This window comes from Bubalus kerabau, chromosome 1, assembly GCF_029407905.1.
Source record: "Bubalus kerabau isolate K-KA32 ecotype Philippines breed swamp buffalo chromosome 1, PCC_UOA_SB_1v2, whole genome shotgun sequence".
Taxonomy (NCBI): Eukaryota; Metazoa; Chordata; class Mammalia; order Artiodactyla; family Bovidae; genus Bubalus; species Bubalus kerabau.
In genome coordinates, this window is record NC_073624.1 from 201,019,908 (window position 1) to 201,091,996 (window position 72,089).

Genomic DNA, 72,089 nt, shown 5'->3' on the forward strand with positions numbered 1-72,089 from the left:
TGTTCTATTTAACATGTTATTTTTCCTATATCTTAATTCATTGGACAAGTAAAGCCAGTGAGTAAGAAAATACTTCCTACTATATTATTGTATCAGCAGCTTACATATCTGTCTTATGCATTGTACTATGAAATTCTTGAGTGTGAATTAGATATTTTTATCTCTAGTAACTATATCTGTGCCTGATATAAAATAGGTATTAAATGAGTTATTAACTTATTTGCAATTTAATCCATTTTATACAACTTTATAAAATAAGGCAAATAAATGGATAATGTCAAATTCTGGCTTACAATTATATATGCAATTGTACAATGAAACTATTATCTATATTAACTGGATATTAAAGCTGAAGTAATAATGTTTCTATGGAATATTTTCTATATTTTTCTTTGTTTTGATACCATGTTTCTGGAACTGGCATGAACATTCAGAACTAGTTGAATTTCAACACTATTTCATTATGGGGAAAAATAATTTTGTTTCGCATCTCAAAATATAGTATTGTATACTAGAGAAAGTTGGTATTTGTGCACAATAAAACTCAGTTTAATTAAACATTCAAAATGCTTCTTCTAATCCTTGTCATCTGACTGATATGAAATGACTTGAATAACAGAAGACCCACCAAGAACAATCAAGCACATTCCTTCACAGCCTCTCTCCAGCAGCCACACTGCCTTAGCTCTAGTAGGGGAGATATATCTAGTAGACCCGGGCTATCTTCCTGTGGTATTTAAGCATGTTCACATTTGCCCCTGGATACATGAGCACTGCCGTCAGCTAAGATAAATTCCTTGCACATATGTGCACATCTGAATACAGGAACAACATTGTCTCTTGTGAGCAAAAGGCCTGTACAGATCTCTCAGTAGTCAATGTTGTTGGCATAGCTACCAGAAGTTGAAAGAGTCTCCTCAGTTACTATCATAAAGCAAAGGACCCAGAGCATGAAAAAGAATGTGATAGACTTCAAACAAAGAAACATCACCCATCCAATTTGTATTAAATCATAAATTCTCTGTTATGTATGGAGCTTAGCTTTCCTGATACAAGATTTGAGTAGATGACATACATCTGGTAAATATGAACATGCAGAGTTATGGAAGCCATCTAACTCAGCCAGAATAGCAGCATAGGGATGAGGATGGTATTATTTTTCATTGACTCTAGTCTAACTTGCAACTCCTGAAAGTTATCCAAGTGTTTAATTTGGGTTGTTTAATTCAGAAAGTAACTGCCTTTTCACAATATTCATTTACAACAACCAACAAATTTTTTCACTTTTGCCTGATATGTAATAAGAATTGAATAAAAGCTAGTTATTATGATTAATATTATTATAGTGTTTACTCTATAAATGACCTGGTAGAATATATAAAGATATATAAATTGTGGACCTGTCAATACAAGGTCTCATAATCTAGTTGAGAAAAACGAACGATGCGACAAAAAATCAGTATATGACTGAAGCAACTTAGCAGCAGCAGCAACAGCAGGATGTTTAAAAAGAATGAGTAAAGACTAAGTTATTGAAGAACTATTCAAAGAAAGATGTACCTCAGTGGGAACTTCAGGAATGGCTTATAGCTTAAAAAGGACTTAAAATGCATTTAAAAGAGAAACAGAGGTATTGAGGACAAAGATCAGCAAGTTGAATGAGTATATTATATTCAATTGCATGAGACTGGAAATACAAAAATACTAACTCTGTGTATTAAGGATAGCAAGATAGTCAAATGTATAATTTAATAGCAAATGTTTTTCATATCCCAGAGTCTTTGCTCATATTAATCTTACCACCTTGATATTGAACCGTGAACTTCCTGATGTTCAAGCTGGTTTTAGAAAAGGCAGAGGAACCAGAGATCAAATTGCCAACATCCGCTGGATCATGGAAAAAGCAAGAGAGTTCCAGAAAAACATCTATTTCTGCTTTATTGACTATGCCAAAGCCTTTGACTGTGTGGATCACAATAAACTGTGGAAAATTCTGAAAGAGATGGGAATACCAGACCACCTGACCTGCCTCTTGAGAAAGCTGTATGCAGGTCAGGAAGCAACAGTTAGAACTGGACATGGAACAACAGACTGGTTCCAAATAGGAAAAGGAGTGTGTCAAGGCTGTATATTGTCACCCTGTTTATTTAACTTATATGCAGAGTACATCATGAGAAACGCTGGACTGGAAGAAGCACAAGCTGGAATCAAGATTGCCAGGAGAAATATCAATAACCTCAGATATGCAGATGACACCAGCCTTATGGCAGAAAGTGAAGAGGAACTCAAAAGCCTCTTGATGAAAGTGAAAGTGGAGACTGAAAAAGTTGGCTTAAAGCTCAACATTCAGAAAACGAAGATCATGGCATCCGGTCCCACCACTTCATGGGAAATAGATGGGGAAACAGTGGAAACAGTGTCAGACTTTATATTTTTGGGCTCCAAAATCACTGCAGATGGTGACTGCAGCCATGAAATTAAAAGACACTTACTCCTTGGAAGAAAAGTTATGTCCAACCTAGATAGCATATTCAAAAGCAGAGACATTACTTCGGTAACAAAGGTCCGTCTAGTCAAGGCTATGGTTTTTCCTGTGGTCATGTATGGATGTGATAATTGGACTGTGAAGAAGGCTGAGCACTGAAGAATTGATGGTTTTGAACTGTGGTGTTGGAGAAGACTCTTGAGAGTCTCTTGGACTGCAAGGAGATCCAACCAGTCCATTCTGAAGGAGATCAGCCCTGGGATTTCTTTGGAAGGAATGATACTAAAGCTGAAACTCCAGTACTTTGGCCACCTCATGCAAAGAGTTGACTCATTGAAAAAGACGCTGATGCTGGGAAGGATTGGGGGCAGTAGGAGAAGGGGACAACAGAGAATGAGATGGCTGGATGGCATCACTGACTCGATGGACGTGAGTCTGGGTGAACTCCGGGAGTTGATGATGGACAGGGAGGCCTGGCGTGCTGCAATTCATGGGGTCACAAAGAGTCAGACACGACTGAGGGACTGAACTGAACTGAACTGAATTGACCTTGATATAGCCTTGTAGATCATAGGTTGGGAAGCAGGATATACACATGAAAAGAATGAAATTAGACCTTATTTTATACCATACACAAAAGATAACATGGATTAAAGACTTAAATGTAAAACCTCAAAATTGCAAGCTCTTAGTAGAAAACATAGGGAAAAATCTTGACATTGATCTGGGCAATGGGTTTTTCGGGTGTGACACCAAAAGCATAAATGACAAAAGTTAAAATAAACACATGGGATTACTTCAGTCTAACAGGCTTCTACAAGAGAAAGGAAAAGTGTCAGCAGAGTGAAAAGGCAACCTGTAGAATGGGATAAAATATCTGCAAGTCACCTATCTGATCAAGGTAAGGAAGTCCTACATTTAATAGCAAAAGCCAAATAATCTTATTTTCAAAATGGGCAAAAGACTTGAATAGACATTTCTTTAAAGAAGACATACACAATAACCCTGTGTACGAGACAGCAAAAGAGACACTGATGTATAGAACAGTCTTATGGACTCTGTGGGAGAGGGAGAGGGTGGGAAGATTTGGGAGAATGGCATTGAAACATGTAAAACATCATGTATGAAACGAGTTGCCAGTCCAGGTTCGATGCACGATACTGGATGCTTGGGGCTGGTGCACTGGGACGACCCAGAGGGATGGAATGGGGAGGAAGGAGGGAGGAGGGTTCAGGATGGGGAACACATGTATACCTGTGGCGAATTCATTTTGATATTTGGCAAAACTAATACAATTTTGTAAAGTTTAAAAATAAAATAAAATTAAAAAAAAAAAAGAAGACATACAAATGGCCAACAGATATATGAAAAGGTGCTTAACATCACAAATCATCAAGGAAATGCAAATTAAAACCACCTGTAAAAATGGCTATTCTCAAAAAGACAAGAAATAATGAGTGCTGGGAAGACAATGGAGTAAAGGGAACCCTTTATACTGTCGATGGGAATGTAAACTGGTACAGCCATTACAGACAATTATATGGAAGTTCCTTGAAAAATAACAACTAGAACTACCTTATGATTCAGCAGTCCCACTTCTGGATACACATCTAATAGAAATAAGACCAGTATCTGGGAGAAATCTGAATTTCCATATCAATTGCAGCATTAGCCAAAATGTAGAAATACCAATGGATGAATGAATAAAGAAAACATAAACATATTTACGCATATACACACAATGGGATATTATTCATCCATAGGAAAAAATAAAATTCTGCCATTTGTGATCAAATAGATGAAACTGGGTGAAACAAGCCAAACACAGAAAGGTACTTACTGCATGACCTAATGTATGTGTGAAATCTAAAATAGTCAAACTCATAAGACAAGGGAGTATATTGGTAGTTACCAGGAGCTGGGAGGAAGGAAAAATGAAACGATGTTGGTTAAACTATCGAAACTTCCAATTATACTAGATGATTAAGTTCTGGATACTAGTGTACAGCCTTGTGACTATAATTATATCAATAATATGTACTTTAAATGTGTTTGGAGGGTAGATCTGAAATGTGCTCAAAAGTAAGGAAGGAAAGAAGAAAGGGAGAAAGGAGGGAAGGAGGGCTGAAAGACAGGTGGAGGGGAGAAGGGCAAGAGAAAAGAAAGAAAATGCTAAATAAAACAATAAGAAATAAAAATGTGTTATACACTTACAATGAAATATTATTCAACCATAAAAAGAAGGAAATCTTGCTACATGCAGTAACAGATGAATTTGATAACATTATGCTAAATGGAATAAGGCAGTCACAGAACAACACATACTTGATTATTCCCTTATATGAGATATATATTGTAGTAATATTTATAGAAGCAGAAAGTCATTGCCAGAAGCTGGAGAGAGAAATAAATGAGGAGTTGAACATGTATAGAGTTTCAATTATGCAAGATGAATAATTTATAGCGATCTACAGCATTGTGCTTATGGCTAAAATACTCTACTATATATGTCAACCTTTATAAATAAAATGGTAGGTCTCATGTTATTTTTACCACAATAATAAATAAAATTTTAAAAGTCCTTGCTATTATAATGCATACCAGGAACTGCTTCAGAAAGCTCACTGCTATTTCTGCAACTGAAGTACACCAGAACTCATGGTTGATGGGTTTCCCTGGTGGCTCAGATGGTAAAGAATCTGCCTGCAATGGGGGAGAACTCGGTTTGTCCCTGGGTTGGAAAGATCCCTGAAGGATCCCCTGGAGGAGGGCATGGCAACCACTCCAGTATTCTTGCCTGGAGAATCCCCATGGACAGAGGAGCCTGGTGGGCTACAGTCCATGGGGTTGCTCAGTTGGACACAACTGAGCGACTAAGCACAGAACTCATGGTTGATGGGGTATAAAGGAGTGTTCTGAAGTAGTACAAAAAAATGCTAACATTTAGGTGTACAAAAATAACATATAAAATATTTGCAGCCTAGAGATCATATTAAATTCTGTTCATAAACAGAAGCAAAGAATATACTGTTTTTGCCACTTAAGGGATATTTAAAAAGCCCATATGAATGTGATGAAACAACAGATGAGATCTGAAATCTATAGAAAGCTACAAGATCTTAACAGAGATTTTTTTTAGGCTGTTCACATAAAATACTATCTTTTAATAAAGAAAAGAGATGGATGGATTAGAAATTAACAATGAGTTTCATCTATTCTGAATAATGAATGTGTTTTATACTTTTTCTCACTCGCTCCAAAGAAATAAACAACTGTAGGTAATTAATAACATGTATAATTATACATCATTTGTTGTTCAGTGAAAACAACACATTAAATACCAAAATGAGAATGATCCATAATGTGTCTGTCATACATGAAAAATGGAATACATAAAATAAAGTGTCACAGTCATAGATTAATGAACCCAGGTCATCTAGCAGTAGCACTTCCATCCATAAGTTATTGTGTTGGGGATGGGAGCTCAAATTCAAGGTATTAAAGTCATCTGAGGCAACAATAAATCAAATTGAAAAACACTATGTACCATAATAAGTTGATGGGATATACTGAAGAAAAAAAGCCTTATATATGGCATTGTCTTTTCAAAAATCAATCCAATAATAAAAGGAATGAAGACAAAAAAGTTATCTCCAATTCATTAGGAAATGATCACATGCAAGTCATAAGGAAAACTGATAAATGAAAGGAAATTTGGATCAAATAAAGGGATAATAGCTATAGCAGATCATATATGACTAGAGATGCACAGAGTAGGTTGAGCGTAGAGAAAAGCTTATCCAGAGGACCCTTACTTAGAGAGTGAAGTCTAGTATCATTAGTCCAAGAGAATCTTTATTGAGTGCATTCTGTCTGTAAAAGGGAAGCTGTGAAGAGGCTAAGAATGAACCATACTGATGTAAGTAAAATTAGGTGGGAGACAGCTTTACGGCTGCTAATCATAGAAAACTAAACAAATATGAACAAATGCCAAGTCAACATATAATTAAACCCATAATATTTAGGGTTTTATCAGCAAATCAGAGATAGAGAACCCTCATGTCCCATGTGGGTGGTACTGGGCATGAAGTGAAGAAGTTCTCTGAAGAAAAAGTGCCAAGATGATGAAATGAGCTACAGTTATGAAAGGGTATTTAAGTACTATGTTATTCATAATGTATGATTTATGTATGTTTACAGTTAATTAATCCTGAAACTATCAATATAACCATTAAAAATATAAGCACAGTTTGATGACAAATCCTAACAGTCATAAAAATTCAAACAAAGAAATTATAATAAGTAAGTCCCACTATATGCTGAGGGAAAATGTAAAAATGTAACACTAAATGTTTAACATAGAGACACCATACTTTATTAATATATTAAATTGTTTTAAAATATATTTCAAAAGTGGTAGTTCATAACATGGAAGCATCAAGCAATCAGTAATGGGAAATGATCAGTATTGGTTGTTCTTAGTTTTAAGTTTCAGTTAGGAAATACTCCTTCTGCTGCATTTTTGCACAGTGTTTAAGAGTTGTGTTTAGAAGGTAAATACATAAATTTCAAAGAAGTGCAAGACTAGAAGCAAACCCATACTAGAACTAAGGACTATGGCAACCTTGGAAATACTGAGCATGCTTAGTCACTCAGTTGTGTCCAACTCTGTGATCCCATGGACTGTAGGCCACCACGCTCCTCTGTCCGTGAAATTCTCCAGACAAGAATACTGGAGTGGGTTGCCATTTTCTTCTCAGGGATCTTCCGTACCCAGGGATTGAACCCACATGTCTTCCATTTCCTGCATCGCAGGCAGATTCTTTACTGGCTAAGCCACTAGGGAAATACTGAGGTGGAACACATAGGCTTCAAAATCAAACGTGGATATGGGGTTTCATGTTCTAAGTAACTGAAGTGAAACCAGTTAATTCATGCTGTTATAGTGTATATTGCTTTATCCTATATTTTTTTATCCTCCTGCTTATAATTTCTTGATTCAAGAATATCTCTCATTGGCAAAGAATGGTAGTTTCTTGATCACTGCCTATTCTCAGGTTCTGTCAAAATTTAAACTAACTCTGAACAATACTAGTCAATGTTCTAGGAGAAGAGAGGAGAGGGAACATGATTTGATAGAGAACCAAAAATGAAAGATAATTTTCCTTTTTTAAGCAGGCAGATTTGTCTATATGCCCAATAAGCAGAATGCAAGCACCCAAGACATATCCAGAGAAGTAAACATTTCTCAAAATATATTTATATTGATACAGATATATATTCTTCCCCAAAGAAATTATCCAACTCTTTACTTTTATTTTTTAGTTTTTAACCAAGAGTAGATGTTAAATTTACAAAATACCTTTTTAATATCTATGGAGATAACTGTATGCTTTTCCTACCAATACAGAAAATGATTTGTATAATTCTAGAATTCATATAAAACCTATACCTGTTAACAGTATATCATTTTTTAGAATGTTTCTGAATTATTTATAGTTGTCTGTTTTGTTCTACTTTTGAGTTTTGATACCAATATTATGATAGCACCTTAAAAATAATTTTAAGATTTTTATCCCTTCAAATTGTATAAATACAACTAAAACTTTTATTTCTTAGAAGTGTAATAGAATTGCTCCAAGAAAACTTCTGGGTGACTTTTGGAGAGTAGTTCTTCAATAATTTTCTCTATTTTACTTATTATGATTGGTGAGTTTGCTTTCTGTCTTCTGAAGTTGCTTTGATAATATTTGCCCATAAAGTTGTCCGTTGATATTCTAAAATTTATTTGTATAGTGATCAAGATTTTCTTTTCAGATGCTTTTAAACCAGCTTGTGTTTTGTGTATGGTTATTTATTTATAAGGATTTCTTATTTTGTGATTTATGCTTTTTAATCATTTTCCCACAAAGATCAGTTCTTGTATTAATTTACTAGTGCTTCCATTTTCATTTCTAATTTAAAATTTTCTATTTTTACCTTTATTAAGTTTTGTTATGCTTTCTTTTATTAAGCTTTAAGCTATTATGCTTTATTAAGCTTTTGTTATAGTTTCTTTTGTCTTGAATATTCATTGGAAGAACTGATGCTGACAACTCCAACCCTTTGGCCAGGCCACCTGATGCGAAGAACTGACTCATTGAAATAGACCCTGATGCTTGGAAAGATTGAAGGCAGGAGGAGAGGGGACGACAGAGGATAAGATGGTTGGATGGCATCACTGACTCTGTGGACATAAGTTTGAGTAAGCTCCTGGAGTTGGTGATGGATAGGGAAGCCTGGTGTACTGCGGTCCTTGGGGTTGCAAAGAGTCAGATACAACTGAGTGACTGAACTGAACCGAAGCTTTCTTTGGATTTGTTGTAGTTGTTACAACTTTAGTTGGTTGCTCAATTAACTTATTTTAATTCCACTGTTTATAAATATATGCTTTTTAGACAATACATGCTTATCTGAATGCTGTTTTAAGTGTATCTAAGGCTGTAGTGTATAGTTGTTAAGAATCCCAACACTGGAAATAGACTACTTATGTAAAATTCCTCTTCATTTACTAGTTGTGAAATTGGGAAGCAAGCCACTATGTGGCTGTATTTTCTCATCTATGAAATGTTGATAGTAACAGTTTCTTAACTGAATAGTTATCATGAGAACTAAATGGATTAATACAAAAACAATTCCTGACACCTAGAAGAACCTTTAAAATAGTTCTTGAATGAAATATCTACATGATAGATATGTTTAATCTCAACTTTAATTCACATCTTGCAGAGTAGATAAAAAGGCTAATCTATAAGCCAGGCACAAGGGCTTCCAGCTGCAACATAAATTTCTGGATCTTAAGCAACATTCACAATCTAAAACACCCTGGACCTGATGGAAATATCTTGGGTAAAGGACAGCTCTCCTGGAAACTGTATGGACTCAAGGCCAGTGGAGCCTCCCTAGCCTGTTGCAGCATGGTCTGGTTGGAGATTGTGGAATTAAAAAGCAAAAATGGCTGAGTTGTATTTTCAGAAGAGGTCAAAATGATAGAAATTCAGAACAAAAATTAACACAAAATGAAATAAATGATTGTCATCTACCCTTTATGACAGTGGCCCCAACAGAGACCAGATTTAACCCTCTATCTTAAGCACATAGAAAACCAAACAAAATATATGAAATGAGTTTTTAAATATTGGCAACACAGAACCATTATTCTTGAAGAAATAGAGAAGAAAGAAAAACTAGAAATATACCACTTGATGGCAGTTTCCAGGGCATGAGATTAACTCCAACCCAAATCCGCCTGTTCTGATGAAGACAGATGAGTACCAGCATGTGAAGGGGCCTAGAATTTACAAGAAAGAGTACCAGGAAGGAGAGAGCTGCCCATCAAGAAAAATCTCTAGAGATGAAGGATTTCCTCCAGGCCTTGGACATATGCCAAACTAGGCTATGAGAAGAAATGTTACTCTCAGGAAAGAACTCACAGCAGAGTAAGCAGGAAATTTTTAGAGCTCACAAAAGGCTATGAAATGTTGGTCCTTCCATAAGCCAGAATATAAAGATCTTGTAATACATGAGTTTTGAATAAAATTATCTAAAATGGTGTTTACATAGTAGAGGACCAAAGTTAACTCTGTATTAAATGCCCCTCTGTTATCTCTCAACAGAATTTAAAAACAAGCCTGAAAATGATTGAAACTGATTCCAGTTACCTGTATAACAGAAAACAAACAAACAAACAAACAAAAAACCTTTAACCCAGAACTCACTTAGGGAAAGAGCAAGATGTAACATCAAATTGTGTATAATTTACAGTGACAGGATTCAGTTCAAAATTATCATTCATGAAAATGAGCAGGAAATGTGACCCATTATCGAGTGACAAATCAGTCAATAAAACAGACTCAAGGATAGTATAAATAATACAACTGGCATTGAAGTGAAGTGAAAGTCTCAGTCTGACTCTTTGTGACCCCATGGACTATACACAGTCCGTGGAATTCTCCAGGCTAGAATACTGGAGTGGGTAGTCATTCCCTACTCTAGAGGATCCTCCCAACCCAGGGATAGAACCCAGGTCTCCCATATTGCAGGTGGATTCTTTACCAGCTGAGCCATAAGGGAAGCCCAAAAATACTGGAGTGGGTAGCCTATCCTTTCTCCAGCAGATCTTCCCGACCCAGGAATTGAACCAGGGTCTCCTGCATTGCAGGTGGATTCTTTACCAACTGAGATACCAGGGAAGGCCCAGGTGAGGAGATTAAGAAACTTTTAAATATGGTTACTATCTCAAAGTCTAGGGGAAGAAATATAAATTAAGAGTAGGTAAATGGAAGATATTAAATAAACCAAAATTAAACAATGAGTAATGAAAAAACTAGTACCTGAAATGAAAATTAATACTACAAAAGACATGGTAGAAAGAGAGATAAGTGAACTTTAAGACATAGTAGTAGAGCCTATCCAGATGAAAACAGATTAAAAAAAAACACCGAGGGCAACAAAAAATTTCTGATGACCTGTGGTATTAGAAAAATTACCGAACAGTAAAAACATTTTAACAGCTGATACATTATAATCATACTGGTCTTAGAATCTCAATTAAGCTCAAAGTCACTATTTAAGAGGGGAACACAAATAAAAAAGGAATTCTTATCAGGAATAATGGAAGCCAGAAGACAATAGAGTAGTATCTTTGAACTATGGAGCAAAGGAGGTGCCAACATAGAATTCTACACCCAACAAAAAATGTATCTCCAAAATAAAGGTGAAATAAAGATATTTTAAGCCTAAAATAAAAAGCTGATACCATTTATCATCAAAAATGTGTAACAAAGATTGCAGAAATTTTTTTCCAATCAAAAAGATGGATTTTGGACCTATACATGTGAAATGTATGAAAATGGTATCACAAAAGATGGGCAGGGAGGTGGATTTATACCATAGCTTCTTTAAAAATCTAAGAAGTATATGATTATTGAAGATCAAGTTAAATATATAAATAGTATAAGAATATAAATAGCAAAAGAGTTACATCGCTGATAATCTAATAAATAGTGGACAAAACTAGCTTATAAAACATTCTTAATTCATGTAATGGAGGAAAGGAATAATATTAAAAATGTAAGAGGAACAAATGGGATACATGTAAAACTAAATGGAAAACAACAAATTCAAAATAAGTCAATATTCATGACTAAATATAAAGGATTTGAATATGCAATTAAAAACCAGAGATAATCAGATACGATAAAAGAGCAATATCCAGGCACGTACTTCTGAAAGATCTAGTTTTGCTATAAAGCCACAGATATGTTACATGTAAACTGCTGGAAAAAAGATACACCATGCAAACACTAAACACAAGAAAGATGGTATGCCCTCACAATGGTCAGAATGGCCATTGTGAAAAAAACACAACCAATAAATTCTGGAGAAGCTGTGAAGAAAAGGAAATCTCCTACGCTGTGGGTGGGAAATTTGGTGAAGCCACAGTTGAAAACAATATGGAGGTGCCTTAAAAAAATAGAGGAGTAGGACAGGGAGAACACTTTCTCCCCCACAAATTCATCAAAAGAGCATTTAAACGTCGAGTAAATTCCACAAAACAACTTCTGAATGCCAGCAGAGGACATCAGGCACCTAGAAAAGCAACCCAACTCTTCGAAAGGAGAGAGAAGAAATACAGCTCCATCCACCAGAACATCGACACAAGCTTCCCTAACCAGGAAACCTTGACAAGCCACCTGTACAAACCCACACACAGCGAGGAAACGCCACAATAAAGAGAACTCCACAAACTGCCAGAATACAGAAAGGACACCCCAAACTCAGCAATTTAAACAAGATGAAGAGACAGAGGAATAGCCAGCAGATAAAGGAACAGGATAAATGCCCACCAAACCAAACAACAGAGGAAGAGATAGGGAATCTACCTGATAAAGAATTCCGAATAATGATAGTGAAATTGATCCAAAATCTTGAAATCAAAATGGAATCACAGATAAATAGCCTGGAGGCAAGGATTGAGAAGATGCAAGAAAGGTTTAACAAGGACTTAGAAGAAATAAAAAAGAGTCAATATATAATGAATAATGCAATAAGTGAAATTAAAAACACTCTGGAGGCAACAAATAGTAGAATAACAGAGGCAGAAGATAGGATTAGTGAATTAGAAGATAGAAAGGTAGAAATAAATGAATCAGAGAGGATAAAAGAAAAACGAATTAAAAGAAATGAGGACAATCTCAGAGACCTCCAGGACAATATTAAACGCTACAACATTCGAATCATAGGGGTCCCAGGAGAAGAAGACAAAAAGAAAGACCATGAGAAAATACTTGAGGAGATAATAGTTGAAAACTTCCCTAAAATGGGGAAGGAAATAATCACCCAAGTCCAAGAAACCCAGAGAGTCCCAAACAGGATAAACCCAAGGCGAAACACCCCAAGACACATAATAATCAAATTAACAAAGATCAAACACAAAGAACAAATATTAAAAGCAGCAAGGGAAAAAACAAATAACACACAAGGGAATACCCATAAGGATAACAGCTGATCTTTCAATAGAAACTCTTCAAGCCAGGAGGGAATGGCAAGACATACTTAAAGTGATGAGAGAAAATAACCTACAGCCCAGATTATTGTACCCAGCAAGGATCTCATTCAAGTATGAAGGAGAAATCAAAAGCTTTTCAGACAAGCAAAAGCTGAGAGAATTCTGCACCACCAAACCAGCTCTCCAACAAATACTAAAGGATATTCTCTAGACAGGAAACACAGAAACGGTGTATAAATTCGAACCCAAAACAATAAAGTAAATGGCAACGGGATCATACTTATCAGTAATTACCTTAAACGTAAATGGGTTGAATGCCCCAACCAAAAGACAAAGACTGGCTGAATGGATACAAAAACAAGACCCCTACATATGTTGTCTACAAGAGACCCACCTCAAAACAGGGGACACATACAGACTGAAAGTGAAGGGCTGGAAAAAGATTTTCCATGCAAATAGGGACCAAAAGAAAGCAGGAGTAGCAATACTCATATCAGATAAAATAGACTTTAAAACAAAGACTGTGAAAAAAGACAAAGATGGTCACTACATAATGATCAAAGGATCAATCCAAGAAGAAGATATAACAATTATAAATATATATTCACCCAACACGGGAGCACCGCAGTATGTAAGACAAATGCTAACAAGTATGAAAGGAGAAATTAACAATAACACAATAATAGTGGGAGACTTTAATACCCCACTCACACCTATGGATAGATCAACTAAACAGAAAATTAACAAGGAAACACAAACTTTAAACGATACAATAGACCAGTTAGACCTAATTGATATCTATAGGACATTTCATCCCAAAACAATGAATTTCACCTTTTTCTCAAGTGCATATGGAACCTTCTCCAGGATAGATCACATCCTGGGCCATAAAGCTAGCCTTGGTAAATTCAAAAAAATAGAAATCATTCCAAGCATCTTTTCTGAGCACAATGCAGTAAGATTAGATCTCAATTACAAGAGAAAAACTATTAAAAATTCCAACATATGGAGGCTGAACAACACGCTGCTGAATAACCAACAAATCACAGAAGAAATCAAAAAAGAAATCAAAATTTGCATAGAAACAAATGAAAATGAAAACACAACAACCCAAAACCTGTGGGACACGGTAAAAGCAGTCCTAAGGGGAAAGTTCATAGCAATACAGGCACACCTCAAGAAACAAGAAAAAAGTCAAATAAATAACCTAACTCTACACCTAAAGCAACTAGAAAAGGAAGAAATGAAGAACCCCAGGGATAGTAGAAGGAAAGAAATCTTAAAACTTAGACCAGAAATAAATGCAAAAGAAACAAAAGAGATCATAGCAAAAATCAACAAAACCAAAAGCTGGTTTTTTGAAAGGATAAATAAAATTGACAAACCATTAGCCAGACTCATCAAGAAACAAACAGAGAAAACTCAAATCAATAAAATTAGAAATGCAAATGGAGAGATCACAACAGATAACACAGAAATACAAAGGATCATAAGACAGTACTGTCAACAATTATATGCCAATAAAATGGACAACGTGGAAGAAATGGACAAATTCTCAGAAAAGTACAACTTCCCAAAACTCGACCAGGAAGAAATAGAAAATCTTAACAGACCCATCACAAGCACGGAAATTGAAACTGTAATCAAAAATCTTCCAGCAAACAAAAGCCCAGGTCCAGACGGCTTCACAGCTGAATTCTACCAAAAATTTAGAGAAGAGCTAACACCTATCCTGCTCAAACTCTTCCAGAAAATTGCAGAGGATGGTAAACTTCCAAACTCATTCTATGAGGCCACCATCACCCTAATACCAAAACCTTACAAAGATCCCACAAAAAAAGAAAACTACAGGCCAATATCACTGATGAAAATGGATACAAAAATCCTTAACAAAATTCTAGCAATCAGAATCCAACAACACATTAAAAAGATCATACACCATGACCAAGTGGGCTTTATCCCAGGGATGCAAGGATTCTTCAATATCCGCAAATCAATCAATGTAATACACCACATTAACAAATTGAAAAATAAAAACCATAGGATTATCTCAATAGATGCAGAGAAAGCCTTTGACAAAATTCAACATCCATTTATGATCAAAACTCTCCAGAAAGCAGGAATGGAAGGAACATACCTCAACATAATAAAAGCTATATTTGACAAACCCACAGCAAACATTATCCTCAATGGGGAAAAATTGAAAGCATTTCCTCTAAAGTCAGGAACAAGACAAGGGTGCCCACTTTCACCATTACTATTCAACATAGTTTTGGAAGTTTGGGCCACAGCAATCAGAGCAGAAAATGAAATAAAAGGAATCCAAATTGGAAAAGAAGAAGTAAAGCTCTCACTGTTTGCAGATGACATGATCCTCTACATAGAAAACCCTAAAGACTCCACCAGAAAATTACTAGAACTAATCAATGACTATAGTAAAGTTGCAGGATATAAAATCAACACACAGAAATCCCTTGCATTCCTATACACTAATAATGAGAAAACAGAAAGAGAAATTAAGAAAACAATTCCATTCACCATTGCAACAGAAAGAGTAAAATACTTAGGAATATATCTACCTAAAGAAACTAAAGGCCTATATATAGAAAACTATAAAACACTGGTGAAAGAAATCAAAGAGGACACTAACAGATGGAGAAATATACCATGTTCATGGATTGGAAGAATCAATATAGTGAAAATGAGTATACTACCCAAAGCAATCTATAGATTCAATGCAATCCCTATCAAGCTACCAACAGCATTCTTCACAGAGCTAGAACAAATAATTTCACAATTTGTAAGGAAATACAAAAAACCTCAAATAGCCAAAGTGATCTTGAGAAAGAAGAATGGAACTGGAGGAATCAACCTACCTGACTTCAGGCTCTGCTACAAAGCCACAGTTATCAAGACAGTATGGTACTGGCACAAAGACAGAAATATAGATCAATGGAACAAAATAGAAAGCCCAGAGATAAATCCATGCACATATGGACACCTTATCTTTGACAAAGGAGGCAAGAATATACAATGGATTAAAGACAATCTCTTTAACAAGTGGTGCTGGGAAATCTGGTCAACCACTTGTAAAAGAATGAAACTAGAACACTTTCTAACACCATACACAAAAATAAACTCAAAATGGATTAAAGATCTCAACGTAAGACCAGAAACTATAAAACTCCTAGAGGAGAACATAGGCAAAACACTCTCTGACATACATCACAGCAGGATCCTCTATGACCCACCTCCCAGAATATTGGAAATAAAAGCAAAAATAAACAAATGGGACCTAATTAACCTTAAAAGCTTCTGCACATCAAAGGAAATTATTAGCAAGGTCAAAAGACAGCCTTCAGAATGGGAGAAGATAATAGCAAATGAAGCAACTGACAAACAACTAATCTCGAGAATATACAAGCAACTCCTACAGCTCAACTCCAGAAAAATAAATGACCCAATCAAAAAATGGGCCAAAGAAATAAATAGACATTTTTCCAAAGAAGACATACAGATGGCTAACAAACACATGAAAAGATGCTCAACATCACTCATTATCAGAGAAATGCAAATCAAAACCACTATGAGGTACCATTTCACACCAGTCAGAATGGCTGCAATCCAAAAGTCTACAAGTAATAAATGCTGGAGAGGGTGTGGAGAAAAGGGAACCCTCTTCCACTGTTGGTGGGAATGCAAACTAGTACAGCCACTATGGAGAACAGTATGGAGATTCCTTAAAAAACTGGAAATAGAACTGCCTTATGATCCAGCAACCCACTGCTGGGCATACACACTGAGAAAACCAGAAGGGAAAGAGACACGAGTACCCCAATGTTCATCGCAGCACTGTTTATAATAGCCAGGACATGGAAGCAACCTAGATGTCCATCAGCAGATGAATGGATAAGCAAGCTGTGGTACATATACACAATGGAGTATTACTCAGCCATTAAAAAGAATACATTTGAATCAGTTCTAATGAGGTGGATGAAACTGGAGCCTATTATACAGAGTGAAGTAAGCCAGAAAGAAAAACACCAATACAGTATACTAACATATATATATGGAATTTAGAAAGATGGTAACAATAACCCTGTGTACGAGACAGCAAAAGAGACACTGATGTATAGAACAGTCTTTTGGACTCTGTGAGAGAGGGAGAGGGTGGGAAGATTTGGGAGAATGGCATTGAAACATGTGAAATATCATGTATGAAACGAGTTGCCAGTCCAGGTTCGATGCACGATACTGGATGCTTGGGGCTGGTGCACTGGGACGACCCAGAGGGATGGAATGGGGAGGGAGGAGGGAGGAGTGTTCGGGATGGGGAACACATGTATACCTGTGGTGGATTCATTTTGATATTTGGCAAAACTAATACATTTATGTAAAGTTTAAAAATAAAATAAAATTAAAATAAATAAATAATCACAAAAAATATATATATATATAAAAAAATAGAACTATATGAACCAGCAATCCCACTCCTGGGCATGTAAGTGGAGAAAACCATACTTTGAAAAGATACATGAACCCCTGTGTTCACTGTCGCACTATTTATGATGGCCAGGACATGGAAACAACATAAATGCCCATCAACAGGTGAATGGATGAAGATGTGGTACATATATACAATGGAATGTTACTCAGCCATAAAAAAGATGAAATAATACCATCTGCAGCGACATGGAGGACCTAGAGATTGCCATACTGTATAAAGTCAGAGAAAGAGAATTTCATACGGTATCACATATATGTGTTATCTTTAAAAAAAAAAAAAAGGGTACAAATTAACTTATTTACAAAATAGAAATAGTCTCAGATGTAGAAAACAAACTTAGAGTTACCAAGGGGGAAAGAGGAAGGAGGGATAAACTGAGAGACTGGAATTGACATATACACACTATTATATATAAAATAGATAGCTAATAAGAACATATTGTATAGCACAGGGAGCTCTACTCAATACTCTATAATGACCTATATGGGAATAAGAATCTGAAAAAGATTGGATGTATGTATATGTGTAACTGATTCACTTAGTTGTACCGCAGAAACTAACAATAAATGAACAATAGGTCCAATAAAAATAAGTTAAAAAAAAAGAAAGCTTGTATGACTATATTAATATTAGCAAAGCAGATTTTGGAATAAAAATATATTTAGGGATAAGAAGGGAGATTCCATGGTGATAAATTGCTCAAGTCATCAAAATGGTTTCCCAATTCTAAAAGTAGATATACGTTTAATAAAAGTATTAATATATATGTATTTAAACACATAAATCAAATGTGATATAACCAAAAAAGGCAAATATATTATTATAAATGGAGTTTTGAACTCTGCATTCTCAATGATCAGTGACATAAATAGAGCAAATATCAGTAAGAATGTAGATGGCTTGAATAGCATTATGAACCAAAGACGTTTTCTCTGACAATGGCAAGATAACAATTATTTGAAGTGCACATAAGATATTCACCAAAATAGACCATATTATGGGCCATAAAATGAGTCTCAATTTTTAAAAATTGAAGTCATACACAGTATGTTGACCACAAGAAACTTAAGAGATGAAATTAAAAACAAAGACAGAAAAAGAGTATCTAGCAAAAATGTTTTGAAATTGAAGAATACACCTTAAATAACCCATTGACCAAAGGAAAATAGTCATGAAAGACATGATAAAATATTTTTGATTGACTTTGGGAGATTAAAAATTAAATATCTTGACTGTGGAAAATGAATGAATATATATGTATATAAAATACAATCATACATTTAAAGTTGGTGATTTTTAAATGAATGTTTTGCCACAACAAAGTTTAAATACTTAACTAATAATGATTTTTCTCATACTTGAATTTCTTCATGGAATATATCTTCCCACTAAATCTAAGAAAACTATATTTAAACACAGAATTTTAGTAGGAATCATAGAAAAATTACTTTTTCCTCCTTTCCACTCAAGTTTTTATTACATTCATTTCTATCACTCCTTCATATTATCACACTTATTTCTGCCACCATTTAATGTTAGTTTTATTGATCACACTTGAATTATAGCCAGTCTTTTATTTAAATTTACTTCAACCACCAATATTAATTGTTTAGTCATGCATTATGTTGATATCTTCCCTTATGTATCCCAACATCTCACAATTTTGTGGCTTTCTGCTCCAAATATACAGGAAATTAATATTTATGTTCTATTTCTTTATATCTTATATGGAATATCATATCTAACTCAAATTGTTTTAAGAGTCCTTTCAGTTGAAACACATATGAACCTTAAATCATAATAACACTTTGCAAGTTACTTCCAACAATTATAACCCTGCATGCTGATTGCTCAGTCAGGTCTGACTCTTTGTGACCCTATGGACTGTAGTCTGACAGGCTCCTCTGCCCAAGGAATTTTCTAGGCAACAACCCTGGAGTGGGTTGCCATTTACCTCTCCATGATTTCTTCCCAACCCATGGATTTAACTCATGTCTCCTCTGTCTCCTGCATTGCAGGCAGATTTTTCTACCACTGAGCCATCCGGGAAGCTCCTAATTATAACCCTGTGAAAGTGAAAGTCGCTCAGTGGTGTCCGACTCTTTGGGATCCCATGGACTATACAGTCCATGGAATTCTCCAGGCCAGAATGCTGGAGTGGGTAGCCTATCCCTTCTCCAGAGGATCTTCCTAACCCAGAAATCCAACCGGAATCTCCTGCATTGCAGGCATTCTTTACCAACTGAGCTATCAGGGAAGTCCAAATGTTAAACTTTCTCAAAATAGCAATTTCTCATTAAGTTTTCACCTAAAATAGAGAATAAATTTAGTTCTTTTCTATCTTCTTCTTCTTCTTCCCTTCGCTCAGTTGTGTCTAACTCTTTGCGACCCCATGGACAGTAGCCTACCAGGCTCCGCCATCCATGGGATTTTCCAGGCAAGAATACTGGAGTGGGCTGCCATTTCCTTCATCTAGGAATAACATATTATATAATGCAAGAATATGGAGGCTATAAACATACATTATAAAATAAATAGAGCAGAACTTAGGAAAATGTATTCAGCTTTTAGTTCAGGGCATTCCCTGGCTTTGCTTTAAGAATTAGACAAACTGAGGAAGTTAATAAAACAATTGATCCATGCATGCTTCACTTTATTGCAGTCAAATACATCCTAAAATGTTTTAGAAAACAACTGACTAAAAAGTAAAAAAAAAAAGAAAAGAAAAAAAACCACAATGGAGGCATAGTGAATTAAATTATTTGTACTCCCTTCAAGTAAAACAGTATAGGTAGAGTTAAGGAGAGACCCTAGTCATTGTACATCCTGAAAACTGCAGTATTTACACAGTACTCAGAATATCAAAGAAATAGTAGTGTAAGAGGGATAAAATTGCATTTAATTTTTAAAAGTGCCTAGAACTTGGAGTCAAACTCATTTAGGTACCTGAATTTGTTCTACAAAATAAAACTGACCCTTAAACAACAAGGGGGTTAGGGACACCAACTCCAGACTATCACTATATAGATGGCCCTTTGACTGTTGGCCAACTTGTCTATAGTAAGAGGGAGAGGTCAAGAGCAATCATTCATGGTGAGCATTGCATTTCAGCTACCTCTAGGCATCTTTGATAATGAGTACAGAAATTACTGACTTTTTAAACGTAACTTTTGAGAAACTATGACAGAACATGGTAAAGAACAAAATATCCAGATCACTAAAGGGAAAAATCCTATGAAATTAATCTACTGCAAGGGCATTTTAGTAAATTAGTTTCTTGCTACTAATGGGATATGAATAGATAGGATTCTAAGGAACAGGCATCAAAAAATATTTAAGCTGAAGATGAATACGAGAAGGAATGGTGGCAAGGAGACCAAAAACACAAGGAATGTAACCATAATGTAGCCATGATTTTAATGCATGTTGCTTGAAATTTATCAATGACATGAAATTTTAAGTGGAAAAATTGACAAAGATATGAAAATCAGGTGAACAAACAGAAGATATGAGTTATCAGGAGAATAAAAATTACAATTTTCTAAAGGTGAAGAAAATCTGAAAGAAATCACCATTTATCAAGTAATCAATGAATTGCATCTTAAAGATTCATAAACATGTTTGAGGCACAAGTATATTAAAATCTTACTGCTGCTGCTGCTAAGTCACTTCAGTCGTGTCCGACTCTGTGCGACCCCATAGACGTCAGCCCACTCCACCGTCCCTGGGATTCTCCAGGCAAGAACACTGGAGTGGGTTGACATTTCCTTCTCCAATGCATGAAAGTGAAAAATGAAAGTGAAGTCGTTCAGTCATGTCCGACTCTTAGGGACCCCGTGGACCGCAGCCCTCCAGGCTCCTCCATCCATGGGATTTTCCAGGCAAGAGTAGTGGAGTGGGGTGCCATTGCCTTCTCCAAAAATTTTACTAGTGGCAAGTAAAAATTAAACAATATTCCTACATAGAAAAAAACCTTTAAACATTCACATTTCTAAATGGGAAAAAACAGTAATAAGTGAATTGCAATTGAACTATACAACTGTGTGTCAGAAAATAAATGCTGCAATATGAAAGTAATGACAAAAACAATTAAAAATATAATTTGATTGTAAATACTAGAATGTTAGGTATCTTTGCAAGGATCAAATAAATAGACAAACCAGTATCTCAAAGAGATAGAAATTATGAGGTTGCGAATTGGTGTGTATGTGAAAGTGTTTCGAGGGAAAGGGAGGAGAAAAACAGTAAGAGAGAAGAGAGGAGAGGAGAAAAAAAAACTGCATAATGTACAAAAACAAAAAAATTTGATGTGTTTAAGTAAAATGAGATAGAAAATAAAACCATTATGATAAAATTTTGTGATTTGTGATAATTTCTATATCCTATATCAAATAAACTACCAAACTACAGGAATAAATGTTAGAAATCTTATTACAGTGACAGTAGAGGATGGGCATTAAATAAACTTTTCAAAGAACTAATTATCCCTGTTAAAATCATTACAGATCACAGGGAATAAAGGAAAGTTTTCAAATAGTTTTCATGAAAATATCATTTCAAGGACTATAAAACTAGATGAAGGGTTCATAACATTTTTAAAAAATATATTGATATCACTGAATATCAGCTTCAGCTTGGAAGGACTGATGCTGAAGCTGAAGCTCCAATACTTTGGCCACATGATGCAAAGAGCCAACTCATTGGAAAAGACCCTTATGCTGGGAAAGATTGAGGGCAGAAGGAGATGCGAGCCATAGAGGATGAGGTGGTTGGATGGCATTATTGACTCAATGGACATGAGTTTGAACAACTCCAGGAGATGGTAAAGGACAGTGAAGCCTGGTGTGCTGCCGTCCATGGAGTCACAGAGTCAAATATGACTGAGTGATTGAACAGCAGCAATCACTGAATAAAATATTTTTTAAAAGTCAAGATTATACATTAAAATTCATGATCATTTTACATTTAATATAGAAAAAAGGTCTATTAATAACATTTTTCATTCATTCATTCAACAATCATTGATCTTGTGTATAACCCAAATCTTGGGCAGTCTCAGCCCTCATGGAATTTATAATTGAATGACTGACAAATAATAAATAATGAATTTACTAATATGTTACTTATAATCATTAATATGAAGAAAGTATACAAGGAAAAGAAATGTGAATGGAGAATGATTGGAGTGTTTAGGGATTGCTTCTCTGGATAAGTACAAGTCGAGTGGAGAAATAGACATGTAGGGTACAAAGCCAAAAATATTTGGGGAAATTTTATTAAGCATAACAAATAAAACCCATTTCAAAATATGTACCTTTTAAGAATATATGAACAAAAACAAAATAAGTCCTCTGTCAAAAATAAAATCAAAATTTAGAATGCCAGTGTAAGCACTAAGGTGCCTAAAGAGATGAGATAAAATAAGTGAAATGAGAGAAATGAACAAATTGAGCACACATGATATGTGAGGCACTGTGATAAAACAGTTTAGGTCCTATTCTTGAAACTCTGCTAGTGTAGAAACCTAAAGGAGACAACCCTGTGGACTGAAGAATGCCCAACTTCCCTATCTTCCACTATCTCATGGAATTTGCTCAAGTTCATGTCCACCGAGTCGGTGATGCTATCTATCTCATCCTCCTCCATGCTCTTCTCCTCTGCCTTCAATCTTCCCCAGCATCAGGGTCTTTTTTTTTTTTTTTTCTCCTAAATTCTCTTAAACAAATTTTTGACACTTCCTATATTACATGCTTTATTTTCAGGCTTCTTCTTTTTTTTTTTTTTAATACTTCTTAGAAACATAGAGAAAAGAAAGAATGGCAAAAACAATTCAGAACCTGTAAAAGCTGTGGGACAGTATCAAATAATCTAACACAAATAAAACAGGATTACCAGAAGAGAAGCAAGAACATGTGGCAGAAGTATTTAAAGACATAAAAGCTGATATTTTTACAAACTAATGACTGATACCTAATGATAAATCCAAGAGGTTCTGAGATTGGATATGACTTAGTGATTAAACAAATAACAACAACGTGTTCTTATTCTCCATCTTGACAAGAAAACTTTACATCAAGCAAAAATGAATGCCAAATAAAAATAAACACCTTGGCCATTTGTATGTCCTCTTTGAGGTAATGTCTATTTAGTTCCTTTGCCCATTTTTAAATTCAGTTATTCTGTTTTTGCTAATGAATTGTAGGAGTTTCTTATGTGTTTTGGTAAAAATGTATCAGATATACTATTTATAAATAGTTTCCTCTCCTATTTAGCTTGCTTTTCTTCTCTGTAAGTTGTTTCCTGTGCAAAAACATTTTTTTTTTTTTTTTTGCTGTGGTCTTACTTGTCTATCTTTCATTTTGTTGCCTGTGTTTTTAGTGTCATATCCATGAAATCATTGCCAAGATCAAGGTCACAAAAATTGTATCCTATGTTTTCCTCTAGTATTTTTACCATTTCAGAACATTTTTAATTTTTAATCCTGATTTGATTTTTTTTTTTTTTTGTACATACAGCTTCCTATCAGATATCAGGGGCTTCACCTGCCAATGCAGGAGATGCAGAGGAGGAAATGGTAACACACTCCAGTATTCTTGCCTGAAAAATTCCATGGACAGAGGAGCCTGGTAGGCTACAGGCTGTGAGGTTGCAAAAGAGTCAGATATGACTTAATGATTAAACAAATAAAACAAAAACAATGTGTTCCTATTCTCAATCTTGACAAGAAAACTTTACATCAAGAAAAAAAATGAAAAAAGAGTTCTACTCTCATTCCAATAGTATTGAAGTAAAAATAATCACAATAATGCAGAAACAAAAACCACACAATTTGAAGTTGGACAGAACTAGTGTCTATTTAACCACTTTTTAAAATCACAGTAATCATTCTGATCTCCAAATAAAGGCAATTTCCTAGAGAAAAAAAATTTATGGTAAGAACCCTTTATATGATCTCTTTTTCAACAAATCTTTAGTGTATAATATGGAATTGTTAACTATAGGCCCAAGGTTGTACAGCATATCTCTAAAATTCATTCTTATGTAACTGAAACTTTATAACCTTTGAACAATTTTCCATTTATCCCTCTTCTTAGACTCTAGCAATCACCATCCTACTCTACTTTTATGATTTTAAGTATTTTAGATATCTCACCTTCTATAAATGAAAACATACAGTATTTGTCCTGTGATTGGCTTACCTTACTTAACTATATAATATTCCACTTTTCTCATTTTGGGGGGTCCTTCCTTCTGCTCGATCAAGTATTTTTCACTTTCACATATTTGCCCTTATAGACTTCTTTTAATATACATTTTTAAACTACTAATTTGAGTGCTTATCCTCGCGATTACATTTATATCTATGTCTTAACAGATCTAAAGTAAATGAAGTATTTTGTGGTTTTAACACTAACTGTAACTACGTCTCTGTTGCCTATTGTTTTATTATTATTTCCATTTTCAGTAACACATATATTTTAAGCTAAGATACTGAACTGAATAGTGGATGCTGAGTTATATGGTCCTCCTTCAGTTTTTATTTCTTCCTGAATCCTGGGCTTTAGTCTGGGATCTTTCTCATTTTGTCTGAAGAGCATTTTTTTGAGTTTCCTTTGGTTGGGTCTTCTAGTGATGAGTTTTCTGAATTTTTTTCTGAAAGCATTCTTACTGCATCTTTACTTTGGGATATTATATTTTGACAGGTATATTATTCTTCACAAACATTATTTCTATTGAGATACAGCTGTCATTTTCACTTTGACCCTCTATATGTGCTTATCCACTGTTTTATTATGATGTAGACATCCCTGTAGTTCAAATGGCAAAGAATCTGCCTGCAATGCAGGAGACCCAGGTTTGATTCCTGAATCAGGAAGATCCTCTGGAAAAGGGAATGGCAATCCACTCCAGTATTTTTGCTTGGAGAATCCTATAGACAGAGAAGCCTGGAGGGTTACAGTTCGTGGGTTTGCAAAGAGTTGGACAAGACTGAACAACTAACACACACACTTATAATAATGTGTTTCCATATGGTTACTTTGTGTTTATCCTATTTGAGATCCACAGCTTTTCCTGCCTATATGGGTTGATGAATTTTAGCCATTTGAAATAATCTTAGCTGGTATTTCCTTATTTATTAAGTCTATCCTGTATTCTATGTTATTTTCCTCCATTTCAAATCACAAACCTGCTCAACCTTTTAACGGTGTAATATATGTCACTTAAAATCCTTATTTTAGGTAAGACAAAAGTGAGATGCTACTACTCACCTATTATAATGGCCAAAATGCACAACACTGACACATGAAATGCTGGTGAGGAACACCCAGACCTTGCTGATAGGAACTGAAAATAGTAGAGCCACTTTGGATTACAGATTGGTAGTTTCTTACAAAACTAAGCATACTCCGAATATATAATCCAGTATTCATATTTCTTAGTATTTACCCAAAGGAGCTGAAAACTTGTCTACACTAAGTCTGCACACAGGTGTTTATAGCAGTTTTATTCATAATTGTCAAATCTTAGAAGCAACCAAGATGTCCTTCAGTAGGATAATAGATAAACACACTATGGTACATCCAGATAATATAATTTTATATAGTGCTAAAAAGAAATGAACTTTCAAGCCATGAATAGACATGGAGGAATCTTAAGTACATACTACTAAATAAAAGAAGCCAATCTTAAAAGTCTACATATTATATAATTATAACAATAAGACATTCTGGAAAAAGCAAAACTATGAAGACAATAGAAAGATCAGGAGTTGCTAGGTTGGAGGTGAGAAGATGAATAGTAGAATACAGCAGCATTTTAGTGCAGTGAAAATATTCTGTATAATACTATAATGATGGGTATATATCATAATACATTTGTCCAAACCCATAGTATGTACAACACCAAGAATGAACCCAAAGGTAAACTCTGGGAATTGAGTGATTATGATGTATCACTTGAAAACATTATCTGGTAAATCATGTTGATAATGTAAGTATTCATAGATGTATGGAGGCAGGGAGTGTATGAGAAATCTCTGAATTTACCTCCTAATTTATGTTTTACACTGCTCTGAAAAATAAAATCTTTAAAAAAAATCTCTATTATTATTTTCTGTGATACAGGTTGGAATTTTTCTACTGAACTGTCTTATAGTTCAATCTCTTGTCTTCAGCTGTACTTAATCTGTAGTAAAATCCATCTTTTGGATTCTCAATTTTATTATGCTTTGATTGAACGATTTCTGTTGATAGCTTTTATAGATTTTTTACTCCCTTTGGACCTTTTAAAATAAACATATGTATGTATATTTCTAAAACTTAAAATACTGGATTTTTGGTGAGTCTATCTCTAATGACTATTTCTTTCATGTGAATTTCACTTATTTTCTCTTGCATACTGAAATGCCAAGTTTTTATTAAATGTTAGGCATTATAAATATTGTGAAGATAATTTTAAACTCTAGATGATACTGTCTTACTCAAGAGAGGATTTTCTTTTGCTCTTAGCCATTTTGAACCAGTCCACCATTAAACTGATTTAAATTAAAGATTTAGTATTTTTTAAAGTGGTCTATTACTGGATAATATTTATTCATATAATTAACTCTTCAGGAATCTTAATTGAAAGTCTGAGGTATATTCCTGGGCTACTGTCTCTTACATTCTCTTTACTTCTACCACAGTAAAAATGCTTACAACTCTCCTCAGTCCATCATACCTTAGTTTTCACTTGGTTCACTGTCAAATTTTTTCTTCTGAGCTTCTTCTTCATCACTTCATTTTCTGTTACAGATAATTTCAGCTACTTGGCTTCTATACTTGGATGCTTTAGCTTAGAAATGGTTTAGCCTTAAGGGAAAAAATCTACCCAGAATACTGTACTTACTTCTGTTCTTTGTTTTTCTCTTTGATCATGGAATCCTCATATTTTTAGTGAATTGGTAGTTTTATTATTTTAGATAATATTTTTAAATATTACTCATTCTTTCCTGTTAGGCATTCTAAGAGGCTTTGTACATGGCTGGAGGTAGAATTCCTGCATTCTTTAATATATTTATTAACTAAATATATTCTGAACACTTACTGTTTACTTATTCAGTATACACTTATTGAACATACATTATGTGCTTGGTACTCTTCAAGGATGACCCTATTCTTATATAATGTATATTATAGTGTGGAGGCATAAACTAAAAAATATAAACATATAGACATAATAAATGTTAAATATTTGTTGTAGGTAGGTAATTATTGTATAGTGAATAATAACATATGATAAGAAAATAGTGATAAGAAGTGTATTTTTAGATAGGTGGGTAGAAGATTTCTCTTTGTGGAGGTAAAAGGAGTGTCATGAATGAAGTGAGGTACTAAATTACTTGAGGAAAGACAATACATAGAGAGAAGAGAAAGTGAAAAAACCTAAGAGTAGAAGACTGATGCTTTTTCCTGAGATTATCAAAAAGTCTAGTATGATGGAGATGAGTTATTGAGTTATAACAATATGTTATATTGTGTTATATATATATATATAATATACATATGTTATATTGTATTATATATTATATTGTGTTATATATATTATATTGTATTATATATATTATATACATATTTTATATTGTGTTATATATGTTATATACATATATGTGTGTGTGTTATATATATTACACACAATATATATATTGTGTATATATATGTGGACCCAGATACATTTAGGATGCAGAGCATGTAAGGGCTTACAGATCATAGTAATAACATAGGATTTTATTCTAAATGTGACAAGTCATTAGAGGGTGATATGATATGGCTTAATGTTTCAAAAATATTTCTTTGGTCACTTTATTGTTAAAAGAATGAAAGAGGCCAGAGAGGAAACACGGAGACTTCCTCAGATTCTGTTCCAATCTACTAAGGAAAAGTTTATGTTGATATAGACAAGAATGGTACTAAAGTCTTGAAAAACAATGAATTCCTTAGATATATTGTAAAGTAATTAGCCTCTAATTAAAATAAATAAATTTAAATAAAAAAAGAAATCCTTAGATAGTGAATAAAAAGAGAGTAGACAAATTAAATTGAATGACTACTGAATTTAAAAGTTTAAAGATTTCAGAAGGGTAATTTAGCAACTGAGTATAAGAAAGAACTATCAAAGAGGCAGGAAGAAATCCAGGAGAACGTGATATCTTGGATTACAAGATCATTATTTAAAGAAGATGGTGTAAAATATTACCAAGAAATTGAGTAAGGTGAGGACTGGTAATTGAGCACTGACTATGGTCAGCCTCTTCTCCAGGTGCATGATTTAAAATGAAAATCATAAAGAGATATATGATTTTTATCTTTACGGGGCTCACATCCCAGAGGGGGTACAAACACATCCATCAAATGGTTACCAAAAAAAGAAAAGAAAATTACATTTGTGTGAAGTGTTCAGAAATAAGGGGTCTACAGTGCTAGGAAAACTAAATTTGGTTTAGTTCTGTGGGTCAGATAACAACTCTTTTCTGAAGTAATATTTTGGCTGATAGCTGGAGGATGAATTGGAATTAAATAGGTAAAGAACACAGAAAAAAACAAGAACAACTACTGTAAATTGTCTATGTGAAGAAAGAATACTGAAATAAGAAAGAGCTGACAGATCCAAATTGTGACTGTAGAAGAGTGTGTATAATGTGAGAGGCGCAAGTGCTGGAGAGACGAAACCATGTAGGACTCATTCAGTGACATGAATTAACCCAAGCATAAAGCAGTATAATGCAGTCTCAAGAAAAGAGACTCTGGTGTCAGACTGTCACATGGTCACTATGCCCCTTATATGATATAGAAAATGGATACAAAGCAAAGTACTCAACCATCTTTCCATTCATTGATAAAGACCATTATAGTATGTACCTTACAGAGTTATCACGAAGATTAAATAAGAATATAAATGTTAACACTGTAACTCAATTCCTGATAAAAAAGAAACACAGAGGTGATGCTGATATAATTTTTACATTGAAGATAACATTTTGGGAATTTTTACTCCTCTTTTCAGAATATAAACAATATAATTATAAAGTTAAGACATCCAAAAAAGATCTTATTTTTGCCTCAGTTTGTATATGTTAACCAATGTACACATATATGGTAAGTAATTTTTATCTTAAATATGACACAATATCTAGATATTCTCATTTTTTATTATATGTTAAGTACTTCTGGTACTTTCTATATCAAAACATAGAAGGTACTTGATAAATGTCCGTTGAATGACTGGAGGAAGAAAAAGATAGGAGGGAGAAAATAAGAGAGAATAAAGTGATTTGACACTACTCCCAATATATTTAATGCATGCCAAAAAGAACGCTGTATATATGAGTTAACCCTGAGACTCTATATGAATTCTAAATAGCCTCCATTAGCTATTAGTAGAGATTAAGCCAGGCAGATAATTAACATAGGTTATCTTTACTAATACCATATTGATAAAGCAACACATTAGAAAACATGTTAATCACATTTACTACTGCACTATTTATAGCATTATTTGATGGATCCTTTTGAATTAAAAAAATGTGAAACTGTTTTCACACCTAATGTAGAATTAAGTATACCAAGTTTTCAAACATTTTTATATGAAATATTGTTTGAAAACCTAGTATGTAAATGAAGCATGGTGATTTGGAGACCAAAATCTTAGTTAGGAAGGAGTGTGGAGCCAAGTTTGACACTCACGGTTCTGTACAAGCTTCTTCAATATTCTCAAGAGAGAATTCAACACATAGCTGAAGAAAATGACCAGATGGAAGCATTAGTAAAGTTACTCTCGAGAGTAACAACTTTAAATAAGTGTGAAACATCCTTGGGATTCCTTTTGTGACGTCATACTCATTCTTTGGAAAGTTTTTTTTTTTTTTTTCTTTTTGTCTATTCATATTGTAGCCAAAAGTCTGTTCTTTATAGCTGTGTCTCTTTTGCTGTCTTGCATATAGGGTTGTCGTTATCATCTTTCTAAATTCCATATATATGCATTAATATACTCTATTGGTGTTTTTCTTTCTGGCTTAATTCACTCTGTATTAATAGGCTCTAGTTTCATCCACCTCTTTAGAACTGATTCAAATGCATTCTATTTAATGGCTGAGTAATACTCCATTGTGTATATGTACCACAACTTTCTTATCCATTTGTCTGCTAATGGACATCTAGGTTGCTTCCATGTACTAGCTATTGTTAACAGTGCTGCAATGAACACTAGAGTACACGTGTCTCTTTCAATTCTGGTTTCTTCAGTGTGTATTCCCAGCAGTGGGATTGCTGGGTTGTATGGCAGTTCTATTTCCAGTTTTTTAAGGAATCTCCACACTGTTCTCCATAGTGGCTGTACTAGTTTGCATTCCCACCAACAGTGTAAGAGGGTTCCCCTTTCTCCACACCCTCTCCAGCATTTATTGCTTGTAGACTTTTTAATAGCAGCCATTCTGACCAGCATGAGATGGTACCTCATTGTGGTTTTGATTTGCATTTCTCTGAAAATGAGTGATGTTGGGCATTTTTTCACGTGTTTGTTAGCTATCTGTATGTCTTCTTTGGAGAAATGTCTATTTGGTTATTTGGCCCATGTTTTGATTGGGTCATTTATTTTTCTGGTATTGAGCTGCATGGGCTGCTTACGAGTACTGTAACAAAACATGGCCCACTGGAGAAGGAAATGGAAAACCACTACACTATTTTGCCTCAAGAACCCCATGGACAGTATAAAAAGGAAAAAAAGATATGACACCAGGAGATGAGCCCCCAGGCTGGTAGGTGTCCAGTATGCTTCTGGGAAGATCAAGGAATGGCTCCAGAAAGAATGAAGAGTCTGGGCCAAAGAGGAAATGACACACAGTTGTAGACGTGTATGGTGCTGAAAGTAAAGTCTAATGCTTTAGTATAAAGAAAAACATTGCATGGGAACTTGGAATGTTAGGTCCCAAATCAAGGCAAATTTGATGTGGTCAGGCAGGAGAGGGCAAGAGTGAACATCAACATTTTAAGAATCAATGAACTGAAATGGACAGAAATGGGAGAATTTAATTCAAATGACCATTATATCTACTACTGTGGGCAAGGATCTCTTAGAAGAAAAGGAGTAGCCCTCATAATCAGCAAAATAGTCCTTGTATCCAGTCATGATACTATTTACCTAGAAATATTTTAGGCAGAGGAAGTAGAGATCAAATTGCCAACATCCACTAGATCGTAGAAAAAGCAAGGGAATTCCAGAAAAACCCCTACTTCTGTTTCATTGACTATGATAAAGCCTTCTTCTGTGTGAATCACAGCAAACAGTGGAAAATTCTTAAAGAGATGTAAATAACAGATCATCTTACCTGTCCCCTTAGAAACCTGTATTCAGGTCAAGAAGCAATAGTTAGAACCAGACATGGAACTACTGTAGTTCAAAATTGGGAAAGAAGTACATCAAGGCTGTATATTGTCTCCTGCTTATTTAACTTATATGCAGAGTACGTCATGTGAAATGCCAGGATGGTTGAAGCACAAGCTGGAATCAAGATTGCCAGGAGAAATATTGACGTCCTCAGATATGCAGATGATACCACAAATGGCATAAAGCAAAAAGGATCTAAAGAGATTCTTGAGAGTCCCTTGGATAGCAAGGTGATGAAACTAGTCAGTCCTAAAGGAAGTCAACCCTGAATATTCATTGGAAGAACTGATGCTAAAGCTGAAGCTTCAATACTTTGGCCTCCTCATGTAAAAGACCCTGATGCTGGGAAAGATTGAAGGCAGGAGGAAAAATGGGCAGCAGAGGATGAGATGATTAGATGGTATCACCGACTCAATGGATGTGAGTTTATGCAAACTCCAGGAGATAGAGAAGGATATAGGAAAGGCTGGCATGCTGCAGTCCATGGGATTGCAAAGACTCGGACACAACTTATCAACTGAATAACTTTTAGCAACATAATAATAAGTATTGCCAGGCAGACTGTATAAAATTAAGAATAACTGTAAAATGAAAAACTCTTAATATTGCTGTTATTTAAAACTTAATCCAAGTTAATTAAGATGAAACTTTATTGAACTTAATTAACATACACGTGTCTTGTTCAAGATGGCTACATAGGATGACCCTGCACTCACCTGTTCCCATGGGTACATTGGATCAACAACTACATATGAAAAAAGTTCCTCTGAAAAAAATGTAAAAATTAGGTAACTCCTATATATTGGGCAAATTAGAGAAAAACCCACTTCAAATTGGATAGCAGAAGCTGAGACATTATCTCACCATAAAACCCAACCCTGGTACTGCAACTTACAATTGAGACTAAACTCAAAACCTGGAACTTCTCCCTAAAGGAGTAAAGGGTTTGAACTGCACATCAAGAACCCCATCTTTTAAGACGTGCGCCTGATAGATGGGTCCAGAAACATTTAGCTTTGAAAATCAATGGGGTTCATATTTTCAAGACCCACAAGGCTGTAGCACTCTGAGAAATGGCTGTTAAAGGGCTTGTACTTTGGATTCACCCATCCCAAGGACCAGGAAAAAGGCTGACAATTGATAGGCACCCATACTTTATGTGAATGAGCTTTCTTTGCTTATTATCTTAAACCATTAGCCTGAGGGATAGGTATGTCTTAACACATATTCAGAGGCCTGCTGGGATATATCTTCAGGGATAAAGCTTGGCAGGAGGCATCTTTTTAGTCTCCTTGGTCAGTAGGCACATCTCCATGATTTAATGATATTTCCCAGAAAGGAGGTTTGTAAGCACTCTGGTTGTCTTGATTTTTTGGCTGCAATCCAGAGGACAATGCAATCACCCAGCTATAGTTGTCAGTGAGGCTTATGCTCCAGAGTCTTACATGACTGTTACCAGAGCAGACAGAGTTCTTAAATGACTACCACCTTCAGAGCACAGCAAGAAGCAAGAGTCTCAAGAGCCCAGGATAGCAAAAAGGCCTATTAGTTTATCTTCATAACTGTGGCTTGAGGAGTGGGTTTCTAATGAAATACACTTTTAGGAGCCAGTCCTTTCTAGAGATCCCAGATAGTGGCCTATCTTCATGCTCTCCCTGTGCCATGCTCCGGATCACCAGTGTCTCCCAGAGGGGAGCTTTTACATGCATTTTGTGACTGCTCCCCAGGGGATACCCCATGATCACTGGGCTCTAAAGGTCAAAGGATCTTATTTTTCTGGAACCCAAGGACTATAGCAATCAGAGAGACAGTTCATGATTGGTTAAAACCTGAGGGCACTGCACAGATAGAAGACTGAGGTAATTAGCCTCCAATTAAAATAAATTTAAAAAAAAAAAAAAAAAAAGACTGAAATGTACCTGTAGGCTTTCTAAAAGAGGCTTGTCTAGGTGCTTGGCCAGAAAGGCAGACTTCTGGTTTGGTACACACCTGTGGCCATGAAATTGAAAGACTCTTGCTCCTTGGAAGAAAAGCTATGAAAAACCTAGACAGCATATTAAAAAAGCAGAGACATTACTTTGCCAACAAAGTTCTGTCTAGTCAAAGCTATGGTTTTTCCAGTAGTCATGTATGGATGTGAGAGTTGGACTATAAAGAAAGCTGAGCACCGATGAATTGATGCTTTTGAACTGTGGTGTTGGAGGACTCTTGAGAGTCCCTGGGACTGCAAGGAGATCCAACCAGTCCATCCTAAAGGAAATCAGTCCTGAATATTCATTGGAAGGACTGCTGCTGAAGCTGAAGCTGCAATACTTTGGCCACCTGATAGGAAGAATTGACTCACTGGAAAAGACACTGATGTCGGGAAAGATTGAAGGCAGGAGGAAAAAGGGATGAGGATGAGATGGTTGGATGGCATCACTGACTCAATGGGCATGAGTTTGAGCAAGCTACAGGAGTAGGGAAGCCTGGCATGCTGCAGTCCATGGGGTCACAAACGGTCAGACATGCCTGAATGACTGAACTGAACTGAACTGAACTGTGGCCTATGAAGGTACTTTCAGGGAATAGAGGCCAGGGAATGCAATTTTTGTGTTCTCTCTCTGCAGTGCTCCAACTTCTGGTACTCATCTTAAAAGAACTTTGTACCCTTTCTCTGTTTCTCTCTTCTTGTAGCTGCTTCCAGGCAACACCTCTGTATTACCTGGTTCTGATGGCCTGCAGGGCTTATTTTATCTGTACACTGAAAGCTGCTGCATGAAGGTCTGACTTCCAATCAGCCTGAATCTAGGTGTTGACTGATATCCTCTCATTTGGGATAACGACATGTCTCAGCACACCCTCAACTACTGGGAGCCATAAAAATTAAAATAGGGTACTTGGAGAATCACAAACAATGGAGAAACAATCAAGAACTAGGGTGGAATTGAATATATAATTTATCTCTTACAAAGGGCTTTTCCTTCAAAATGGGAGGGCGGGTGCAGTACTTGTTCTGATTAATGCATAGAAACCAACAGAGAGCCTAAAGGTAATGAAAACCACAGAGGAATTTGATCCAAATGAAAAAATAATATGAAACCTCAGAAAAAAAATGAAATGGAGATAAGTGGTATATCTGATAAAGAGTTAAAAATGATGGTCTTAAAGATGATTATCAAGTTCAGGATAATAAAGGAGAAGCACAATGAGAACTTCAAAAAGAGAGTATAAGAGAAAATCAAATAGAAGTCACAGATGAAAATTATGACTGAACTGAAAAATATACTAGAGGGATTGAAAAGCAGACTAGATGAAAGAGAAAAAAGGATCAGTGAACTTAAAAGATGGGACAATGAAATTCACCCAAGCTGAGTGGTAACAAGGGAAAAAAAGAATTTAAACAAAAGTGAATATATATAGTTTAATGGATTTATGGGATAACATCAAGTGGATGAATATGCAAATTAAATTATCCAAAAAGAAAATGAAATAATGAGGCAGAGGACCTATTTGAAGAAATAATGACTAAAAACTTCCTTTACATGGAAAAGAAAAAGATATCCTGGAAGCCCAAAATTTCATTTAAAAGGATTACACAGAGACACATGCCAAGATACCTAATTAAAATGTCAAAAGTTAAAGAAAATTTTAAAAAGAGCAGGAGAAAAATAATTTGTTATGTATAAGTGAATCTCCATAAGGCGGTCAGCAGATTTTTTCAGCAGAAACTTTTGCTTCTTCAAAAGTATTCTCCATCCTACACTACATTCTAGGCTTCATTGCCTCCATGTCTTATTAAGTTCAGATTGGCCATTAGGAGATCATTAGAAGACTATTAGAAGATCAAATTTGGGGAGAAGAGGAAAGCTGGGATTTAGCCACTTGGCTTCTTTTCTGCTGGACCATGGCAGCCCTCTTGAAAGAATTCTGGGTCTTGCTGGATTATTACAACTCACTCTTCTTCTTCCTTCTGGCTCAGGGGTGGTAGGTTCTTCCTGATGCAGCCAAGGAATATGTTACCACTCCTTAATGGTTTTCATTAACCCAATTTGCAGGGCTTCCTTGGTGGCTTAGTTGGCAAGGAATCCATTTGCAATATAGGAGACCTGGGTTTGATCCCTGGATTAGGAAGATAACCTGGAGAGAAATGGCAACCCACTGTAGTATTTTTGCTTAGGAAATCCCATAGACAGAGGAGACTATTTGTATTTTGTAAACCACTCCTCCATTGTATTCTCTTTGTTACGTATTTTGAGTATGTCATTGGATAATTTTTTTAATTACACTAGATCCTAACAGAGTATTGCCAGAAAAAATAATTTTAACACAGCAAAGAAATATAAAAGATGGAAAATATTAGCGAACTATAAGAGATGTGGATATAAAATACACCAAGTATGTATCTTATCAAAGTTCCAGAAGGAAATAAGAAAGTGACTGAGAAAAATCATATTAGAAAAGATCTTAGCAAAGAAGTTTTCAGAACTAGTGAAAGATATCAATCTACACATTCCAGAGTCAAAAGAATTGCTATAGTCCCAATATTTGTGCCCATCTCAATTCATATGTTGAAACCTAACACTTAGGAGATCAGCCCTGGGATTTCTTTGGAGGGAATGAAGCTGAAACTCCAGTACTTTGGCCACCTCATGCAAAGGGTTGACTCATTGGAAAAGACGCTGATGCTGGGAAGGATTGGGGGCAGGAGGAGAAGGGGACGACAGAGGATGAGATGGCTGGATGGCATCACTGACTTGATGGACGTGAGTCTGAGTGAACTCCGGGAGCTGGTGATGGACAGGGAGGCCTGGCGTGCTGCGATTCATGGGGTCGCAAAGAGTTGGACATGACTGAGCGACTAAATTGAACTGAAGTGAACTGAACTGAACCCTTAAGTGTGATAGTATTAGGAGTCAGACTAGTTGGGGAGATAAATAGGTCATGAGGGCAGAGCCCTTTTGAGTGGGAGTCTGCCCCATAAGAAAGGTTTGACATAGGTATTTCTCCAAAGAAGACATGCAAATGGCTAATAAACACATGAAAAAATGCTCAACATAGCTCATTATTAAAGAAATGAAAATCAAAACTACAATGAGATATCACTGCATATCAGTCAAAATGGCCATCATCAAAAAAATCTACAAATAATAAATGCTGGAGAGGGTATGTAGAAAAGGGAACCCTCTTGCACTATTGGTGGGAATGAATGTAAATTGATACAGCCACTATGGAAGAAGATAGTATGGAGATTTCTTTAAAAACTAGGAATAAAACTATAGATGATGCAACAATACCACCCCTGGGCACATACCCTGAGAAAACCATAACTGAAAAAGACACATGTACCCCGATGTTCATTGCAGCATTATTTACAATAGTTAGGACATGGAAGCAACCTAGATATCCAACTACAGATGAATGGTTAAAGAAACTGCTGTAGGGATACACAATGGAATATTACTCCACCATGAAAGGGAACCCATTTGAGTAAGTGCTAATGAAGTGGGTGAACCCAGAGTCTATTATACAGCATGAAGTAAGAAAGAGAAAAACAAATATCATATATTAGCACATATAGATGGAACCTAGAAAGATGATGGACCTATTTATAGGAGTGGAGCATATGGAGCAGCAGTGGAGATATGGACAAAGAGAACAGATTTATGGACATGGGGTCAAGGGGAAACAGAAGGTGGGACAAATGGAGAGAGTAGCATGGAGACATATACACTACCATATATAAAATAAATAGCCAGTGGGAATTTGCTATATGATTCGGGGAACTCAACTGGGACTCTGTGACAACCTAGGAGGGGGGGTATGGGCTTGGAGGTGGGAAGAAGGCTCAAGAAGGAGGGCCCATATGTATACCTATGGCTAATTCATGTTGATACATGGCAGAAACCAATACAGTGCTTTAAAGCAATTATCCTTCAATTAAAAATAATGAGAGAGAGAGAGAGAAAAAAAGGAAGGTTTGAGAGAGAGTTCCCTTGACCCGTCTTCCATGTGAGGCTACAGTGAAAAGAAATGTGTTGATTAGTTGATTATAAGCCACCTAGTTTTTGTTATAGCAGCACAAATAGACTAAGAGAAAGTCTGAAGCTGGATAAATATAAGAAAACAGACGTAGTGACATTTTGGTAAAACTTCAGACCATAAAGACAAAATGATAATCAGCATAGTCAAAATAGTAAAAAGGAGTATCTTCTTTCAGAAAAGAGCATTCAGACTGAGAGATGGCTTCTCAGCAGCAAGAGTTGGAGCAAGAAGACAGAGGAATGATCTTTTATTCTGTGCTGAAATAGATCACCAAGCAACAAATTAATTCATGACAAAGATATATTTCTAGAACATGGCCAAGGTAAAACTCTTTCAGAAAATAAACTGAGCTAAAGAATTTCTAAAGAGTATATTTTCATCCTAACTGGAAGAGTTAAGAAAGGCTGATATGGGCAAAATAAGTGTTAAAATACTAGTAAAACTATTTAAGTATTGACTATTTAAAAATATGTGCTTCCCTGGTGGTTGGGGTAAAGAACCCGCCTGCAATATTGGAGACTGCCTGCAATGCAGGAGATATGGGTTCAATCTCCGGGTCAGGAAGATCCCCTGGAGAAGGGAATGACAACCCACTTCAGTATTCTTGTCTGGAAAATTCCATGGACAGAAGAGCCTGGCAGGGCTACAGTCCATGGGTTCACAAGAGTCAGACATGACTTAATGAGTAAACCACCACCACCATTTAAAAATATAAGAATGTATTACAGAAATAAAATCTTTCACAAACCTAAATAGAATGAAAATGTATGACAAGTGGCGGGGGGTGGGTGGTCAATGGTCAACACTGCAGAGTAAGAGGACTTGTAGCTCACTTCCCTCCACAAGCAAATCAAAAACAAATCCACATGTGGAATAATTCTTATGGAAAACTAACATAATAATTCTTACGGAAACTGGCAGAATAACTCCTGTACAACCAAGACTGCAAAAATATAGCTACATAATCAGGTAGAACAGGAAGAAAAGCATCAGGTCAGGATCTGCAGCCCTGGTGGGTGGGTGACTAAGAGGAAGGGGAGATTGCAGAGTCAGGCACTCACTCTGAAAGGTGAGCAGATCAAGACACAGACTGGGCGTCCCAGTCCCGGGGTTCTATGTGGAGCAGACAAGCTTATGTGCCTGCTTGGAGAACTACTGAGACAGACAGAAAGTCTGGAGAAACCCAGACTTCACCAGTGAGGAGTAAGCAAGTACTGGCTTGTCACCAGACAAGGCAAAGGGAGGTCTACCCTAGTGGCTGCCAACTTGCCAAGCTCTCTGATCTGCGTGAAGGCCCTGGCCCTACTCATTTAATGCCACAGCTTGTCACTGGACACAAGGCAGCCAAGAAGTGGGAAAAGACTCAGTCTAGGGACACAGAGGCTCGGGGAGTGGTCCAGGTATGGTGCTGGTGGTTGCTATTGGTGCTTACTCAACCAGCGCCCCAGAAGTATACCAGATCTCCGATGGCAGCCCAGCTGCCTGAACTCTCTTGACTAACATGGCACAGTCTGATGGCTTCACAGGATAATTTTACTAAACAAATAAGGGCTAACACCTATCTTTCTCAAACTATTACAAAAAATTGAAGTGGGCAGAACACTCCCAATTTCAATCTACGAGCCCACCATTACCTTGATACTACGTCTTCTAAGGCAAAAGAAATAAAATCAGTACAGAGAAAAAAAAGTATAATGGTTAACATAAATTCTTTACATCTAACATATATAAGAAATTAGAGAAGGAAAAAAGCCTAGAACAGGTGGGACAGATAGAAAACAGGAATTATGTGATATATAGAATTTATAAAGATTAATTTCTACAGGGAAACACAACAACCATTGCATTAGAACTTTAAGTAATTCAACTGTAAAAATAAAACAAGGTATTGTTTCTAATAGAAATCTAGGAGGCACAGGAATGCAGAAAGTTGGAAAAAATAATGGTAGAAGAAAATATTACATGCTGAAATATGAAAATTACTACCTCCATACAGACAATGCAACTTCTGGAAAATAATGAAAAGAAGTGGAGCTAGAGGTAAACCACTCTTGGAAGGTGAGCCACTACAAGCAAACTTAGAAAAAAAGAGTGTTTCTGGCAGGGCATTTGGGAGACTGTGGTTTATCAGCCAGAGGAGGGAACACAAACATTCAGACCATAGCACTTAGCAAACCAGAACTACTGAAATGGCTTCAAGTAGGCTAAAAGGGTAGAAACTATATGGTACTGGGTTTTGATCTATTACTTGGAAATTTAATGCTGTTAAAACCTCACATTGGAACAGAACTCTGGAAATCAAAACTCCTCATTAACAGTGGTCTTATTTGGGGTAATAATTTGGAAGATTAATCAAATGTGATTTTGTATTTTGACAGTTATATGAGCAGTCAGGCTAAGGAATGTGCATTCATCTAGCTAATAAATTAGCTGCTGCTAAGTCACTTCAGTCATGTCCAACTCTGTGTGACCCCATAGACGGCAGCCCACCAGGCTCCCCTGTCCTTGGGATTCTCCAGGCAAGAATACTGGAGTGGGTTGCCATTTCCTTCTCCAATGCATGAAAGTGAAAAGTGAAAGTGAAGTCGCTCAGTCGTGTCTGACCCTCAGTGACCCCATGGACTGCAGCCTACCAGGCTCCTCCATCCATGGGATTTTCCAGGCAAGAGTATTGGAGTGGGGTGCCATTGCCTTCTCCGATAAATTAGCTATACATGTGCAAACAAGAGTAAAATAGCACCAAATAAACAGATGCCAGGCCATCAAGAGAATGTTAGGAAAGCATTTCTCAGAATTTCAGTCTCTAAGTGTTTGAGAGTAGGAGAATTTAAGATGTGACCTACAGCAAAAACTGAAGATCAAATATGTTGTAGCACTAGGGTAATGAATAAGAAAATGGGAAATGGGAAAACCCGGTGTGCTCCTAGACACTGGCAATAAGAGTAAAATTTATGTATTATTGGTTAAGGGCAGAGTAATCTAGACATAAATTACAGAATCTACTGAGTCACAAGTAAAGCTATAATATTTGTATTTTATGATTATGTTTCATACAATATCAGGATTATAATGCTAGATTAATACATATTAAGCTGAAAAAATGAATTTTAGAAGAGGTCTAAAGTCTTAGGAAGAATTTATCAACTATTTTCTTCATACTGCCTATGAGAAAAAATAGAGACAGTAAGCAAAGTTTTGATTGATGCTGAAGTTAACTTGCTTGTTTGACCTCAACTTTCTTTCTTTCTTTTCCTCTTTTTTTTTTTTTTTTTTTTTTTGCCACTATGCAGCATGCAGGATCTTAGTTCCCCAACCAGGGGTCAAACCCGTGACCCTTGCAATGGAAACATGGTCTCTTAACCACCAGGGTAGTTCCTGATCTTATTTCTTTTTGAAAAGAAAAAAAAAATCTTATAAACAGAGACAGTGTCCACCACTTGTTCAGTTATTCTTTTTAAAAGAAAAATAAACCACGTGATAAATATAGCATAGCTCCAGCAAAGCAGCTGTTTCCAGTTGAGGGTACTTTCCCAATTTCTTAGAAAAGTGTTGCCAAACCTCAGCTGTCATCTCAATTTCATTTTCCAAGTGGTATGCTCAATCTTTGTCATCCTCTCCAAAATATCCTTCCCTCAATATACAACCAAAGAGAAGGACTAAAAAAGAAAATGTTTTCTTAAAAGAAGACCATGGGTTGAGGATACTGAGACTAAGAGAAATTAACCTTAAATGGAAGCTGAAGACTTTCTACTTCAAATGGAAAGGGAAAATGGCAAATATAAATGCTCTTCACAGAAGGATTCCACTAACTCTTTCCTCATCTTATATCCAGGGTTTTGTCTCATGGGAATTTGGCAAGTCTGTATATACGTTCCAAACTGGAAAAAGGTACATCGGAAATTACATTTTCATATTCAGTTTTGCTCATATATTTTCATGTGGGTAGTTTGAGAAACGTTTTCACTTGGTTCCTGTAGTTCATTAAGAAATCACATTCAAGAAGTGAAAAGATATATGACTTTTAGGTGATAAGATCCCTAAGGACTCAACTAACACTGCAGGTAAATTCAGATTATCCAGTCTACATAGCAAATCAGAGATGCTACTCACATGCAGGAGAAGATCATAAAGTTACAGGCCTTCTTATGTGATAAACACTGCCTAAATATTAAGAAATGCCTGTGGGTATTGCCAATTTTATTACAACCACAAAACAAATCTTTCTTAGTAAATGTGAAAAAAGAGTAGGTAGTTGGTGATTCTTTCTGTAGTGTGTTAAGGCTAAAATAAAAGAACAACATTGTTTGAGGAGAGTTCAAATAGGTGAGGGAGAGACATTATTTTCAGTTCAGTTCAGTCACTCAGACGTGTCCGACTCTTTCCAACTCCATGAATTGCAGCACTCCAGGCCTCCCTGTCCATCACCAACTCCCAGAGTTTACTCAAACTCATGTCCATTGAGTCGGTGATGCCATTCAACCATCTCATCCTCTGTCGTCCCCTTCTCCTCCTGCCCTCAGGGTCTTTTCAAATGAGTCAGCTCTTTGCATCAGGTGGCCAAAGTATTGGAGTTTCAGCTTCAACATCAGCCCTTCCAATGAACACCCAGGATTGATTTCCTTTAGGATGGATCCAACCAGTCTCTTTCACTTTCATCAAGAAGTGATGGGACTGGATCCTATGATCTTAGTTTTCTGAATGTTGAACTTTAAGCCAACTTTTTCACTCTCCTCTTTCACTTTCATCAAGAGGCTTTTGAGTTCCTCTTCACTTTCTGCCATAAGGGTGGTGTCATCTGCATATCTGAGGTTATTGATATTTCTCCCGGCAATCTTGATTCCAGCTTGTGTTTCATTTTAATGTTGGTTAATTGATCACATGTAAAAAAAATCTTCATATTGATAATTTTATAGTGTTACAGGGCCTGACTAAACATCTCCTATGTAATTCCTTTACTTTTCTTTTAGAATTGCAAATGGGAAGAGAAAAAATATTTGGGTAATATAATAAGATTTATGTGATGATAGAAAAAAAATGATAATAAGGAATATGTGGGAATTATTCTGTTGTAACAGGTTAAAAGCATAGATTTTAACAAGATTGAACTTTTGCATTAAGTTAATAAAATGTCACCCAAATTAAAGTGATATAAAAGGCAGCAAGAAGGCCCCTTCCATCCAGAGAAAATTGCTCCACTATTAGAATTGCTCTGATACATGAAATTCCAGTGTTAGCAGTCCTTTCCTTTCTTATAATGTCTTCCTTGTAGTTTTTACCACAAATTTTCCTCAGGACAGGTAGCAAAACCCTCACATGATTTTTCTGATGACACATGAAGAAATAGTTATTGATAAGAATCGATAAAACAGGTGTCAGAAAAGAGGAAAATTAACTTATAGCAACCTAATTCACTTACTTGAAATTTTATCTAGGGCTTTTAGACAGGGATAGTCATAAGAAAGTTATCCCATCAAGGAAAACTCCAGCACTTTTGAACAAATATTTTTATATCAAATTTGCCTCTCTGATTATCACTATGTCCAAGCGTATGGACATGTCCACAAAGGAAAAATGGGCAAGGCCAAGAAAAGACTAGAACCTTAATTTCCTGATATGTTCATGATGGCAGTTAGAGGAATGGGGTGTGAATGTCAGGGTTAGGTTTCCAGGGAAGCTGACTTAACATAGAAGATGTCATTGGGGAAGTTTCCTAGGGGGTGCTTTAGGAATCAACAGCCATGGGTAAAGATACAGAACTGGGTAGAGAGGAAGGCTGGACTATACTGCAGTACCAGAAAGGCCTCAGACAGCCCTGCAGTGACCTCTGGACCTGAGATGACCCTTCAGAGTTGACTGGATTTGGGTTTGGGGCCTGTGTTTTCAGGTTCCTGTGTCAAAAACTCACTGCTGCTGCTAAGTCGCTTCAGTTGTGTCCGACTCTGTGCCACCCCAGAGACGGCAGCCCACCAGGCTCCCCTATCCCTGGGATTCTCCAGGCAAGAACACTGGAGTGGGTTGCCATTTCCTTCTCCAATGCATGAAAGTGAAAAGTGAAAGTGAAGTCACTCAGTCATGTCCGACTCCTAGCGACCCCATGGACTGTAGCCTACCAGGCTCCTCCGTCCATGGGATTTTCCAGGCAAGAGTACTGGGGTGGGTTGCCATTGCCTTCTCCGTAAAAACTCACTGGATACAGGCTATTCCTGGAATGGGGTCTGACCTTGGGTCAGGCTCTCTTCAGCTGAGTTAAGCTTTCTGAAAAGGGGCTACAAATCAAGGATTGTCAGTCAAAAAACTTTCCACCATCTGGGGCAGAAATTCTTCAGTCCTGATGGTGATCTGGGTGGCAATAAACAGCATCCACAACAAAAATGTGCTGCTTTCTTCAAGTTTAGATAAATTATTGATTGATGACCCTAGACTGAAATGTCACTTTAACTCTTTCATGTTTTCAGTACAATCTACACTTCAATAGGCTCCTCTGTTTTTCTGTTCCTTTCCTCCTCCACAAGTCTACCTCCTGCCATTTTAAATGTGTTTATTCATTGTTATCTTGTCTGCCAAATACTTGACTAAACTATTTGAATATATAGGGAAGATAAAATCATTTTTAAAGGACAATAATATCTTGTACATATTTTCTGTTTGTGGTTTGCACTGTGCTTTTTTTTTTATTCTAAATAAAACCATAGAATGTCACTGTATCCAGAGTATTCATTTCAGTTATCCTCATTTTACGTGCAGAAACATATTTGTATGTTTCTACATAATTGTAACCATAATCCTGTTACTATTTATTAGTTAATGGTAGTATTCAAGTATCCGCTTCTTATGACAGAACTGTGAGTGCTTACTTCATTATGCTTTTTTAGAGAGAAATACATCCTGTTTGCTCATTACTGAATGTAAATAGGACAGGTAAGCTTTCTTTCCACAAACCCCGTCTTGGATTGTCTGAGAAAATATAATATCCAGAATGTAATACAAGAACGTTCATTTTATATATAATTTATTCACTGATACTGTGAAAAATATGAAGTTTTACTGTGAGAAATTTTAAAACAGTAAATATCAAAAACTGAATTCTCATTTTTAGTATTGTGTATCAGAATTTTAGAGGTGTATGAGTAATTAAAGAGAGTCAATTCTATCACAGATTTATCACAGATTCTCTGGTTGTCATGATCTGTAACACAGTTATAAAACTGTATTTCAAAGACCACTACATGATGAGTTTTCTTGATGAAACACTGATTCTGACAAGTTCTTGATGCATATTCTGAAGACACTGTTTTTCAACTTCCCCTGACACTATCATTTTTATAAGAATGACTCACTTCATCTCACTATTCAGAATTCAATCTTATATGAGTTCACCAGACTCAATTCTAAACTATGCCATCCCTCCATTATATTGCAACATGGACTCCTGTATATCCCTCATATCATGTTTGCCAGATGAATATTAAGTATATAAGCTATGTGTTGGCATAATTGTTTCTGTTTGTCCAGTCTGCAGAGCTGTAAGCTAAATCAAGAACTAAGTGCGGTTCACCCACTATATCCCTGCTGCTGCTTCTAAGTTGCTTCAGTTGTGTCCAATTCTGTGTGACCCCATAGACGGCAGCCTACCAGGCTCCCCCGTCCCTGGGATTCTCCAGGCAAGAACACTGGAATGGGTTGCCATTTCCTTCTCCAAAGCATGAAAGTGAAAAGTGAAAGTGAAGTCGCTCAGTCGTGTCTGACTCTTTGCGACTCCGTGGACTGCAGCCCATCAGGCTCCTCCGTCCACGGGATTTTCCAGGCAAGAGCACTATATCCCTAGGGCCCAGGAAAGGGCCAGGCGTATAGGAGGCACTTCTTAGTATCTATAGGATGACTACATGAACGTCAGCTAAATTCTCAATGCATGGTTTATCAAATCCATATTCACTAAAATTTTGAAAATAAATTATAACTCTTGCCCTTATTCTTCAAGAAATGGATAATAACATTCATATAATATCTACACTTTCTATATTTAATCAGTTGTTATTCTGTTCCTCCCTTCATCTAACAATTACTCATTTGACACATATTTGCCAAACTCTGGGTTTATAATGGTGAGAAAAACAGACTACCCTCAGTCTCAAGGATATCATAGCCCACGTGGAGAACCAACAGTAATCAAGTATTGAATACCCTGCCCAGAGTATTATGAGCATCACACAAACACACCCACAAAAACTATTAGGGAACCAAGACTGTGCAAACAGCACATGAACATAACAGCAAAAAGCATCTGAGCTGGGATTTGAAGGTGAATTCAGGATAGGGGTAATATCTATCCAAGCATTTTGCTGTACGCAGGTCTTGCGGCAACCACCACTGTTACCAGCTGATGATGATGGCTCAGATTGGGAGGGTCAGGTGAAGATCAGTCACCCAGTCTCTGAAACTTACAGAAAAATGACCTAGTGATATGTAGACTGCTATGGGCTGTGCCCTTTCAGAAGGACCGTGCTCCTTCTTTGTGCTTCCAGGTTATGAGGTTAGCATGAGAGTGGTTTGTTCCTGAGAGAGAAGACGACAAAATAAGCTCAGAACAATTGAGTTGAAGTACATAACTCAGGTGGAAAAGCATCTGCCTGCAGCGCAGAAGACCCAGTTTCAACCCCTGGTTTGGGAACACCCCCTGTAGAAGGAAATGGCAACTCACTCCAGTATTCTTGCCTGCAGAATTTCATGGACAGAGGAGCCTGGAGGTCTACAGTCCATGGGGTAGCAAAGAGTCGGACATGACTGAGCTAACACACACACACACACACACACACACAAGTGTTCCATGGAATGCTGGAAATGCTATCCACCAGCATATTGAGTCCCCAGGCTTGTGAGAAACTGAGTTCAGATAAATGCACTTCAGAGAGGAAGAACCTTATTTGCAAGGTAGCTTGTTGCCAAGCAAACCATGTACATCACTAGAGTTGATCATTAAACAGCCCTGCTTTCCTCAAGGCAGAGGTAAGGAGTAGCAGACTACATGGCAGGAAAAAGAACAGGTACCTGAAGATGTAAAAGAAGGCTGGTGTAGCTGGAGCAGAGATCATCAGAGAGTTCTTAATTATGCTTCATACAAAAGGCCACATGAACTGATTTTGGGCCCCAAATTCACTGCAGACAGTGACTGCAGCCACGAAATTAAAAGACGCTTGTTCCTTGGAAGAAAAGCCATGACAAACTGAAATGCATATTACAAAGCAGAGACATCACTTTGCCAACGAAGGTCCGTGTGGTCAAAGCTATGGTTTTCCCAGTAGTCATGTACAGATGCGAGAGTTGACCATAAAGAAGGCTGAGCACCAAAGAACTGATGCTTTCTAATTGTGGTGCTGGAGAAGACTCTTGAGAGTCCCTTGGACAGCACAGAGATCAAACCAGTCAGTCCTAAAGGAAATCAACCTGAATATTCACTGGAAGGACTGATGCTGAGGCTCCAATACTTTGGCCACCTGATGTGAAGAGCTGACAGCTGCAGGAGGCATGCTCAGCCATATTTATACCTTCAGAGAGGTAAGCCAGGGATTTCTGGATCACTTACAAAAGTAGATATGTTGTCAACTGCATTCTTGATTAAAGGCTGGTGTGCATTATAAACATGGACCATCACGTAAAGGAAATAGTTCTGGAACATCCCACCCTGAAGTGCTTCTGTTTCTTCTCTCTCTGTTATAGTTTCACTATGACCCTTCCATGGATTCAGCACTTCTCTCCATCCCTGGACATAACCTGGGGCTTTTTTTCTCCAGCATTTTATTTCAATCTCTAAATGCTCAGCTTCCCTAGATATTCATACTGCTCCTGGTAGACATTATATAACTTGGATGACAAATACTTTTCATCCTGAGTACTGAATTTTATAGATCAGTAAGGGGTCCCTGGAGTACTGTGGTGAAGCATCATTTATCTGTGTTGTAAGCTACAGTGGGACTGATAGCAAAATGCACTGATGTTCATTATGATGTTAGCTACACATAGTAGACAGGGTGGGAAAGGAATGACAATTTCTGCTGGGTAAGTTCCATCATATGTAGAGAGGAATTAACATGGACATTGGCATTAGACCTACAATTCTGCTTCATGGAATGATGGGTGGAAAATTCTTAAAAGCTCTTATGTTGAAGAAACCTAAAAAACATGTTATTACATATAAAATAAGTCTTAGAAGCACCATGTAGCTAACAAGAGAATGAAAGATCTTTGAGAAGACGAAAATCTGCTTGGTAAATGAATAAAGCATGTGGTAATGCTTTTGCACGGTGGGAATTAGCTGATTCAGAGGAGGTAGTGAGGAGTCATTGTATCATTTATTAGGACAGTTTCCCAAACAGGAAGATACTGCCTTAAGTCCCAGGACTATTTCAAATAGCACAAATTACAGATTTTATCCAGTATCAAGTTGGACTAATAATGTCACGAATATAGGAAGACAGCAGAGCAGGAAGTAGCAACACAGCTCTGCAGGTTCTTTTTTGACACATTGCTGTGCTCTCTCTATAGGTCAGATTAATTAATATCTGAAGTCTCCAAGTTACAGATGTGATAATATCTATAAGATAATGTCTGTAATATCTGACACATAAGAGAATAGTCTTAGTGGCAGTACGTCATTGTTTTATACAGGAAATCCATTACATACGGATGAGGAATGAGTTCCACTCTGAGAGTGCATTTGAAAGTCTAATTTGTAAGCCCAACAAAGTTAGCTTAGGTACCCAACTAGCATCATCAACTATATAGTACTGTACTCTAATAGGCTGATACTGCTTTTCACACAAGTAATACATAACAAACACACACACACAATAAAACATTTTTAATCTTACAGTATGGTACCTTGAAAAGTATAGCAGTGCTGTATAACATCTGGCATACAGGCGCTGGCATCGAAACAGGAAAGAAGAGTTACTGACTAGAGGAGGGAGAGAAGGCGGGAGATGGTAGAGCTGAAGGATCATCAGCAATAGGAGACGGAGGGCAAGCTGCAGTTTCACTCGTGCCTGATGTTGATGGCACAGGCTCTGGTGATTTGCTGGATTCAGTTCTATCTACCCTCTTGAAAAAGCGATCTGATGCTGTCTGAGTAGTAACTCTTTTTTTTTTTTTTTTTTCTTGTCATAGATGACATTCTAGGCTTGAAGTTAAGATACTGTCCTACTTTATGCTGTACAGTACTAAAAGCACACAAAAACACAGCCACTTGTAGAGAACACATACAGGTGACAATGTCCGCCAGACACATGAACTGACTTACGGGACTGGACATGGGAACTCACATTTGCGTCTTTGAAAGATTGCAACTTGAAGGCTGGTATGGAGGGGACTTACTCTACTGTGATAGTCCACGTTACTTGGCATTTTTCATGACCCATAAATGTACAGATTCCTTGTTTGCCATAAATAACCCAGACAGACAAGTTACATGGTATAGAACTAGAACAGAAATGCCATTAGTGTAGGTGTTTGCCAAGAGGAATATTATTAGCATATTTTAAAGATTTATCTGGGTCAGTTTCCTTTTCCCGTTCCCAGGGGCAACTTCTTAGTAAAGGGAGGAACTAGATTCCAAGCCAGCTGCTAACCATTTCCTTCCCATATTCTGACATTTCTTATAGGTGGTAACATAATTAGAAATGTTTTTCTGCTCCAAGATAATAAAATTATCTCTCTCATTTTTTTGCATTTTAAACATTTGTGCCATCTGCAAATTGTTTTTTATATAAAAGGTATGAATCTAAATGTATTAGACTTGCATGCTACTCAAGTATACTAATATTATTGTGTGTGTTATTTACTCACTTGTGTCTGACTCTTTGCTACCCCGTGGACTGTAGTCTGCCAGGCTCTTCTGTCCAGGGAATTCTCCAGGCAAGAATACTGGAGTGGGTTCCCATTCTAATATTATGAGCTGCATACTAATTTGCAGATAAAAATTCATTATCATCTGTACCCTATGAAAATATATAACACCTAATACACATTCAGGATTAAAACATTATGTTTTACTTCTAGAAAAACTTGAATTTTCTGAAATTATTAAATTTTTAATTTGCTCTAGTGATTAATAAAGAATTTTTGTATTAATGATATAGTATGGCTTTTTTTCATTTCTAGAAGTTATTTTAATAAGATATCTTCTTAATATTTATCTTAAAGAAAAAGTCCCAATGTTGCTTGCCAGGATTTTTAATATTTCTCCTAATAACAGAGCAACTTTAATAATATAAGCCATTTAATCTCCTTTTCCAGTATGTGCTTGTTGAGTGATTTATTTTTCCTTTTTATTTATTTATTTTTTTATCTTTTTTTTTAAATTTTACTTTATTTTTAAATTTTACATAATTGTATTAGTTTTGTCAAATATCAAAATGAATCCGCCACAGGTATACATGTGTTCCCCATCCTGCTCAGTCATGTCCGACTCTTTGTGATCCCATGGACTGTAGCCTACAATTTTCCTCCATCCATAGAATTTTCCAGGCAAGAGTACTGGAGTGGGTTGCCATTTCAAATCCAAATGATATTTGAGTTTAGCTTTTGCTTATATTTTTATATTCTTTCTTCTTTTAGACAACTGGTATTTTCCTAAGGTTCTGACTCTGCCTCAATTATTTATTACCTATTGTATACAAATATCAGATATTTTAAGATTAAATAGCTAGACTGGGAATGGTAGTCAGAGAACTTCATCTCATCCCATAAATTTCAAACTTAACTCATACTTTAACTCTCATACTAGACATAGAGTAAAGGTTGCTCAGTTGTGTCCAACTCTTTGTGAGCCCATGAACTGTATGATCCATGGAATTCTCCAGGCCAGAATACTGGAATGGGTAGCTGTTTCTTTCCCATGGGGATTTTCCCAACCCAGAGGTCAAAGCCAGGTCTCCCACATTGCAGGCGAATTCTTTACCATCTGAGCCACCAGACATAGAAGGGGTGGACTAAATGGGAATTCAAAGCAACTCTCGATTTACTTAATGACCTTATATTTAATTCATTGTAGTAAAAAGCACTTCAGTATGGCTTTTTCCTTTTTAAATGATCAAATCACATTACTTACACTGCATATAATCAGATTGCTTACACTGATATTATTCATTAAGTTCCTCTCTATCCCCTATTAGAATAAAGAAATGAAGGAGTGAGAGAGAAAAGAGAAAGAGATTAGGGAAAGAAGTTAATATTTGCTAAAAAATAGGTAGGGTTGTTGAATAAATGTTAAATAAGTCTAATAAATAATAGAAATATGGGTGAGACATTGAACAATAATTATTTTTAATTTAAAAGGATATGAAGAATGTCTTTATATATTGGATGAAAATTATAAACTATAACAATTCTCAGCTACTTGAATATTCATTTTTCAAGCTAGACATTGACCCTAATCTTTTTGGAAAACTTGAAAAAACAGTTATATATCATAACATCTATAATAACACATATTTTTATTTTTTAGTTATTGAGGACATATCCCTGTGCTCAAACAACTGCAAATGTCAGTTAAAATTTAAATACTTCTCTTCATTTTAAAGAAATCATCTATATTTCTGAGTTCTAATTGTATTTACAGAAGGAGTTATTCCTTCCATTTGGAGGTTGTATGGAAGTGTCAAGACAGGTATAAGAAACAATAAGAATTCTCAGAAAATTTTTTCATTTGCTTTTCCTTTAAATTATAGAATGATTAAAATGAACTGAATATAGGATAATACTAAAATTAAAATTATATGTATAGTACCTTGAAAGTGTTTCACACTGAATTGCAGGCATCATTATATTTCAACAATAAATACTTCTATAATGAGTCTCTCAAAAATGAGACTTCCTTTACATAACTGTGAAATGATTATCAGGTTTAACAAAAGCAACAATAATTCTCCAATTATATCTAATATCCAATCCATATTCATATCTTCTCAACGTTCTACAATATCATTTACAGCTGGGTGAATAGATAGTTACCTATTCAGTGGCATGCTTTTGGTTGTCATGGTTCTTAAAGCTTTCTTAATCTTAAAGAGTCTTCCCTTTGAGGAATCAGTGCTTTGCTGAAGAGGCAGGATATTTGTTCTGTAGATATTTCTTACCTTCTGTGTTGATCTGATTGTCTTTTCACTGTGGCATTTGACATTTCAACCACCTTTTATTACTGGCAAGATAGATGTTGTACTTAAAGGCTTAGGTAGATTTAGGTTAAGATAATGTTGGCAAGATGACTTAAGAGTTGCTGCTGTATGCAATAGACTGCATCACATTAGGAGGCCCATCACACTCTCTTGCCTGAACGTTAGTGATGCTGAGATTCATCTCTGACTTCAAATAGTAACAGGTATTGCTCTCAAACATATGTTCATTCTTTCTGTATCCCATAGCCTGAGGGATTATACTTAGACACCTTGAGTTTGCCATCAGTAGTTTGCCTAATGTTTTATGGATGCATTGAAGATCCTACCCATCTCAATATTTTAAGGGCAAAAAAAAAAAAAATTGGAAAATTAGAAATATATTATCACTCTATATTCACTGCTGTTCTTCAGTAAAAATGATATTTTTCTCATTTATTTCATGATTTTAACTGCAAAAATACTTCCTATAATAAAGTCAAGATTAATGCATAATTTTCCCCTTATTAATTTTCAAAGAGAGAGAGTGGGTCATTCCTAACAATGGCAATTAAATATTTATTGTTTCTGTTTGCTCACCTTTCACTTCCTCTTTTTGAACATTATAGACATGACTTATCATGTATTTATTTATTTATTTTTTTTAAATGACAAATAAAATGACCATTTACTGTAAAGCAGATATTTTAGAAAATAATATCATCAAGGCAAAGGTAACATCTTTGACAGAGATAAAAAAAGAATCATTTTCAAAGGAAACTTTCTTTATGGAGCATTTGGTAGTAATTTTTTTGGAAGTGCCTCCCCTGGCAAATATGTAAGGGCAAACACCTTTCAAAACTCTTAACTCAAAATTTTTTAAACATGTAGATACAGAATTTTCTGCTTTGATTTAAAATATTTGAAAACATCCAGTTACCTTATAAAACCAAATGATTTAAGAGAATAGCAGTGATACATGTACATTATCATATAAAATAGGTGACCAGTACAAATTCAATGCATGAAGCAGGGCACCCAAATATGGTGCTCTGGGACAATCCAGAAGGATAGGGTGCGGAGGGGGTTAGGGAGGGGATTCACGATCGGGGTGGGGCACACATGTATCAGTGCAGTTCAGTTCAGTCACTCAGTCGTGTCCGACTCTTCGCAACCCCATGAATCACAGCACGCCAGGCCTCCCTGTCCATCACCAACTCCCGGAGTTCACTCAGACTCATGTCCATCGAGTCAGTGATACCATCCAGCCATCTCATCCTCTGTCGTCCCCTTCTCCTCCTGTCCCCAATCCCTCCCAGCATCAGAGTCTTTTCCAATGAGTCAACTCTTTGCATGAGGTGGCCAAACTACTGGAGTTTCAGCTTTAGCATCATTCCTTCCAAAGAAATCCCAGGGCTGATCTCCTTCACAATGGACTGGTTGGATCTCCTTGCAGTCCAAGGGACTCTCAAGAGTCTTCTCCAACACCACAGTTCAAAAGCATCAATTCTTCGGTGCTCAGCCTTTTTCACTGTCCAACTCTCACATCCATACATGACCACAGGTAAAACCATAGCCTTGACTAGACGGACCTTTGTTGGTAAAGTAATGTCTCTGCTTTTGAATATGTTATCTAGGTTGGTCATAACTTTCCTTCCAAGGAGTAAGCATCTTTTAATTTCATGGCTGCAGTCACCATCTGCAGTGACTTTGGAGCCCAAAAAAATAAAGTCTGACACTATTTCCACTGTTTCCCCATCTATTTCCTATGAAGTGATGGGACCGCATGCCATGATCTTCATTTTCTAAATGTTGAGCTCTAAGCCAACTTTTTCAATCTCCACTTTCACTTTCTTTCTTTTTTTTTTTTTAAATTTTATTTTTAAATTTTACATAACTGTATTAGTTTTGCCAAATATCAAAATGAATCCGCCACAGGTATACATGTGTTCCCCATCCCGAACCCCCCTCCCTCCTCCCTCCCCATTCCATCCCTCTGGGTCGTCCCAGTGCACCAGCCCCAAGCATCCAGTATCGTGCATCAAACCTGGACTGGCAACTCATTTCATACATGATATTTTACATGTTTCAATGCCATCCTCCCAAATCTTCCCACCCTCTCCCTCTCTCACAGAGTTCATAAGACTGTTCTATACATCACTGTCTCTTTTGCTGTCTCGTACACAAGTTTATTGTTACCATCTTTCTAAATTCCATATATATGCGTTAGTATACTGTATTGCTGTTTTTCTTTCTGGCTTACTTCACTCTGTATAATAGGCTCCAGTTTCATCCACCTCATTAGAACTGATTCAAATGTATTCTTTTTAATGGCTGAGTAATACTCCATTGTGTATATGTACCACAGCTTGCTTATCCATTCATCTGCTGATGGACATCTAGGTTGCTTCCATGTCCTGGCTATTATACACAGTGCTGCGATGAACATTGGGGTACACGTGTCTCTTTCCCTTCTGGTTTCCTCAGTGTGTATGCCCAGCAGTGGGATTGCTGGATCATAAGGCAGGTCTATTTCCAGTTTTTTAAGGAATCTCCACACTGTTCTCCATAGTGGCTGTACTAGTTTGCATTCCCACCAACAGTGGAAGAGGGTTCCCTTTTCTCCACACCCTCTCCAGCATTTATTACTTGTAGACTTTTGGATCGCAGCCATTCTGACTGGTATGAAATGGTACCTCATAGTGGTTTTGATTTGCATTTCTCTGATAATGAGTGATGTTGAGCATTTTTTCATGTGTTTGTTAGCCATCTGTATGTCTTCTTTGGAGAAATGTCTATTTAGTTCTTTGGCCCATTTTTTGATTGGGTCATTTATTTTTCTGGAGTTGAGCTGTAGGAGTTGCTTGTATATTCTCGAGATTAGTTGTTTGTCAGTTGCTTCATCTGCTATTATCTTCTCCCATTCTGAAGGCTGTCTTTTCACCTTGCTAATAGTTTCCTTTGATGTGCAGAAGCTTTTAAGGTTAATTAGGTCCCATTTGTTTATTTTTGCTTTTATTTCCAATATTCTGGGAGGTGGGTCATAGAGGATTCTGCTGTGATGTATGTCAGAGAGTGTTTTGCCTATGGTCTCCTCTAGGAGTTTTATAGTTTCTTGTCTTATGTTGAGATCTTTAATCCATTTTGAGTTTATTTTTGTGTATGGTGTTAGAAAGTGTTCTAGTTTCATTCTTTTACAAGTGGTTGACCAGATTTCCCAGCACCACTTGTTAAAGAGATTGTCTTTAATCCATTGTATATTCTTGCCTCCTTTGTCAAAGATAAGGTGTCCCTATGTGCATGGATTTATCTCTGGGCTTTCTATTTTGTTCCATTGATCTAGATTTCTGTCTTTGTGCCAGTACCATACTGTCTTGATAACTGTGGCTTTGTAGCAGAGCCTGAAGTCAGGTAGGTTGATTCCTCCAGTTCCTTTCTTCTTTCTCAAGATCACTTTGGCTATTCGAGGTTTTTTGTATTTCCATACAAATTGTGAAATTATTTGTTCTAGCTCTGTGAAGAATGCTGTTGGTAGCTTGATAGGGATTGCATTGAATCTATAGATTGCTTTGGGTAGTATACTCATTTTCACTATATTCATTCTTCCAATCCATGAACATGGTATATTTCTCCATCTGTTAGTGTCCTCTTTGATTTCTTTCACCAGTGTTTTATAGTTTTCTATATATAGGTCTTTAGTTTCTTTAGGTAGATATATTCCTAAATATTTTATTCTTTCCGTTGCAATGGTGAATGGAATTGTTTCCTTAATTTCTCTTTCTGTTTTCTCATTATTAGTGTATAGGAATGCAAGGGATTTCTGGGTGTTGATTTTATATCCTGCAACTTTACTATAGTCATTGATTAGTTCTAGTAATTTTCTGGTGGAGTCTTTAGGGTTTTCTATGTAGAGGATCATGTCATCTGCAAACAGTGAGAGCTTTACTTCTTCTTTTCCAATTTGGATTCCTTTTATTTCTTTTTCTGTTCTGATTGCTGTGGCCAAAACTTCCAAAACTATGTTGAATAGTAATGGTGAAAGTGGGCACCCTTGTCTTGTTCCTGACTTTAGAGGAAATGCTTTCAGTTTTTCACCATTGAGGATAATGTTTGCTGTGGGTTTGTCATATATAGCTTTGATTATGTTGAGGTATGTTCCTTCTATTCCTGCTTTCTGGAGAGTTTTGATCATAAATGGATGTTGAATTTTGTCAAAGGCTTTCTCTGCATCTATTGAGATAATCATATGGTTTTTATTTTTCAATTTGTTAATGTGGTGTATTACATTGATTGATTTGCGGATATTGAAGAATCCTTGCATCCCTGGGATAAAGCCCACTTGGTCATGGTGTATGATCTTTTTAATGTGTTGTTGGATTCTGATTGCTAGAATTTTGTTAAGGATTTTTGCATCTATGTTCATCAGTGATATTGGCCTGTAGTTTTCTTTTTTTGTGGGATCTTTGTCAGGTTTTGGTATTGGGGTGATGGTGGCCTCATAGAATGAGTTTGGGAGTTTACCATCCTCTGCAATTTTCTGGAAGAGTTTGAGCAGGATAGGTGTTAGCTCTTCTCTAAATTTTGGGTAGAATTCAGCTGTGAAGCTGTCTGGACCTGGGCTTTTGTTTGCTGGAAGATTTTTGATTACAGTTTCAATTTCCGTGCTTGTGATGGGTCTGTTAAGATTTTCTATTTCTTCCTGGTCGAGGTTTGGAAAGTTGTATTTTTCTAAGAATTTGTCCATTTCTTCCTCGTTGTCCATTTTATTGGCATATAATTGTTGATAGTAGTCTCTTATGATCCTTTGTATTTCTGTGTTGTCTGTTGTGATCTCTCCATTTTCATTTCTAATTTTATTGATTTGATTTTTCTCCCTTTGTTTCTTGATGAGTCTGGCTAATGGTTTGTCAATTTTATTTATCCTTTCAAAAAACCAGCTTTTGGCTTTGTTGATTTTTGCTATGGTCTCTTTTGTTTCTTTTGCATTTATTTCTGCTCTAAGTTTTAAGATTTCTTTCCTTCTACTAACCCTGGGGTTCTTCATTTCTTCCTTTTCTAGTTGCTTTAGGTGTAGGGTTAGGTTATTTATTTGACTTTTTTCTTGTTTCTTGAGGTGTGCCTGTATTGCTATGAACTTTCCCCTTAGGACTGCTTTTACCGTGTCCCACAGGTTTTGGGTTGTTGTGTTTTCATTTTCATTCATTTCTATGCAAATTTTGATTTCTTTTTTGATTTCTTCTGTGATTTGTTGGTTATTCAGCAGTGTGTTGTTCAGCCTCCATATGTTGGATTTTTTAATAGTTTTTCTCCTGTAATTGAGATCTAGTCTTACTGCATTGTGGTCAGAAAAGATGCTTGGAATGATTTCTATTTTTTGGAATTTACCAAGGCTAGCTTTATGGCCCAGGATGTGATCTATCCTGGAGAAGGTTCCATGTGCACTTGAGAAGAAGGTGAAATTCATTGTTTTGGGATGAAATGTCCTATAGATATCAATTAGGTCTAACTGGTCTATTGTATCATTTAAAGTTTGTGTTTCCTTGTTAATTTTCTGTTTAGGTGATCTATCCATAGGTGTGAGTGGGGTATTAAAGTCTCCCACTATTATTGTGTTATTGTTAATTTCTTCTTTCATACTTATTAGCATTTGTCTTACATACTGCGGTGCTCCTGTGTTGGGTGCATATATATTTATAATTGTTATATCTTCTTCTTGGATTGATCCTTTGATCATTATGTAGTGACCATCTTTGTCTCTTTTCACAGTCTTTGTTTTAAAGTCTATTTTATCTGATATGAGTATTGCTACTCCTGCTTTCTTTTGGTCCCTATTTGCATGGAAAATCTTTTTCCAGCCTTTCACTTTCAGTCTGTATGTGTCCCCTGTTTTGAGGTGGGTCTCTTGTAGACAACATATGTAGGGGTCTTGTTTTTGTATCCATTCAGCCAGTCTTTGTCTTTTGGTTGGGGCATTCAACCCATTTACGTTTAAGGTAATTACTGATAAGTATGATCCCGTTGCCATTTACTTTATTGTTTTGGGTTCGAATTTATACACCGTTTTTGTGTTTCCTGTCTAGAGAATATCCTTTAGTATTTGTTGGAGAGCTGGTTTGGTGGTGCAGAATTCTCTCAGCTTTTGCTTGTCTGAAAGGCTTTTGATTTCTCCTTCATACTTGAATGAGATCCTTGCTGGGTACAATAATCTGGGCTGTAGGTTATTTTCTTTCATCATTTTAAGTATGTCTTGCCATTCCCTCCTGGCTTGAAGAGTTTCTATTGAAAGATCAGCTGTTATCCTTATGGGTATTCCCTTGTGTGTTATTTGTTTTTTCCCTTGCTGTTTTTAATATTTGTTCTTTGTGTTTGATCTTTGTTAATTTGATTAATATGTGTCTTGGGGTGTTTCGCCTTGGGTTTATCCTGTTTGGGACTCTCTGGGTTTCTTGGACTTGGGTGATTATTTCCTTCCCCATTTTAGGGAAGTTTTCAACTATTATCTCCTCAAGTATTTTCTCATGGTCTTTCTTTTTGTCTTCTTCTTCTGGGACCCGTATGATTCGAATGTTGTAGCGTTTAATATTGTCCTGGAGGTCTCTGAGATTGTCCTCATTTCTTTTAATTCGTTTTTCTTTTTTCCTCTCTGATTCATTTATTTCTACCATTCTATCTTCTAATTCACTAATCCTATCTTCTGCCTCTGTTATTCTACTATTTGTTGCCTCCAGAGGGTTTTTAATTTCACTTATTGCATTATTCATTATATATTGACTCTTTTTTATTTCTTCTAAGTCCTTGTTAAACCTTTCTTGCATCTTCTCAATCCTTGCCTCCAGGCTATTTATCTGTGATTCCATTTTAATTTCAAGATTTTGGATCAATTTCACTATCATTATTCAGAATTCTTTATCAGGTAGATTCCCTATCTCTTCCTCTTTTGTTTGGTTTGGTGGGCATTTATCCTGTTCCTTTATCTGCTGGCTATTCCTCTGTCTCTTCATCTTGTTTAAATTGCTGAGTTTGGGGTGTCCTTTCTGTATTCTGGCAGTTTGTGGAGTTCTCTTTATTGTGGCGTTTCCTCGCTGTGTGTGGGTTTGTACAGGTGGCTTGTCAAGGTTTCCTGGTTAGGGAAGCTTGTGTCGATGTTCTGGTGGATGGAGCTGTATTTCTTCTCTCTCCTTTTGAAGAGTTGGGCTGTTTTTCTGGGTGCCTGATGTCCTCTGCCGGCATTCAGAAGTTGTTTTGTGGAATTTACTTGACGTTTAAATGCTCTTTTTATGAATTTGTGGGGGAGAAAGTGTTCTCCCCATCCTACTCCTCCGCCATCTTGGCTCCTCCCTCCGACTTATCATGTATTTAGTGTGTTTCAAGGTAGTGAATTATTCCTGTAGTAGCTTTTAAATTGGCCATACGCTGGCTGCTACATCTCTTTAGCATCATGTTTGTTCATTTGCTTTTTGCCTTTCTCATAACAAAATGTTTCAGGCCCTTCTCACATATTCCTTATTGAGAACTCCAGGCTGCTAGTTCTCCAAGAAGTCCTGATTCTTCTTTGTAAAGAATGTGGTTTATTGACATTTAGGGATGAGGTTTTATTGTCAATGAGTATTACTGCTTCTAAACTCTTTTGAAACAGTAGGAAATTTGAATAACTTCCAGTTTGAATTTACTATTTCAGGATTTTAACTTTTATTATTTTGTTGTATATGTATATCTATTTTCTTACACATTAGAAATTTGATTTTAAAAACTTTAGCATGATGATTTGTTGTTTATACAACATACATAGAATAGTTTCAAAAGACTATACAAATAATACATTAAGAGTAGGACTACTGAAATAAACATATCTCAACATTTTTTATCTTTAAGCACTGTATTTACTTGCATTATCATCTGTTTATGGAAATTTTTGGATCTAGACACATTATTAAAACATATATTTTCAAAAGTGTGCTTATTTAAAATAGCAACTATAAATCATCTAGTTAAACTATTTATAAAACTTTTCATAGTCACAGATCTATTTTTCTGAATCACTTTTCAACTCAGCCATCAAAGTCTGTATTCTATTCTATACTGTCCTGTTAGTTAAAAAATTATCAGTAAAGCAGCATTTCTTTATACACTGCACATGCTAATCTCTTGATTTTTCTTCCAAGTGGCTGGTACCCATTTTGGTACCTTATTGTTTAAATAGACTAAATCTTTTTACTCAAATTGAGCAGAAAGTTTTTGATAAGCTGATGCCCACAGTTTAAAAAGAGAGCCCTGGTTACTGTATGAATTTGTCCCATTAGTCTATGAGCGCTCTAGAAGTCTTCAACTATGCACTAAACTCAATTACTTGCCTTCAGTTGTACTATTTGGCATGCACCCCCACATGTTCATTACCACCTCCACACATCACTGCATTCAGATGATAAAAACAAAAACCATTAAGAGGTAAATAGGTAAAGGTAATAAGGGTATGACAAACTCCTGATCCAATAGAAAGATATCATTATGTGAGGAATACAATCTGATTTCAGAGAGTAAGAAAACAAATGCTTACTTTGAAATCTGAGATAAGAAATAAAATGTCATCCATATAAGGATGAATAAAAGGATCGCTTTTCTCATAAGTTTGTTATCAAACTAATTTCTATGACCTCGAGAGATAAGTAAACATGTTTAGTGCTGTTTCAGTTTGATTTTATCTTATCGAGTAAATCTGAGCATTGTTTTCATGTGTTTAAAGACTATTGTCATTTCTATGAAAAACCCAGAAACTGGGCAGAAGACCTAAACAGATATTTCTCCAAAGAAGACATACAGATGGCCAATAAACGCATGAAGTGATACTCAACATTGCTCATTATTAGACAAATGCAAATCAAAACTACAATGAAGTATTGCCTCATACCAGTTAGAATAGCCATCATCAAAAAAACCCATAAAAACAAAATCTACAATCAATAAATATTGGAGAGGATGTGGAGAAAAGGGAGCCCTACTGCACTTTTGGTAGGAATGCAAATTGATACAGCTTCTATAGAGACCATTATGGAGATTCCTTTAAAAACTAACGTATGACCCAGAAATCCCACTACTGGGCATACACTCTGAGAAAACCACAATTCAAAAAGATACATGTACCCTATTGTTTATTGAAGCACTATTTACAATAGCCAAGACATGAAAGCAATCTAGATGTCCATCGACAGATGAATGGATAAAGGAGATGCAGTACAGTGGAATATATACACAATGGAATATTACTCGGCCATAAAAAGGAACAAAGATGAACCAGCTGAACTGAGGTGGATGAACTCAGAACCTATTATCTATCTATCTATAATATATATGTATTATATATATATAACCTAATATATAAATATCATATATTAACACATATATATGGAATTTTGAAAAATGAGCCTATTTACAGGAAAGGAATGGAGACAGAGACATGGAGAACAGGCTTGTGGACACAGTGGGGGAAGGAGAGGGTGGGGTGAGTTGAGAAAGTATCATTGACATAAATAAACTACCATGTGTAAGATAGCTAGCTAGTAGGAAGCTGTTACATAACACAGGGAGCCCAACCTGGTGCTCTGTGACAACCTAGAGGGGTGGGATGTGGGACTGGGAAGGAAGCTCAAGAGGGATATATATGTGTGTATATATAAGCTTCATATATGTGTGTGTGTGTGTGTATGTGTGTGTGTGTGTGTGTGTGTGTGTGTGTGTGTATATATATATATATATATATATATATATATATAAAATGTGTGTGTGTGCATGTCTATGTGTATGCATAGTTATGGCTGATTTCTGTTGTTATATGGCAGAGACCAATACAACATTGTAAAGAAGTTGTATCCGCCCATTAAAAAAATTTTAAAAAGTAAAGACTTATTGGCATTTCTTTAATGATAAATAAATTTTTTTATGTATGTCTTTGTACTTGAACTTTTTTTTCATAATTGATTTCAAAGAGATTTTAATGAGTTTGTGAGATTAACCTCTTGCCTGTCATATAAATAATAATTATTTCCCCACAATTTTGTCTTTTGATTTGTTTATGACATTTTTTCTATAAAAGTCATTTAATTTTACAATTGAAGCAATTAGTTTTCTTGTACTGCTTCTTAAATTTGAATGCTAAAAATGTTTTTCTGCTCTTAAGGTTATAAAAGTCAACCAACATTGTTCTAATAATGGCATGGTTTATATTGATATATCTAAATCTCTGACCCATGTGGAAATGATCAAAAAGTAAAATGTGACATAATAGTTTACAAGTAGCTACCCAGTTGATCTAACAGCATTTATTAAAAAGTCTACTTTTTTCTCTCATTGATGTGAAATATCATGTCTACTGCATACTGATTCCCTTATGTACTGGATTTTCTATATAGATTTTATATTTATCTACACTAATCTTTCCATATGTCTGTGCCAAATAGAGTAATTTTATTTCTGAAGCTTCATCTTCTGTTTTGGTATCTGGTAGGTTTTTTGGTACATGTTACTCAGCTGTTCTAGCATTGCTCATGACTAATGCTGTTTCTCAGGACCTACTTGCCATTTTCTTCACAGAAGTTTAACCTATTTCTTATTTTCATACTGAAAATGAAGCTTTCTTTTCCATTATGTCTTCTAATTGGTACTGTGTGTATATATGAAAATAGATAGATTTAAGTTAATTTAATATCCTGCTCCTTTACTGAATTTTCTCATGGTAATAGCTTTTGCATTGGTTCTTTTTGGTTTGCCTTCTTTATAAAATAGAAATCTCTTAACCGAGTTAGTTTTACCTCTTTATACTTGTTATAAATCTAATTTCTGTCTCCTGTCTAATCTCATTGACTAATATCTCCAGTATGTTTAATTTTGTATATTTTAAATGTTACAAACACATGAGTCCATATTAAACAAGCCTACAGATCAATAAATTAATATAACCCACCTATTTAATCACCACTCATGTAATAAGAATGTTTCACACATCCTTTTATTGATATTAATGTACCCACATGGGCTTTCTACTGACCAATTTTTTAATTAAAATTTTCATTTAGAATACTATATATTTCATGTCTAGAGTTTCTATTTGACTGTTTCTTATAACATCTACTTTGTTCCTCATTATGGCCATGCTTTCCTTTTGATATTTGAATATATAAAGCATACATATAAACATTTTAAAGATCATGTCTGCAAATTCCAACATCTTTGAGACTGCTGTTTCCATCAGCTGATTACCTCCAAAAGGACACAATTTCCTATGTCTTGATATGTCTAGTAATTTTTCATTTGATGCTGGACTTGGTGATGCTACATTATTCAATGCCTGGACTCTGTTGTCTCACTTTATAGACTGCAGTTTTTGCTCTGGTAGGTGGTTACTGACAAATTAGCTTGATAATTTTGGGACTTGTTTTCAGGCTTTAAAAAGGGATAATCCAGAGTAGACTGATTCATTGGTGAGTTCAACTTCTTTACTATGGTGAAATTCTTCTGGAGTCTCCACTGAATACCCTGTGCATTCAAAAACTCTACTTTGGTGAAAATCAAACTGCCACTTTCTGAGACTCTTCATAATTATTGGCTTCCTCAGAAAGTTTTCTTTCTCTTGGAGTTTTTCTTTGCTTGCACCTCTGGAGTTTTACCATATAAGCATACATATTGATGTTCATACAAAGCCTGAAGTGGTCTCCTATGCATATTTTTTAAAACTCTACCTTTTCATGATTCTCTCCTCTCTCATTCTGACGTGCAAATTCCAGTCACTTTAGGCTCGCAAACTCAAATCTGTTGGATTTTCTTTGTGTTCCCGCTCCTGTTTACTGTTCAGAAATTGCCTGAAGGAAAAAATTCAGAGCAATTGTAGAGCTGACCTCATTTCTCTATCCCCTCTTTCCTCAAAAATAATAGTCCTCTGCTGCCCAATGTCCAATACCTGAGAAAAATTATATTATGTATGTTTTGCAGTTTTTAAATTATTTATGGTAGAATGGTCATTCTGGACTTGTTATTCCAAAATTCTTGGAAGCAGATCTCTAATGAATTTTTTTGTTGTTTTATAGCAACATATTTCCTGATTGTTTATTGCTCTGTACTATTTCAAATTCAGCAATAAACTCTGAGATAAAAGCCTAGCAGAAAAACTAGCTGACTTCTGTGAGAATGTGTTTTCCCTGAATCTTGCGACATTTTTGCACATGTTATCATTTCATTTTTCTTGTTAATACTTGAGTATGTTTTTCCTGTACTATCTTTTAGAGATTTATTTTGGTTGGAGGGAGGAAGAGTTTCTATGGTTTTCCATGTTTTGGTAAAGAAAGTTTTCTGTTTCTATAAAATAGAATGTTTCACTAATATACTGCACTTTTTTTGTTGTTGTTACTTTCTCTGTTTTATTTTAGATGGGCTCTGGCTGCTGTGCTTAGGTGCTCAGTTGTATACAACTCTTTGTCAAGATACAAAATTGAAGAAATGGAAAAAATAGGTACTTAATGTGTTATACATGTTTGGTACTGTAGCAAAAGAGACAGGAATAGGGATTACTTTTAAAGTATTCCCTGGCACCTTGTATACTAGTTTTGCTTAACAAAGGATCTCAATTCCTAGATACTAAGCAATGAGGTTGAAGGTCTTCAGACTATATCTCTATCCCTGAACCTTGTGCATGACTGATCTGCAGACAGGAAATATTTCTATTGCTATTAATGTGAAACTACTAATTTTTGAATATTTGTATGTCTATGAGGTTGTAATTGTACTAATACTACAGATAAAGAAGGTATGAGAAACATAATTTCCCCAGTATCAAACCACTGGTAAATACTCCCTTCTGTATGACTCTAAAGCTAATGTCCCTAATTTCTACATTTGACTCTCTCCAGGCAGACAGAAGCAATTGTTTTGTAGTTCTACAAGCCAGTTCTATGGAATTATCAAGGTGACATAAATTCTTAAGAGTGACCATGCATCATCTTCTCAAAAAGGTTTTTTTTTTTTTTTTTTTTTTCTCTTAATGGTAGTACACCATTATGGCAATCAGAAAATTTTTTAAAAAGTCTGAAATGAAATACATTGACACTGGAAAAGGCAGAGTTTGGGGAGATAAGATGATCAAGAAAGCAGAAACATAAATCAGAGAGTAGGTTTATCAATGTGCTTTTCCTTTAAATTAGAGGTACATACAATAGAGATATATTTCAGTGTTGTATATCAATTTGTTTTTAAAGCTTCCATAATACAACCAAATAGTTTATACCTTTCAATACACTAAATAATTAACTGTCCCTTTTCTGCTTCTAAGCACTTCTGGCACTTGGACTCTGACGCCACGTGGTTGCATAGGTAGTGCCCTCACTGAAGTTCATATGATGTTTTCCTAAGGTGCTACTATTTGGTAATAAAAATTAATTTTTATTTTATTCAGAAGATATGTGCTGAAATTTAATATTGTCTTTTAAAGTATCCACATTCTCCTTCAATTCCAGTTCAACTAAACTAAGGAACGTCAGAGCAGCGATCACATTAAATTTAAGCAGGAAAACAACGTACTACTTTTAGATATAACCGTACAGATTCCTATCAATAATTAGCTACTAATTTTTGAGTGTTTATATCTACAGTTTCTTTATACAAAATATGTTTGCTACTCAACAGCAAAATTATGCCTAAGTGATGACTTTTATAAAAAGTAAAGAAACATAGCTTAAATGCATGTAAATAAGGCAATTTTCTCTTTACCAAGCTGATTATCTTAAATATCTATTGTTTGACATAATAGAGTCCCTTAGCTAATAGCAATATAATGCAGGTTTAATGGATGTCATTTTTCAGGCATTTAGATTTTTAATTGCTTTCCTTTCAGCTTCATTAGCACAATGGCACCTCTTTAGTCATTTCAATTTTAGGTAAGAAAAAAAATTTTTTTTCTGCAACTTTTTTTCTGGTTTCAAGAAAATGTGCTATTAAATAAACATGTCACAGAAATTCAGATTTTCTATACATAGAAACAAATTTCAGAGTGGCTGAAATAGGCATCCATTGTTCGGCTTTTCTAACACCTTTTGCCCATAATCTAATAACATTAATACTGTTTTACTCCAGAAATCACCTCTTTTGTAGCTCCATCTCTCCCAGATAGCCTGTCTATCATAATGTCTGGGTCAGCTCCCTAATTCCACTAAAGGTGTGGTTGTCAAAGGTCATGAGATCCAGAAAAATAATCAAAGCAGCCCAGAGCCTTAGCCCATGAGCTATTAGGACTATGGAAGTGTTATCTGGTTGACAGCCATTTTCTCTAACTGTATGTATGACTCTCTCTACACAGAAATATGAAAACAGGGGATTTTGAAAATAGGTTAAAAATTACATTGTTTGGCATGTTAACTGTGCCACACTTTAACTTAGGTTATTAACCTCTGTACTTCCCAGTTATGTGAGTCACTATATCTCTGATTTTGATTTTTGTAACTAGCTCAGGTTAGTTTTCAGGCACAGTGAGTCAAAATCAATTTTCATTAATTCAATCATTTCAGTGAAGTGGCTCAAGAAATCATAATATGCAGTAGTGGAATCACTGACTAATAGCCTCAAAATGTCAAGGTTGGACTAAAGGCTCCTGTGACTGAGTACACCACAGATTTCTCAGGAAGTGACAACATTACAGAAAGTTGGTGAACATATATCTGAATTCCTCTGCTCTTCTCTGATTATAAAGTATTGCTAGGGTGATCCTATGAAATCAAATTCATCAACTTACTGACCAATGAACTCATTCAAAAAATTGCATGCAAGAAACAGACAAGTTGTTTGTTTGTCTAAATTACTTCCTAGCTGCTGCTGCTGCTGCTGCTAAGTTGCTTATGTTATCTTCAGGTGCCAGAGGCCATCATTGCAGATGTAAAAAACAAAACAAACTGGATGCTTGGGGCTAGTGCATTGGGACGACCCAGAGGGATGGTATGGGGAGGGAGGAGGGAGGAGGGTTCAGGATGGGGAACACATGTATACCTGTGGAGGATTCATTTTGATGTTTGGCAAGACTAATGCAGTTTTGTAAAGTTTAAAAATAAAATTAAAATTAAAGCTCAAAAACAAACAAACAAAAAACCTCTCTGGGAGCTATAGAAAATTGCTTTATAGGCTGCTGCCATAGCTTTCAACTTGGAAAGCTGTTGTCCTGAAAAGCAAATTTGACTTTCCATAAGAGCTGTTTCATTATACAGTCTTCAAGAAGTAAGCCGGCATACGTCCAGGTGAGAAGACAAGGCAAAAAAGAAAGAATAAACCTTAAAGCTATGTACTATAGTTAGTGAACTTCATAGAAGACAGAGAATAATTCAATCCAGGAGAAACTGAAGAATATTTAAGACAGTGTGGCAACGGTAAATATGAGAAAAATGCTGCTGCTGCTAAGTTGCTTCAGTTGTGTCTGACTCTGTGCGAAACCATAGACGGTAGCCCACCAGGCTCCGCCGTCCCTGGGATTCTTCAGGCAAGAACACTGGAGTGGGTTGCCATTTCCTTCTCCAATGATGAAAGTGAAAAGTGAAAATGAAGTCGCTCAGTCATTTCCGACTCTTAGCGACCCCATGGACTGCAGCCTACCAGGCTCCTCCATCCATGGGATTTTCCAGGCAAGAGTACTGGAGTGGGAAGTATATATAAATTTAAAAATTTAATCTTTTCCAAACTTACAATTTATCTTTTGCAAGTAGTAAGAACAAATTAATGAAAAAATTAACATCTCTAAAAACAATTGTTAACCAATTTTATATTACCACAAACAACTGAAATATTTTTGAGGTGGCCTGAATAAAGTATAATAAATGGGACAATTTTAGAAAGTCAACTATTGATGAGTAACCTAGTGTTTACTTTTTCTTTTTTTTTCTTTTTAAAAAAATTCTATATGTGATATAGTTTATGTTTATAACAGTGAATTAAATTATATAATTCTAAGTAGAAATATTGCTGGGAGAAATATCAACTTCAGATTTGCAGATGATACCACCCTAATGGTGGAAAGCAAAGAGGAACTAAAGAGCCTCCTGATGAAAGTGAAAGAGTAGAGTGAAAAAAATGGCTTAAAACTCAACATTAAAAAACTAAGATTGTGGCATCTGGTCCCATCACTTCATGACAAATAGAAGGGGTAGAAGTGGAAACAGTGGCAGATTTTGTTTTCTCAGATTCCAAAATCACTGTGGAGAGTGACTGCAACCATGAAATTAAAAGACACTTGCTCCTTTTAAAAGAAGAAAAGCTATGACAAACCTAAACAGCATATTTAAAAGCAGAGACATCACTTTGTCCACAAAGGTCCATATAGTCAAAGCTGTGGTTTTCCCAGTAGTCATGTACAGATGACCTGAACCATAAAGAAAGCTGAGTGCAGAAGAATTGATGATTTTGAATTCTGGTGCTGGAGAAGACTCTTGAGATTGTCTTGGACAACAAGGAGATCAAACCAGTCAATCCTAAAGGAAATCAATTCTGAATACTCATTGGAGGGACTGAAGCTGAAGCTCTAATACTTGGACCACCTAAAGCAAAGAGCTGACTCACAGGAAAAGAGCCTGGTGCTGGGAAATACTGAGGGCAGGAGGAGAAGGGGGTGACAGAGAATGAGATGGTTGGGTGGCATCCCCAACTCAATGGACATGAGTTTGAGCAAACTCTGGCAGATAGTGAAGGACAGGGAAGCCTGGCATTCTACAGTCTATGGGGTTACAAAGGTCAGACACAACTTAGTGACAGGACAACAACAAAACAGAAACATAGACGCATTATAAAAGACATGGCAAATATCTATGATTTTCCTTATGCTTTTCAAAAATAAACTGAGCCTATCCCCTTTGACAGTGCCAAACAAACTTCCTACTTAGGGCACCAGTTTTAGAAAATGCTGCAAGTATTTTCTCCTTTCTTTATGGAGAACTAGATAGGCCTTTTGTCAGCTCTGAGACCCAGATGTGTCTTTCTCAAGAACCTGGGAGCCAACTCTTTGAAATGTAAGTATCAAAAGATACCACCTCTATACTCCAGTTTCTGTGAGAGAGTAGGAACCTCATCTTTGCTCCAAGTTCCAAAGCTTTCTGTCATAAAGATATGAGAAGTTATTTTTCTCCTGTATTAAGCCAATAAGCTAATATAGATGGTCATTCCAAATATTAGGTTAAAGTCAGGATGATCTATATGTGACAAATGGTGCTGTCAAGTCCTCTTACTTAAGGACTAATTGTACATCTTGAACACAAATATCTAATGTGTCTTCTCTGCTGAGCTATATAAGGAAGTGAGATTCCTTTGTTTTTGCATCAGTAAATGGGTGCCAGTGACATGCATGACATTGTGGTTTAATGCTTATTCCATGATACAAGTGGTTTCTATCTCCTCTGTCTTTGTGGATGGCTTTCTGGTTTGGAGTAGTGTTTTCAATTGTATTTCCCAACAGTGCACACACACACATTTTGTATTTAGTATGTTTTCAAAGTTGCCTTGCACTTCTTTTTATTATTTAAATCCTTAATATGAACAACTTTTTTCAATACTTCTATTTGCTCTGATATAATTTAGGGAAATTCTCCTTGATGCTTTCTCAACTAAGACCTTTATGTCATCTTCATCCTGATGATTCTTGGGGAACCTTCCAGGAGCAGAGGACTATGGCTAGTCATACAGGGTTAAGTCATGTGTTGGCTCATTATGCGATCTATTTATCAAATTATAAGCTTGGCAAGGCTTTAACCTTATTCACTCACCCCACTATTGTATGTCTTTGCCAAAACTGATGAAAATCATCTGCTACAACCTCTTTTAGATGTTTACTTTATAAGGTTGTATACTTATAGAACTGTTTTGTCTTGCTACTGGTGAATTCTTTGCTTACCTTTAATATTTTTAATCATTTGATTATGTGATGAGAGATAGATATTAGTGATACTATCTCTTTTTCCTGTAATTATTTCAGTATCTCTCTATAATTTATTGGGTTTTCTATACTTCCTACATGAAGATTTAGGAAAGAAAATAATTTCCTCTCCTGGATTACACTAAGTCCTTAAAAAAACAAACAAAAAAACCCCTGCTTTTTCTCTCAGATAGAGCTGAGCCAACTCAACAGAAGAACAAGTGTTGATCAGACAGATGATGTATTTTATGCAAATTCCTCATCCCTGAACTGGCTATTACTCCTTTTAAACGAGGCCCTTTCTCCAGCAAAGAAAATACTCCTTGTTACATTGTACTGTGCTTAGTTGCTCAGTCATATTTGACTCCTTGCGACCCCATGGACCGTAGCCTGCCATGCTCCTCTGTCCGTGGGGATTTTCCAGCAGGAATATTGGAGTGGGTTGCCATGCCCTCCTCCCTTGTTACATTGGCCCCTAATTCTCCTATAATTATGTACAATGAGACCACATCCTTTTACTGGGGCACATTCCACAGTCTCTAGTGGTGCCTAGATCAGCACACATCACTGCGTGTAATGGAGAGGCTAGGGGTGTGTGTTGGGGAATGTGTATACTAATTGTAAGCCTTTCACAGTTTATTTTTCACTATGTCCACATTTTCTGTCTAGTCCCTTTATATGACAAAGATTAACCACCTTAATTTAAAAAACAACACAAGTACACATTTTCAAAAACAATGTCCTCACTATGTTTAATGTCCTATGCTACAAGTAATTATAGAGCCTGACAGCAAATAGCTATCATTCTATACATCAACAGGTAAGAGGTACCATACTACTTCAGAGAGATAAGATTACTTAGAGTCAAAGGAGGAGTCATTTCAGAATTTTTGAAACCTGTCTTATTTACTTCAAAGATATTCTGCATCTTTTCTTATCTGGGCTGGTTTGTGTTTTCAAAAAAAAAAGAAAGAAAGAAAAAAAGGGAATTTAAAATAATTGGTCCTTTGGAGAAAGTCAAGAACAAATCACTTGTAAAGAAATACTTTTCTTCATATTTGACATATACATTTATGACTTGAGCTAGGGAGCCAGAACGCCCAACTATTAGTTCCAAAGTTACAAACGGATATTTGGAGGTGTATATTTCTGTATACCTAAGAAGATTACAGATACCAAGGGGACATTTCATGCAAAGATGGGCACAACAAAGAACAGAAATAGTTTGGACCTAACAGAAGCAGAAGATGTTAAGAGGAGGAGGCAAGAACACACAGAAGAACTATACAAAAAAAGATCTTCATAAACCAGATAAATATGATGGTGTGATCACTTACCCAGAGCCAGATATCCTGGAATGTGAAGTCAAGTGGGCCTTAGCAAGTATCACTATGAAAAAGCTAGTGGAGGCGAAGGAATTCCAGTTGAGCTATTTCCAATCCTAAAAGATGATGCTGTGCTACACTCAATACACCAGCAAATTTGGAAAACTCAGCAGTGGCCACAGGACTGGAAAAGGTCAGTTTTCATTCCGATCCCAGAGAAGCAATGCCAAAGAATGATCAAAATACTGCAAAACTGCACTCATTTCACATACTAGCAAGGTAATGCTCAAAATCCTTCAAGCTAGGCTTCAATAATACATGAACCGAGAACTTCCAGATGTACAAGCTGGATTTAGAAAATACAGAGGAACCAGAGATCAAGTTGCAAACATCCACTGGGTCATAGAAAAATCAAGGAATTCCAGCAAAACATCTATTTCTGCTTCATTGACTATGCTAAAGCCTTTGACTGTATACATCACAACAAACTGTGGAAAATTCTTAAAGAAATGGGAATACTTTACCTGCCTCCAGATAAACCTGTATGCCAGTCAAAAAACAACAGTTAGAACCAGACATGGAACAATGGACTGGTTCCAAATTGGGAAAGCAGTACATCAAGGCTGTATATTGTCTCCCTGCTTATTTAACTTATATGCAGAGGACATCATGAGAAATGCCAGACTGGATGAAAAACAAGCTAGAATCAAGACA